General features: G+C 32.2%; 3 protein-coding genes across 4 annotated transcripts; all 3 read left to right on the top strand.

Annotated features, from left to right (window-relative positions):
- The first annotated feature begins 989 nt into the window (after nucleotides 1-989).
- On the top strand, nucleotides 990-12,265 carry SFGH (S-formylglutathione hydrolase). Its single transcript, XM_020351648.3, has 7 exons — nucleotides 990-1,221; nucleotides 1,304-1,421; nucleotides 2,587-2,634; nucleotides 8,620-8,816; nucleotides 11,175-11,273; nucleotides 11,355-11,420; nucleotides 11,909-12,265. The coding sequence occupies exons 1-7, from the start codon at nucleotides 1,075-1,077 to the stop codon at nucleotides 12,089-12,091; spliced, it is 858 nt and encodes a 285-aa protein (XP_020207237.2). The 5' UTR covers nucleotides 990-1,074; the 3' UTR covers nucleotides 12,092-12,265.
- A 10,588-nt stretch (nucleotides 12,266-22,853) lies between these two features.
- Nucleotides 22,854-26,720, top strand: LOC109792251 (receptor like protein 23). Its single transcript, XM_020351649.3, is given in 2 exon segments — nucleotides 22,854-25,998; nucleotides 26,000-26,720. Coding segments are annotated over 2 exon segments (2,955 nt in total). The 5' UTR covers nucleotides 22,854-23,244; the 3' UTR covers nucleotides 26,201-26,720.
- A 30,512-nt stretch (nucleotides 26,721-57,232) lies between these two features.
- LOC109795486 (uncharacterized) lies at nucleotides 57,233-62,578 on the top strand. Of its 2 annotated transcripts, none has more exons than XM_020355008.3 (10): nucleotides 57,233-57,383; nucleotides 57,725-57,966; nucleotides 58,360-58,564; nucleotides 58,952-59,042; nucleotides 59,129-59,274; nucleotides 60,238-60,481; nucleotides 60,591-60,695; nucleotides 60,809-60,991; nucleotides 61,080-61,284; nucleotides 61,887-62,578. In XM_020355008.3, the coding sequence occupies exons 2-10, from the start codon at nucleotides 57,747-57,749 to the stop codon at nucleotides 62,369-62,371; spliced, it is 1,884 nt and encodes a 627-aa protein (XP_020210597.1). In that variant the 5' UTR covers nucleotides 57,233-57,383; nucleotides 57,725-57,746; the 3' UTR covers nucleotides 62,372-62,578. The 2 variants fall into 2 exon arrangements, with proteins under 2 accessions (XP_020210597.1, XP_020210598.1); XM_020355009.3 differs by having other exon boundaries at nucleotides 57,336-57,437.
- Nucleotides 62,579-72,089: the final 9,511 nt, after the last annotated feature.

Genomic DNA, 72,089 nt, shown 5'->3' on the forward strand with positions numbered 1-72,089 from the left:
GAAATGGGAACTCTTATTCTTCCTATTCAAATTTATGCCAAATCATGTCATACAACAGACCACGTCAAGTACCAATTCTATGTACAACTAACATAATCAACCAATTGAAAATAAACTTGTGAAATGATTATTGTGCTAGACGGAAGGACATAATCACACAAATTATCTATTTAAAGAAAATAATATATAATAATTTATCTTTTAATTTTTTCTACGTGTTTGATTTATGTTGATTAATATATATGATTTCCACCATATCACTTTAGTATTAATATTATTGTTTTATATTATAATTAATATTTATTATTAATATTATGTTTGTAGTATTACACATTAATTAAAAATAATTTAAAAAAATTTACGTGAAAAATCCGCAACTTTAGAAATATTCACATAAAGTTGTTTAATATATATATATATATATATATATATATATAATTTAAAGTTGGATTTTGAAACACAAGCTATCAATTTCGTAGAAAAAAAATAAAAGTTTTAAATGTGTACACAACTTTAAATTTTAATTTTAATAAAAAATAAAAAAATATGTCTAACTTTTTATTTTAAAAAATTATGAAATAAAAAGTGTGTTTTTAATGACGACTTATATTTTACATGTTGTAACTCTCAAAGTAGACTTCATTTTCTAAATCATTTAATAAGTTTCTCATTTTGAAAATTTGGAGAAAAAATTCATGTGAATTGAAAGGTCAATTAAAAAATAATAGATTACATTATAAATTAAAATTTATAATTGATAATCAAATTTAGTCTAAATATTTTTTAGGTGATTTTATTTTATTTTTAAATAATAAAAAATAATAATAAATTAATATTTTTATAAATATAAGATTTAGATTTAAAAATTAAATACAACACCAATTAATTTGATAAATAACGATAAATATAAATTAAATAATATTTTAAGTGCAGCCGCACACTTGTCTTAATATTATCCCGTGAAGGAACGGTAACAGAAACTAATCACAAAGCTCGGATATAAAACCCCACTTCTCAGTGCAGATCCACACTCACACTACTGATCCGAGAAAGTGCCATAATCAGAAGCAAAAGATGGAGACGAAGCCCACCGAGATCAGCAGCGGTAAGATGTTCGGAGGTTACAACAAGAGGTTCAAGCATTTCAGCCCCACCCTCGGCTGCTCCATGAACTTCCACATCTACTTCCCCCCTTCTCCCTCTCCTTCTCACAAATTCCCTGTGAGTCCCCTCCGTTTTTCCCCTTTCTCCTTCCAATTTAACCTATTCGTAGATTTGACGCGGTTGTGCTCTGAATGGAAAGGTACTGTACTGGCTCTCCGGCCTCACTTGCACCGACGAGAACTTCATTTTCAAGGCTGGTGCTCAACGCGCCGCTTCCGCTGAGGGCGTCGCATTGGTTGCCCTCGACACTTCCCCAAGTAAATCGAATCTGTTTAATTATTTTTTGCCATGAGTTTTCTAAGTAATAATTAGGGTCTGTTTGAGTAAATTTTTCTGCAAATATTTTTAAGAGGAAAAAAAAAATGAAATAAGCTTATCTGGAGGTAAAATTGATTCATGCATAAGTTAATTTGTAGAATTTGTTGAAGTAGAATTTGTAGAATCTATCCTGTTAGTGTTAGTTAGCTTTTCTAAAATCTTATTAGAATTTGTAGAATCTATCCTGTTAGAATTTGTAGAATCTATCCTTTTAGCTTTTCTAAAATCTTATTTTTGAATTATGGATGTCTAATTTTAGTTTATGGAAAAGTTTATTTTGATTTTTCTTCCTAATTTTTTTCTATGAAGAAGTTTATCTGAACAAACATGAGTCGTTAATGGAATTATAAAAATAAGTTTCTAAAGTATTGAAAATTCGTCAATTTAGTTTAGTCCTTGTTGATATATCTTACTAAATGGGACTAATTTGAAGGATTTTTCTATGCATGAGGGGAGTATGAAGCATGATTTTTAAAAGTCTTGTAGAATCCATTAAAATCCTGATTTAAAAGTCTTGCAGAATCTTACAAAGTCTTAAAAGTCATGAAAATCCTGCAAAGTCTTTTAAAATCCGTAGGATTTTTTTAATTAAAAAAGTGTTTTAAAATCTTAATCCAATACACCCCCCTAAAACTATTAATTATATAATTTTATTATTTTAATGACTATTTAGATGAGGTGACATGGAACAACTTGATGGTTTTATTTTATTCATTCCCCAAATGAAGCTTGTTATGGTTTCTACCTACGAAGCTTTGAATAAGAAAAGGTTAAATTAATCATTATTCCCTGCACAGTCTCTATACTCCCTTAGTAGTACACATTGGTCTGTGCTGCCACTATGTTTTTGAAGTTTGTGTCAAATACTCAAGAAGCATAGTACCATCAGGGATCACTAATTGGGTACTAATAAGAGTGTATAGAAACTAAAACTTTACAAGGACTGGTTCTTAAATGAGTGTCACGTGTGTCCTATAGAGACTAAATGAATAATTTAGGCATGAAAAATTATATACTTAGAATTTATTGGTTTTGGAGTTTCTACTTCTCATTTTGTTGTTAAAATGTTAAGCTTCAATATCAGTTTTTGTCTTGATGATGCAGGAGGCTTGAATGTGGAAGGAGAAGCAGACAGCTGGGACCTTGGTGTAGGTATGCCACACAAGGCCTTTATATTTGGGTCTTGAATAAGGATGGGCCTTAACCGATCCTTGGGCCTGACTTTGTTGGGCATAGGGATGAGGCCTTACTTTTAGTCTAGCAGATTGTTTGTCATATGAGAATGTTGAATTTATTGAAAATGCCATTTAGGTATGATGCTAGACTTATAATAAATGTTCTGTTTTCTTCTACCACTGTTGTTTGTCAGTCACTGGCTAAGCTTTCAGTTTATATGCCCCAATCTTGTGTTTTTCACTTGGTGATGAATATATTGTGCATATTGAAGTACTATTTTTAATTATCTAATTCTATATTTTTGGAAGGAATTTATATGTATAAATAAAAAGAACTTTTGCTAATACAATTCGTTCAACAACACAGCAGTGGGAGAGATCTCAGGCAATAAACCAACCTAATAAGTTTTTATGAGACTTGTCTGTAAAGGGGAGTAAAAGCTATTGTTTGTTTTCTAAGGCTATTATTCCTTATTCTTAATGAACGTGGCTCTCATTCACAACATTAATTATAGCTTTTTTCCTTCTCCTTCTTGTTATGTTTTCTTTCTAAGTACCAGTCTTTATGGGAATTTTGAGATTAGATGTAGAACTTATGATATAAATTTTAAATCTTTGATCATAAAGCCATAGAGTAAGGGACAGTATATTTCATTGTTATATCTTGTTGCAAAATTCAGATATTTTGATTTTCATTGTTAAACATTTAACCTTGGTTGGTGTGGGGGTGAAATAAAGTCCTGGTTTAACTTGTTACAACTTACAACTAGTTTGCTTAAGTTAAATTCTTTTTGTTAATTCTCATATTTTCTTGAGTTTTTGAGCTTTGAAATATTATGATGATTGCTAATGAAAATCCTGATCTTCGGAATATCTTTGTATCAAAAGTTGTTTCATAGCAAGTAGAAAAGCAACAACATTTTTATACACTTGTGATAATAATGTAAGTGTATAGGTGCTTATTTCCATGAAGAAAATTATTCAAGGCTAGATGAATTGCAGTCTTGTTTAGAGAAGTCCATTACCATGTGCATGCCTAACTTGGTTCTAATGTCAAATTTACAATGCATTTCATAATATTTACACCTCCAAACTGCATGGGCCTTTTCATGTTCACACATGAATTAGTGGTACCCATAGTAATATAAATTTTGAAATATTGAAGGTCTGTATGCAACATGCAGTAAATCTACTTCAAGAGTTGTAGCCTTGATTGCTTGAATTGGATTGTTCCATAATGGATTCCAATCACCACCATTGAAGGACATTCAAGAAGAAAAAAGTGAAAAGTGAAATTGGATGAACAATACCAGAATCATGGAAGATTGATGGGTTAAAGTAGGATTTTCCTTGAAGGATTAGTGATCCTTGATAAAAGTTGAATGTTCTAGTGAAGAACCAAGAGAAGTACTAAGCTCTCATTTAAGCACATAGCTTAATCTCAATCTCAATCTCAATTACAACAAAAGTGTTTGATGGAGAATTGGATGAACAATGCCACAATCATGGATGATTGATGGGTTGAAGGAGGATTTGCCCCAAAGGATTAGTAATCCTTGAAAAGAATCAAATGTTCTAGAAAAGAACCACCAAAAGCACTAAGCTCACATTTAAGCACAATGGTTAATCTCAATATCAATTATGACAAGTGTTTACAAGATTTGTTATAAGAGTATTTATACCCCTCTAGACCCCTAGCACAATTTAAGAAATTTAAGGGACCCATGATACAAAACATGACCCTAATACATTCAAAGCACGTGCTCAAATGCACAACTACGCTAGACCTTTCAAAAAGTGGCGTGTAAGTGCCCTAACAGGGTAAAATTTCAGCCCTATATGTGCTAAGCATTCTACATGGCACTAAGTTCCCTACCAATGGTTTCCTTTCGAGAAGTTGCATGCTAAGTTCCCTCCTATGGTGCGCTTTGAAAAATGGTCCTTTTCAGAACTTTGCACTCTAAGTTCCCTCCATCTTGCTGGAACTTCTCAATTTGAAGCATCAAAATCATCTTTGGCTTTCCTTCCTCCATTGTCTTGGCTTGCTTGCTTGACTTAGTGTCATGGCCTTTGGGTGAGCTCCTTTTGATTTTTCTTGGTCCTTGCTCTAGTCATTGGTCCCTCCATCTTAAGTCCTTGCAAGTCCTCTTCCTCATCCTTGGTCTCCTCCTCTAGTATTCCTCTATCAATGGTATACATGTTAGATCCTTTTTTATGACTTGGATGTGTGTTTTTTTGTGAAGTTGTTGCATCATATAAGTGGTTGAAAACATGTTTTTTTTTTTATTTATTTAAATTTTCTGTTTTACTATTGTTATTCTTGTTATTGTGGTTAACAATGTGCCTATGCTTGCATTCAACAACTCCATTTTGATGATGGTTATGTGGATAGATGAGTTCATGAATGTCCTAATTGTTTAAGATAATTTGAAAAAGGATATAAATACCCCACCCTGGCCAGTTTGAATTTGAACAGATTTAATAGCAATTAGCAATATTAAATTGTACTCCCATCATAGATTGAAATTGTTTAAAAATGTCTAATGCTCTTCACTTTTTGTTTTCTATGATTAATCCTAGTGAAACTAGTGTATGTATCTACAAAGGAAATGTAGTAATGAAAACCACAACTAGAAGACAGGGGAGTTAGGCCCCACAAGTCACTAAAATGAAGTTCAAAAAACAGAGAATTATCCTTTTCAAATTAATCAATGCTGATGAGATTGTTAGTTATGAATGGAACATAAGTAAATTTGTGAGGGAAAGTGTGACTTTGGGATTGAGAGAAGAATAAAATTTGGTTGAACCTATGGGGCTGATGTTTAGGCCCTAGCCATTTCAAAGGGGACTTGTTTGTTGCTGAATGTTCTGAGTATTGGAAGTGACATTATGAGCTGTGCTAGAATCAAGATGACTGATACTATTGATGAGAAATGACATGACTGAGTTAGGATCAGAATTGATTCCTGTAAGCATGTCCTGATGCTTGGGTCCTGATGGAGCAGGGTTAATGCAATGTTGTCAAATATTCGTTATAACGGAAAAACATCATGGTTCAGGTCCAAACTGCCATTCGCTATCATTTTATGAAGGTTTATGGCAGTGTTTGCCATTTCCGTTATGGTGCCTGCCATGGCCATGGCGCCGTGAAGCTTTACAACGGTCATGATGGCTCAAATGGAGTGAGCCCTTATGTTTTTTGGCTTGTCTCACTTTTCCCTCGTAGGCGCAAAGTTCCGCATTTAAAGAGGAGGTCACACGAAATCTGCACTAGGTTTGTAAACCTCTTTGGTCACCTTCGTTCAACTCCAATCACTGGTCTCCGGTTACCTTTGCGTCTGACGACCTGAATTATGGTGGCCCAACACTTCGACGAGCAACTCCAGCAAACATCTCCGAGAAATGTAGCAAGTTATTTTTTATTTTCTATTTATTTTTTTATTTTTTTCATTTTATATCCTACTTATTCCTTCATCTATTCTTTATCTACGTCTATTGATGCATATTTTTTCATTCTTTTTTTTATGCTTCTTCCATCAACATTTCTTCATTTGCGAGTATGTTCGTGAATTTATTTTTAGTTCTATTGGGAAAAACCCAAGTCCCGCCAATCCTAGATCATTAAAAATGGTCACCCACCATTTATCCACGTACCATGCTCAATAGTGCTGGACGTAAGGGGGTGTATTGGGAAAAACCCAAGTCCCACATCGACTAGAGATTAGGCAATTGAATAGTATATAAGTGAAAAACAACCCTCACCTTACAAGCCGGTTTTGTAGGGTTGAGTTAGGCTTAAATCCACTATTCTAACATGGTATCAGAGCCATTTAGATCCACTTTAAAAAATGGGCCACCCACCATTGATGCATGCCTCACAGGCATGAGGGGGTGTATTGGGAAAAACCCAAGTCCCGCCAATCCTAGATCATTAAAAAGGGTCACCCACCATTTATCCACGTACCATGCTCAATAGTGCTGGACGTAAGGGGGTGTATTGGGAAAAACCCAAGTCCCACATCGACTAGAGATTAGGCAATTGAATAGTATATAAGTGGAAAGCAACCCTCACCTTACAAGCCGGTTTTGTAGGGTTGAGTTAGGCTTAAATCCACTATTCTAACAAGTTCTAACATTTTGTTCCTATTTTGGTATTGTTCCTATTCTTATTTTTAGGACAATGTCTAGCAACCCAAACCAAAGTCAAACATCCTTAAACTTTATTAAGAGGACAGACATAGGATGGAAACATTGTTATTTTTAGCATTATTGTTGTGTTTTAATCAATTATGTTTGAGACTTAATGTATTATGATATCATTGTTATGATATTTAACTAATTAAGTTGATACTATGTTGTTTTTAATTTATTTTTGCTGCTTGTTATGCATTTTTTTTCTGATATATATATATATATATATATATATATATATATATATATATATATATATATATATATATATATATATTCTTTTGTTTTTGTCCGCCATGGCGTCCGCCATATGTTTATGAAGGATTTTCAGCTCACTGCCATAGACTGTTATCTGTTATCGATAACCTTGGGTTAGTGGCATATGGTCATTAAACTGGAAACCTGAATGTGAGGATACAACTACGGGCTAAGAAGGAAGAGTCGGTGGAGTAGCCCATTGAGTCTGTACAGTATAGTTATAGGCATAGGACTCAATGTCTGCTGGGAAAGTAGTGAGGTTCAAAAATGATGATAATCCTGGCCAAATTTGTAACAAACTAGGCACTCAACCTGATTTTGATCACTAGGATCCTCGTGCCATATCCTCTTTTGCCACCTCTACCACATTGTTGGCCATAAGAGTCATTGGAATCATGATGCTGAATGAAATTCACTTGTGGTTGTTAAGGAGCACTCAAATTTAGCAGTGTGGTTGTAACAATGTTGATAGAAATTAGAGTTTTCTTGTGAAATTTCTCAACTCATGCTTCACGAGCGAGAAGTAGGGCTTCAAGTCCATCAGTTGTTAGAGGATCAAACTTACTACGGATGAGAGCAACAATGAACTCATATTCTTGAGATAGGCCCTCAATTAGCAAATCAAGGTGTGATTTTAGCGAAATTGCATCACCAATGGCAGTACCTTCATTGACCAAAGCTTGGATATGATGAAAATATTCAGAAATCGGTCAATCCTCAAGAGTGATGCTATGCTCTGTTCTCAATTGATGAGCCCTAGCGTTGGTGTGAGTGGAAGAACAACTGAATTTTATCCCAAAGTTTCCAAGAATTCTTGCAACCAATGACTTTAGTTAACATTTTGTGAGAAATCAATGATTGAAGCCATTAGAGAAGTAATAGCTCTTACTATTCTCACACAAGAATATCATCAGAAACAACCTGATTGGTGCACTTCAACCGTGAATGGTCAAAGGAATATAAAAGGATGATCAATCCAAATTGAAATGGCGAATGACACTAATCAGATGGGGAATTTATCACACAGTATGCGTGTTTATTTCATAAACTGACAAAAAAACATTGAAATTGTAAGATGCCACACCTAAATTCTCTACAGACCATGACTTCAACATAACATGCCAAAGGTTATTATGGTAGTGCACTACTCACAGCCTAAAAGTTTATCTAGTGCTGTTGGACATGGATGCGAAGATGGAAGGCACCAATTATAAGAAGTGGTTGTTACTAGAGCATTTTAACATGATGTATAGAAAATCTATAGTGTACTAATGAATCATGATGTATAAGAATGAAACAAATGAAAAGTTTATCTTCTCCTGAATATCTCCCTATTGTGATATCTGTGCTTCATTCTCCTTATTTTAAAAGAAAAAAAAGCTAATTTTTGTTCAAAAGATGTGAATGTTGTGTGGAATAATTTAAATTGTTATGCCAAGAGTTAACTTGAGATGTGCAATATGCATTTTTTTTTCACAGAAGATATCTTAATTGCACATACATTCTGGAACAGGTGCAGGATTTTATCTCAATGCCACTCAAGAGAAATGGAAGAATTGGCGCATGTATGACTATGTTGTCAAGGAATTGCCAAAGCTTCTAAGTGATAATTTTCCACAGCTTGAAACATCAAAGGCTTCTATATTTGGTCATTCAATGGGTGGGCATGGTGCTCTGACAATCTACTTGAAAAATCAGGATAAATATAAGGTGTTGATTATGCTACTGAAGACTTCTAGTTTTAATATAGTTAAAGATTTTCCTGAATTTTTTATTTTGCAATTTCCTGAAAATTATGGATAGTTTTACTGTTGAAAAAAATTTCTCAAGATATTTTTTAGTAGCCTTCCCTTCCCTTGCACATTAATATTTTTTTTTTCCATTACAAGCTGATTGTATTGATATTACTATTATTTTCTTTGTCTGCAAATACATTTTTATCTCAGATGCATTTAGATAGTAATCAATTTTTCCATGATGTATATTGCATGAGGTTTAGTAGTTTATGATATTTGTTAGGATATCTGATAGTCTTGATAAGTTTAAGTTTATTTTTTACATGGAACTTTTACTCTTTAATAGTTGATTGACAATGTCCGAGTAAAAGAGGATGATCATTGGAGAGAAATAGGAGACATAGTTGCAGGCTGTAAATGAAGCCCCCAGGAGATAGTTTTTATTAGGTAACTTAATATTCTCTTGACTTGACTGCTGTCCAATGAGGTTCCAAAGGTTGAGACATAAACTGACATACTTTATTTACTGAACTTATTTTTGGTCTTGTGATTGAGGCATACTGCAGAGCTCCAACAATAGACCTGTAATGAGTAACATCAGTAACATAATCTGAGCCATCTTTAGAAGGTTTGCAATTTGCATCCAACAATCATAGCATAAGAAATAGGTTTAGCGATTTCCATATTAGTCTTAGACAGCAATGTATTTGCTTTGAGTAAGAAGCAAAGAACCATCAGACTTCTTTTTGACTTCAATACCAAAAAAGTAATCTAGATTCCCCAAGTCTTTGAGGGAGAAAACTGAACTCAATTGAGCTGTAATGAATTGAAGTAGCATAGGTTGCTGTCAGTGATGATGATATCATTCACATACACCAAGATATAGATCACTGCACTGTTACTAGTGTAAACAAGCAACTGAAACAAGGAAGGATAGCATTTACTTGCTTTAAACTGAAACTGCAGCAAAGTATTTTTGAGTTTGTATAGCTTTAATAGGTAATTGAAACTGGTTTTCAGCCATTGAATGAAACTCTTTAGAAATAGACAATGTTTCAGACTTATAAAATTCCATGTAAATCTGCTATAGGCATCTACAAATGTAACATAGTAATTAAAACTACAGGATGATAGGTAAACTCAAGAAAGCAGTGAAATGTACAATACAAGCTATATCTATAACAACTAAAACGTACAATACAAGTTACAATTGTAACAACTAATAACAACATAAAGAAAAAAACCAGACTAAAACTCCACTATAATAATCTTAGAGATGATTTTTGTTGTTTGTCAATTTCTTGGTATAAAGGAACTCCTTTGTGAATGGTTTTGTAGAGCTTGATTGGAAGAATTGTCATATGATTGTACTAAGATAATTCACGTTTTCTTTACAAAGGCAAGAATTTTTTGATAGATTGTAGGTGATGATTATTCATATAGATGCTGCATTCTGTCTATTGTGTTTCTTCTTTGCATCAATTTTTAAATACCGAATGTTAGGGGAATACTTGGGGCATCCATTTCTTTAGGTGTTGTGAATAATTGGGAACTTTTGAATTGGATCTGAAGAGGCAACAGAAGGTTTTCCTATATTAATAGGTTTGCTCAAGGTTTGACATTTCAACTATATCTTCTTTCCTTAGTTTAGCTAGTTGTACTTTATTGGGCCCATTTAAGTGCACAATGATGCTTCTTACAGATGATAGAGTCCTAGTTGATGCATCAAGTGGTTATTTCTATTTCTTAATTTGAGGTTTGAATTGAAGATTTGGAATGAGATATTTTCGTTAAATATAGCTTAGACGTAAAGAGTAAGTGCTATGGATAAAAATTGGGGATTATACCACCAATTGCATAGTCATTAGTCAAGGTATTTAAAGTGACGTGGTTGCAACACACATACAATTCTAGTTGGGGTGCATTAAATAAATAATGCTTCAAGCGTAAACTGCGGTTGCAGAGTTTCTATGAAAAGAAAATTGGATTAAAAATTTTTTACGTATGGAAATTCTTTATGGTCGTTAATATTCAACAGTAAAGTGCCAATAAGAAAAAAAATGTGTAGTCCATAAGAGAATGTTGAGGTGGGGGTGAGTGGACATTGACATTCAAGAATGGATAATATTAGAAATGAATGGACACTCGTTTTTAGTTTACTGTTCAAAAAGCCTGTAAGGTGAAATTGTTGCAATCTGCATCGCTGATTATGTTCCGTATAAGTTAGAGACAATTATTTCATCCTTTTGCTGACCTTTTCATAATTAACAAAACTGTTTATTATTTGGATTCTAACTTGCTTTTCTTATGTTTCTTTACATGCTTGTTCCAGTCAGTTTCTGCCTTCGCACCAATAGCAAATCCTATAAATTGTCCTTGGGGACAAAAGGCATTCTCGAATTATCTGGGTGACAATAAATCTGATTGGGAGGTAAATTTGATTGGGAAACTGCATTTTTGCTTTACATAGCAAGTCTTGATATTTCATTATAATAAGAAGTTAAAAATGCAGGATTATGATGCCACTTATTTGGTTACGAAGTTTCCCAATGTATCTGCCAGCATTTTGATTGATCAGGTAAAAATATTATGATTTTTGCTTATTTATTTATTTTTTGGAAAAAAAACTTGTGAATGATTTAAAGAGTGACAAAATTTTAGCTACCGATACTCTGTAATTTTTTTTATTATATTATATTTCATGTTTATGTGTAAGAATCCAGTTTTGGCAGATATATTAGTAAATAAATAAAAATGGTCTGCCAGATATTGTACTATTTGTCATATGGCATGATTTTATTTCATATAAACATATACGTACATATTCTTAAGGGCCTATTTTAGATAAATTTCTTCATAAGTACTTATGAAAAAAATGAAATTATCTTCTCCATATACTGATGTGAGAATTTTTACAAATTAACTTTTTCAAATTAATTTATGGAGATGTTAATTTCATTTTTTCTTCTTATTTTCTTCCCTTATAAGTATATTTAGAGAAGTTTATATAAACTTGTTTTTACTAAGTTTATGCTGGTTTTATCCTCTTGGTGATCCACTTTTCAGGGGGAAGACGATAAATTTTTGCCTGATCAACTGCTGCCTCACAAGCTTGAAGAAGCTTGCGAAAAGGCTAATGTTCCACTTCTGTTACGTTTCCAACCTGGTTATGATCACTCTTACTATTTTATTGCCACCTTCATCGATGATCACATCCGACATCATGCTCAAGCTCTTAGGCTTAATTAAGTTGTGTGCACTCTGATGATCTACATCTGTTTTGTGAACTCTTCTGAATCTACTCATCTTTAGTTTTACTCAACCTTGGGTTGTATGAGTTTGGAATGGAACTTCTTTCATGTTGGTCAAAATTAATCCCTTGCCTATGAAATGTATAATTATATTATTTTCGATTTTTTTATAGATTAGGCTAAGATTTATTTGCAATTTATATTTTAAAAATTTTATTTGTCTTTTATCTTTTAAACAAAAATTGAAAGTTTTTAATCTTGGGACATGATTTTAGATATATTTTTAATTGATCAAAACATGAAATTTGTCTCATTATATTTAATTACATAAAAATTAAATTACGAAACTCAATTGATTTTTGAAATAAAATTAGCAATAAACAATGTAGTTGAAATTGCATAAAAATAAATAAATTTCATGAGTAATAAAAAGAATATGATATATTTTATTTTATTTTTCAATTGCTTGTTAAATTATTTTTATGCTATTTTCATTATGTGTAACTTTTTATTTAGTTTGAGCATCTGGGTTCATTAGTTTTCGTATAGATGATTCTAGAGTGGAGCTAGAAACTTGGCTTGAGCCGGGGGGTGGTCAACATTTTTTAACATTTTATATGTAAATATGCTAATATTATAAATAGTTATATGTAAATACTTTAAGTACACTAATATCATAAATAGTTCATCGGAAATCATAGCCTTTCTAGGTTACTCATTCCCTTTGTTCTTATGTATTATAGTGTAGGGTTATTGGTGGCTAAAGGTGGGTTGTGATATGACAATACAATCTAGTTTGTATTTTTTTTTCTTTCTAAATTCTTGTATAAACTAATATGGGATATGATATACGGGTTATGCTTTCATGCATAATTCTTGAGATTATTTCCTCAATTAGAATATTTAATTTGACGTATATTTTGTTGGTTTTAATTCTCCTTTATTGCAGAATATTGCCAAATCATATCAAAGATATGATGGAGATAATTTAGCCTGTATACTTGTATATAATTACCTATTGATCAATAGAATGGGCGACGATTCTTTTCCATAACTTTGTTATGGTATCAGAGCGTACAAAGTCTCGGTGAGAACGTGTGACAAAACTCTTCTCATGGATAAAGCTGAGATCGAGAAGAAGATCGAATTGGTGAAAAAGATACCTTCACCGTATGACTTGCATGCAAAAGATAATTCAGGAAATTTGAATGGAGGTTTTCGAGCAAATGCAATGCAAGTGAATGGAGAAACCAATGGGACTAATGAAAATGCATTGAGTGGACTAAGATCTGAACAATGGAAAACTCTAAAGGATTTGTTGAACAATCACAAAGGAACCACAAGTGACAAAATGACAGGTAAACATAGTGAGTGGATCATAGACACAGGGGCCTCTAGCCACATGACAGGAAACTTGAGTTTATTATGTGGGCTGAGAGACGTAATTGGGTGTCCAGTGAGACTTCCAGATGGAAAACAACTGATGGCAAACAAAGAAGGGACAGTGACACTTGATGGAGGATTGAAAGTGGAAAATGTGCTTTATGTGCCAACATTGAGTTGCAACCTGTTGTCTATTTCTCAATTGACAAATGAAACAAATTGTGTTGTCTATTTCACTAACAACTTATGTGTTATGCAGGATTGCACTTCGAAGATGCTGATTGGAGTGGGTGAACAACGAGATGGACTTTACTTCTTTAAAGGAATCCGAAGTGAGAAAGCACACAAAGCTAATGGAACTTGCGAACTTAATCTGTGGCATCAACGCATGGGGCACCCTTCTTTCAAGGTCACTAAATTAGCTTCCAACATGAGGTGTGATAACAGTATTTTAAAGAACAAACCATGTGATGTATGTTTACGGGCTAAGCAAACTAGAGATGTCTTTCCATTAAGTACAAATAATGCTAGTGGTAGTTTTGAATTAATACACTGTGATTTGTGGGGGCCCTATAGAACCCCCTCTTCTTGTGGTGTTTCATATTTTTTGACAATAATGGATGATTTTTCTCGTGCTATTTGGATTTATTTGATTTCTGATAAAAGAGAAGTGTCACGTACATTGCTGAATTTCTTTGCATTAATAGAAAGACAATTTGGCAAACATATTAAAGTGCTACGTAGCGATAATGGTACTGAATTTACATGTTTGAGAAACTACTTTCATGAACACGGGATAGTATTTCAAACATCCTGTCCAAGAACCCTACAACAAAACGGAAGAGTAGAAAGAAAGCATAGACACATTCTTAATGTTGCTCGTGCTCTACGATTTCAAGGTAATCTCCCTATTTCTTTTTGGGGTGAGTGTGTCTTAACAGCTGGATACTTGATTAATCGTACTCCCACTCCAGTGTTGTCTGGAAAAACACCGTATGAGATGTTGTATGGTCAAGCCCCCATGTGTGAGCATTTAAAAGTTTTTGGTTGTTTATGCTATGCACACAACTTGGATAGACATGGTGATAAGTTTGCTAGTCGAAGTCGAAAGTGTATCTTTGTGGGTTACCCCTATGGGAAGAAGGGTTGGAAATTATTTGATTTAGATACTCAATGCTATTTTGTGTCTCGTGATGTTGAGTTCTTTGAAACGGAGTTTCCTTTCACACCTACAGCTGGGGTCAAATATGATTTATGTGTGGATTCGTCGTTAATGAACGATACATTGGATAATGATGATGATAATGATTTGGATAATGACACAAGGATGGAAGAAAATACACTCAATGAGGTAGTTGTAGGTTCTGAAGTGAGGGAGGGAACTGTTGCCTTAGACAGTGAGAGAAGTGATGAGCTCGTAGAAGAAGGAAATAATCCAACTCCTAATGTTGACTCACTAGAGCTTGTTCGTCAAAGCAGTTTGGAAGAACTAGGAAGAGGTCATCGTACCAAATTTCCTTCTGTGAAGTTACGTGAGTATGTAACTCACACCATAAAGAAGTTAAGTCCATCTCCAAGTCAATCCACTTCACAGTATTCTTCAGGTACTCCCTATCCTATATCTCACTATATAAGTTGTGAAAATTTCTCTGAAAAGCATTGCAGGTTTGTTGCTGCTATTACTCTAGCCCGAGAACCCATTCATTATGTTGAAGCAGTGCAAGATGCCAAATGGAGGCTTGCAATGCAGCAAGAACTTCATGCACTAGAAGCCAATGGAACATGGTCTCTAGAAACTCTACTGGATGGGAAGAAACCTCTTGGTTGTAAATGGGTATACAAGATCAAGCATAATTCAGATGGCACGATAGAGCGATACAAGGCGAGGCTGGTTATTCTCGGGAATCATAAAAAAGAAGGGGTTGACTATACTGAGACATTTTCCCTTGTTGTCAAAATGGTTAAGGTTCGCCTTGTTCTTGCTGTTGCAGCGACAAAGAAGTGGGAATTGCATCAAATGGACGTCCACAATGCTTTCCTTCATGGTGATTTACATGAAGATGTCTACATGAAGCTTCCTCCGGGCTTTCATGCTTCTCAACCGAACCATGTTTGTAAATTGAAAAAGTCTTTATACGGTTTGAAGCAAGCCCCTCGTTGTTGGTTTGCCAAATTATCATCTGCTTTGATAAACTTTGGATTCCGTCAATCAGGTTGTGACCACTCACTCTTTACTCTTCTTGCCCATGGAGTGCAAATGATGGTTCTGGTATATGTAGATGATTTAATCATATGTGGGAACGATTCCGCTGCAATTCAACGCTTTAAAGAATATCTTAGCAAGTGCTTTCACATGAAAGACTTGGGACATTTAAAATATTTTTTGGGAGTAGAAGTTGCAAGGAATTCAAGTGGAATATTTTTGTGTCAACGTAAATATGCATTAGACATCATTCAAGAAGCAGGCCTGCTTGGTGCACAGCCCGTGGCTACACCTCTTGAGCAGAATCATCAACTTGGACTCGCCACTGGACGCTACATTGATCAACCTGACAGGTATCGACGCCTTGTTGGGCGCCTCATATTCTTGTGTTTTACCAGACCGGAATTGTCGTACTGTGTTCATACCTTGTCGCAATTCATGCAACAACCGCGTGAAGAACATTGGAATGCAGCCATTCGAATTGTGAGATACCTCAAAGGAAGTCCTGGGCAAGGAATTCTCCTCAAAAGCACATCTGATTTCCAACTACATGGATGATGTGATTCCGACTGGGCCGGATGTCCATTAACTCGGCGTTCAACTACTGGGTGGGTTGTGTTCTTGGGTCACTCTCCTATATCTTGGAAAACCAAGAAACAACATATTGTCTCTCGTTCATCTGCTGAAGCAGAATACCGTTCTATGGCTACTACTTGTTGTGAACTTAAGTGGCTCCGGAGCTTACTGGCTGATTTAGGCATTTCTCATAAAGGACCTATGCACCTCCACTGTGATAGTCAGACTGCTTTGCATATAGCGAAAAATCCAGTTTTCCATGAACGGACAAAGCATATTGAAGTGGATTGTCATTTCATTCGTAATGAGATACTTCAAGGCACCATTCAACCATCATATGTTCCGACACAAGAGCAACTTGCCGACATCCTTACAAAAGCCTTGGGACGACATCAATTTCAGACTCTGCTTAACAAGCTGGGCATTCGTAATCCTCATGCTCCACCTTGAGGGAGGGTAATATGGGATATGATATACGGGTTATGCTCTCATGCATAATTCTTGAGATTATTTCCTCAATTAGAATATTTAATTTGGCGTATATTTTGTTGGTTTTAATTCTCCTTTATTGCAGAATATTGCCGAATCATATCAAAGATATGATGGAGATAATTTAGCATGTATACTTGTATATAATTACCTATTGATCAATAGAATGAGCGACGATTCTTTTCCATAACTTTGTTATAAACATTCTATGTGTGAACCAAGAATTATATTTTGAACGAATAAATATTTTTACTTTGGTCTTTTCTGCAGAAAGTAAAATTATTTGTGTCCTATTATAAGGTTGTCATGGGGGTCAATTGAGTAAAAATAAAAGTTTGATAATAATTTCAACTCATTTTAAATTCTAAGATGGTAAAATAGTAAGAATCTAAGAGTTAACTTGAGACTTTGAGAATTGAGATATTTTACTTGTCACCATCGCGGACGAAACTACGTATTATAGTGGAACCCCAAACCAAAATATGAAATGCTTATATATTTGGAGTAAAAAATGTAAAAAGAAAATTCGTCCCCCTACCAACCCACAACTAATTACAACTTTATTTATTTATTTTATTAAAATTTGGCCACCATTTTTGCACAACTAATACTATCCAGCTCTGGCAACAACTAATATATTTTAATTTTAAAAGTAAAAACATGGGAGATTGTTGCATTTACCTTAAAAAGATATAACAATTTTTTTTGTTTAAAATAACCTTTACTTTACATACTACAAAAAAAAATCTTTTAAAATTACTTTATAATTTTAAAATAATCTTTAAATTTTAAAAGAAATTGTAGCAAAAATATTTTTACTTTACATATTACCAATAATTAATAATTATGAAAGTTTTATTATTGAAGAAACTGTTTTTTTTTTAATCAAATTCATAATCGAAAAATATCATAATCTTGGTAACTATCAAGATTTTTTTTTTAATGTATTTTCTTAACATAAAAAATAGTTATCTTTATAACATTCACAAGGATGGTTGCAAAGTTAGTCATCACTACCATTCTTCATCCACAACCTTATAGGTTTCAATGATTTAATAATAAGGAGGATATGGTAGTCCAACATCAAGTAAAGGTCAAAATTTCTATTGAGAACTACAAAGATAAAGTTTTATGTGATGTAGTTTTCATGGAAGCTTGTCACATCTTGTTGGAAAGGTCATTGACAATTTGATAAGAAATTCATGCATAATGACTTATACCTACCCTCATAAAGACAAGAAACTAGTGCTATATCCTCTTATACCTACCCAAGAGGTAGAGGATCAAACACAAACGAAACTTGTGAAAGGATAAGAGGAAATAGGAGAAAGTGAAAGTGAAGGAGGAAGAATCTTTTTCTCAGGAGATTGCTAAGAGAGTCATTTGTCTTTAAAAAGTAAAATCAAAAGTACTCTTTATCTTCTTGTCTCACCACTTAATAAGTTGGAGAAGAATCTTGTTTCTTCCTTTAGGGAGGAAAAACTTGAGCAGGCTTTTCAACTCTTACAAAGAGAGCTTTTCTATGCAAATGTTCTAACTCTATCAAACATTTTCAAAAATTGAGCTAGAATATCATGCATCTAAAGGGGGTGCGGGAGCTACTTTGTTGAAAGATGGGTATCATGTTGCTTCATTTAAAATAACTTCGTATGGAGTTACTTTCAACTACCCCACCTATAACCAAGTGTTCAATGCTTTTATTTAACCTTTCCATTCTTGGGAACAATACCTTGCTCCTAAAAAACTTCTTAGTTTTAGTGATTCTAAATCACTTCATCCTATAGGAAGGCAAGAGGATTTAATTGTAGAAAGATATGGTCTTAGTTCAAAAAGAGTTTAAGAGGACCCCAAGAAAACAAAAATCCTTAAGGATAGACCAATCCCATACCTAGAAAGGATCTTTATGATATGTTCCCTAGCTTTGCCAGCATATCACATCTTTACTTGTAAAAAATTATCTTTTGCAGGAGTTGTAAAGGAGGAGAGAACTCTAGATTTAAGGACAAATTCTTTTCAAGCGGGAAAGAATGATAGAATCATGTCAAGGGGTGCCATCCAAAAAGAGTCTAAAGGAGTGAGCTAGGATAAAAGGGCCTAAGAGGATTAGGCCCATGTTGAGATTAGTGGGCCTTAGCTCATCTTGGGCTATGGGCCACTAAGTAATTAAGCCCAATGTCTCTTACATACTTGTATATATTTCTTTATTTTAGGCCTTGTATTTTGGATCAAGTAGTGTAAGGATTTTATTATAATTTTTTGCTTTGTGTAATTTTGGACCTAGGAGGTGCAACTTATTTTTGGGCCATCCATTAACATTTGAATTGAATTAGGAGAGCATGTGGCCAACCAAGTTGATATAGGCACACATAGTGTTACTAAATTCAAATTCAAATGTTAATCACATGGCATTAAAATTAATTCACATCTTCCTTGCTTGCCATATAGCCTACTCTCATTGGCTAATGTGCAACTTAGATCTAGAAGCACACATGTGCACATGGTTGTGGTTTTGGATGTCCAAATTTGAATTTGAAATGCAAATTTAGCATTTAGCCACCCTAGGTTAAGCAACCTTGGTTGCCTAACTTACTCTTATGTTGGATTTGTAGTTGACCCTCAACTTGTAAAGGTGAAAGAGGATGCAACACAAATTTTCTATCCATATGTTTGAAAGTTATTTTATTGGTAAGGCCATTATTAATAGCTTTTTTTATATATTATTTATCAAATTGCTATGGCCTTTCCAACAAAATGTGACTAGCTTGCATAGGTACTACATCACATAATACATCATCTTTACAGTTGCCTATGGAAAGTATAATCGTCACTTGTTGGTCAACTACAATTGTCCCTTTGTCATTCAAACATTAAAGTCTATAAGCCTTTGGCTTGGAAATGGTAGTGAGTGCTACCTTGTACCAAAAACATTACAACATGAATCATTGTCAATAATGAGAGAACAAGTTTTATAAAAAACTTTGTATTTTGTATGACATAAGTTCTCTTTTTGTGATTGGTTTAATTCACAAGTTTGGCTTCCAAGAAGCCTTCTAACCATCAAGAGATCACCATTACATAGGTAAGTTTCCTCTCCACTTGAGCTCTCTCTCCCTTCTTCTTCACTACCACTAGAGGTGGAGGAAAAAGATGTAGTCATCCATGCCCTTTAAGACCATGGTCTTCTTGGTCTGAAATTGAGAAATAATGTGACCTCTCCCTAAACGCTTAATTTATTTTTATAATATTTTTAAAAAAATATTATTAAAATGATATTTTTGCAACATTTTAATAGTGTTGTTAAGTTTTAGTTAAACTTATAAAATAATAATAAATTTTAATATAGATGTTGATATCACTTATATTTTAAGTTCCTACCCTCTTATAAATTCTTTAAGGTTGAAGATATTTTTAATTAGTTATCATCAAATCTATATCAAATATCAAATTTATTTATCTTAAGTATTACTCTTTAATTATATATATTTTTTATATGTTATTTATTTACTCGATGTGAGACTTTAATTTTGAAAAATAATTAGAGATGAAAAACATATATTTTTAAGTGATATTTTTTATTCGATGTGTGACTTTAATTTTAAAAATAATTAAAAAGAATAACATTAAAATAAAAAAATGTTACTATATTTATAATAATATTTTAATAAATATAAATAGATAAATGCTAATAAAGAAGTAAAACGTGGTAATGCTCCAAATCCAACATTCCTTTTTTGCCCCCATTTTCCACAGCATACATAACGTGTCACTTCAAATATTATTATCCTTGACTCGGAAGTCGTTTTGCGCCAAAATGGACAACTAGTTAGGTACAATTGCTTAATTGTTCTATCTACGAGGTTTCTATATATATATTTTTAGGATTTATCTCTTATCCTTAAGCTAGTTATATTAATATTAATATATTTTATTTGTCTTTTAACTATAATAAATAAATATAAATGATATCTCTTCTAGATAAATTTTAGAAGAAATTTTATTAAAAATGTATTTTGATTGTGTTTCTCTAATAAATATAATGTATCTCCATTAAAAAAAATGTCAAGACTAATATAAACATTGGAAATGACAGGATATGTATGAGGATGGAAAATGGGGGAAAAAAAGAAAAGAAAAAAAAGTTAGATTGAGAGGTAACATAAACATTCATATGTTTTGTTTCATCATTTTTGTGGAAAAATGTCAAGTTTTAGCAAAAAGACTTCCAAGTTATGGCCAATACAGATATTCACAAAATTGATCTTACAAAATAATTCATAAAATTTTCATGGCTTTAATACGTACCTTAAGACTAATTAATTGTTGCTGCTAAAAAGTCTCTATATAGTAAATATTATTAAATTTTGACATTTTTAAAAAATTCAATAATCTCAGTTAAATATCACAAATCATATTTCTATTATTTTAAAAAATATATTAAATATCATAAAACATTTTTATGATTAAAAAATCTTTTAAAATTTTAATCCAATTCACTACCTAATCACCCATCCCTCACGCCAATGCAAGAAAACATTATTCATTTTCTAAACCTTTCATTACGTTATTAAGGTAGTCCTCAATATTGCTATTCAAATTGACTTGGAACTCATTTTCTGCAAACATGATTTCTTTTTATTTTTATATATACTTTAAGTATTTATTTTTATATTATTCTTTCTTTCTTAAAAGTGCCACCTATAACTCAAACGAGATGATGGAACACATCTTGTAAACCTTGAGAGGAGCATTAACTAAATAACGAGAACTTTTACCATTCCATGTAGTTGAGTAATAAGAACAACACATTATTATATTAACCATATATACTATTGCATCCTTATTAAAAATTACACGTGATGTATAAACTACTACATTTTACTTCTTTTAACGACATTTATTCACTTACATATGTTCAAATGTTATTATAAATTAAGTAAATATATTATTTTACTTCTTTTTCAATTTAATATTATTTTTTTAATTATTTCTCAAAATTAAAGTCTTTAATCAAGTAAATGAATGACACATAAATAATATATATAATTATAGAGTAATATTTAAGATAAATAAATTTTGATATTTGATATATATATTTGGTGGTGACTAACTAAAAATACTTCCACTCTTAAAGAACATATCGGAGGCTAGGAGCAATAAAGTATAAGAGTTATCAACATTTATAGTAAAACTAATTATTATTTTATTAAGTTAATCAAAACTTAACAACATTAATAAAATGTTACAAAAATATCACTTTAATAAAATTTTAAAAAAATATTGTCTATTTATGTAAAAATATTATTAATTTTTTTTAACAACATAAATTATATATGACATTTAATAATATATTATAAAAATAAATTAATAATATTTATACATAATTAGGTAATATTTTTTTAAAAATATTTTTAAAAACTCTTTTTATTGCGGTGGATATTTGTCTTACATTATGATTTGAGATTCTCTAAAAAAAAAAAAGAAACAAATAGTTAATTTGAATGATAGGTCGCACTTATTATCTATCTATATATTTATAATATATAAATTCCAAACTATTAATCAATGTGTTTCTACTCCATTACCTAATAACTTGTCATTTCATACTATTTACTCATTTGTCACTAAATTAGAAGAAAATTGTCACATAGTATCATACATCCTATACTGACATAATATAAATTATTAAAAAATACTTTTACTTACACACTAAATATAATATATATTAGTATATTGTTAAAAAGTATTGTTATAAGTTATAATGATACATAAAATATATTATTAAATTACATTCAAAATCAATATTTAAATTATATGTAGTTATATGTCAAATAAATATATACATACATATATTATTACCACACTTTTTATAAGTCACTGAATGATATAATTTTTTTTAGTACTATCTCATGTATTTCTTTGCCCCTTGCCTTCTAATATGCCTTTCTATCCCATCCTATTTTATTAGCCGTTTAACAATAAAGTTGTTACAAAACAATTAATTTTTGGTGATTACACCTTCAATCAATGTTTAGTCATATATATATATATAGAGTCCAAAATGAAACCTTCTTCTCATATGGTCTTGCAGCTCATTAAATATACACATAAGGATCAAATTAAAAAATGTTATGCAAATATAACAACTAAATTAAAATATTGTTAGAGTTAAATATTAGCGCAGTAAAAAATCAAATCGGTAACATTTAATGCATAGGGACTAATTAAATAAAATTTTACGTATAGAAATTAGATTCCTCAACATGTACATGGAGACAAAATTATATATTTAAATTAAAAAATTTACTATAATTTATTATATTTTTGTATAATCTTTTAATTAAAATCTGAATTTAATACAACTTAATGAACGGTTTAAAAATGGAATATTGGTTTACGTTGCGTGAGGGACGGGCCTCGTGAAGTCTTGAAGACTTGACTCTTAAACCTTCAATCAAAGCTTTAATTTAGCCACAAATATTGCATGCGTTTTAAATCTAGCTATGAATATTCATTTTATTTGCTCTACCCTCTCATGCACACTTTCCTTTTTAAGCCTAAGTGAGAACTTTTGGAGTTGCACCCAAATTACAATGGAATCATGGAAGGCATGGTTGCTTGTGTGTTGGCAATTCTTGCTCTTCCAATTTTCATCCTCTCATTCCTTATGCCATCCCCATGACAACTTTGCTTTGCTTCAGTTCAATGCCTCCTTCACTGTTGATATTGATTCAAAGATCACAACATGGGAAAATGGGACCGATTGTTGCTCTTGGCAAGGAGTCACTTGCGACCTCATCTCTGGCCATGTCATCGGGTTGAACCTCATGCAAAGTGGCCTAAACCAAATTCATCCAAATAGTACCCTTTTCCAACTTTCTCATCTCCAATCACTCAACCTTGCTTTCAATAACTTCTCTCACTCTCCTATGTCACCTCTCTTTGGTGGGTTTGAAAACCTCACCCACCTCAACTTGTCTGACTCTTACTTTATAGGTGAAATTCCTTCTCAAATTTCACACCTTTCCAAACTAGAATCACTTGATCTCTCTTATAATGATCAGTTAAAGTGGAAACAAAGCACATGGAATAGGTTGCTTCAAAACGCAACAGTTTTAAGGGAGCTTGTTTTGGATGAAACAAATATGTCTTCAACTGCAATCAGGTCACTCAATCTCTCTTCCTCTTTGGTAACTCTTAGTCTTGTGGGAACTGAACTAAAAGGAATCTTGACAAATGATGACATTATTTGTTTACCAAATCTTCAACACCTATACATATCATATAATTACAAACTTCTAGGCCAACTTCCGAGCTTCGGTTGTAGCACTTCTCTTACTATATTGGATCTCTCAAGAAACAACTTCAACGGTTCCATCCCTCCCTCCTTCTTTAACCTCACAAAACTTACTTTTCTGGATCTCTCATATAACTACCTCAAAGGTTCAATCCCAAATGTATTTCATCAGTCAAACCGATTTGAAGAATTGGATTTGAGTAATAACAATATAGGAGGTGAGCTGCCATCAACACTTTCAAATCTTCAACATCTCATTCTCTTGGATCTTTCACTGAATAAATTTAGTGGTCAAATCCCATCATCGTTGTTTGACTTGCCTCAACTTTCTTATTTATTTTGTTCTGAAAACCAATTAGAGGGCCATCTGCCCAACAAAATAACAGGATTTTCAAACATGATTGAGTTAAGATTCGATGACAACTTACTGAATGGGACAATTCCTTCTTGGTGCTTATCTTTACCATCTTTGGTGCATTTATCTCTATCAAATAATCAGTTCACAGGGCATATTAGTGCAACCTCATCTTACTCCTTAGAGAATTTAGATTTGACCAACAACAAGCTACGGGGCAATATACATGAATCATTTTTCAGCCTTGTAAACCTTACCAGCTTACTTCTATCATCAAACAACTTGAGTGGTTCTGTCAATTTTTCACTTTTCTCCAAGCTTCAAAATCTAGGAATTCTCTCCCTTTCCCATAATAATCAATTATCACTAAAATTTGAATCCAATGTCAGTTACAGTTTTTCCAGGTTAAGCAAATTGGAATTATCATATATGGGTTTAACTGAATTTCCGACAATATCAGGAGAGATAACATTTATGGATTTGTCCAACAACAAATTGAATGGAAGAATTCCTAATTGGTTGCATGAAATGGGTTCATTGTATTTTTTGAACTTATCTCAAAACCTATTGACAACACCATTGGGCCAATTCTCGATGAATTATGGGCTTTATTACCTTGATCTTAGTTTTAACTTATTGATTGGGGACATATCTTCATCAATTTGCAATGCAAGTTCACTTGAATTTCTAATCTTGTCCCACAATAAGCTATCTGGTATAATTCCCCAATGCCTTGCAAGCCTATCATTCCTTCGAGTTTTAGATTTACAAATGAACAAACTTTTTGGCTCTGTACCAAGTAACTTTTCAAGGAGCAACCAACTCAGAAGTCTGAGTCTTAATGGAAACCAATTGGAAGGTCCTTTACCAAAATCTTTGTCCAATTGCAATTATTTGGTGATTTTAAATCTGGGCAACAATCAAATCGAGGATACATTTCCACATTGGCTTCAAACTCTTCCAAATTTAAGAGCACTGGTCTTGCGAGCCAATAAGTTTCATGGTACCATTACTTATTTAAAGACCAACCATCCATTTCCATGTTTAGTTATTTTTGATATCTCATCTAACAACTTCAGCGGCCCAATACCAAAAGCTTACATAAAAAATTTTAAGGCCATGACGAATCTCTTTCGAGTTCAAGATGCAGTGATTGGCAATCTGAAATACATGTTTGAAGAAATTTTGAGTGGGTTAATATATTCAGACTATATGACAATAACAACAAAATCTATCAGTCTGACATTCGGGAAAATTCCAACGGAATTTGTAAACATTGATTTATCACAAAACAAATTTGAAGGAGAAATTCCAAAAGTCATTGGAGAGCTTGATGCACTCATAGGGCTCAACTTTTCCCATAACAGACTTAATGGTCTTATTCCCCAATCCATGGGAAACTTGACAAAGTTGGAATCATTGGATCTCTCCTCAAATTTGCTCACTGGTACAATTCCTATAGAATTAACCGATTTGAACTTTCTTGAACTCCTAAATCTTTCTCATAACCATCTTGTGGGAGAAATACCTCAGGGAAAACAATTCAATACTTTTATGAACGATTCCTATGAGGGAAACTTGGGGTTATGTGGACTGCCATTGTCAAAAAAAATGTGGCAAGGACAATGAACAACATTCTCCTCCTTCACTGACTGTCTTGAGAGAACATAAATTTGGATTTGGTTGGAAACCAGTAGCTATTGGATATGGTTGTGGGATGGTATTTGGAGTGGTCATGGGATGTTGTGTTTTATTACTAGGAAAGCCTCGATGGCTCGTGAGAATGATTGGAAGTCTACTTAATTAATTGGTATCAATTGCTTGGGAGATCTGATTCAATGTTTTGTTGTTACATGAATATATGTCGTACTTTTAAAATTATTGTTGTGTGTTAGTCATTACAAGAATAATTGATTGTGATGTATTTCAGTTTTCTTTAGCTTGCTTTCTTGTTTAGTTTAATACTAATATTTAGTATTGGTTGTACATTAATAATCGTTGTTGTATACTTCTAAAACCGGTGTATCTACTGATCGTTACTAGAATATATCTCATGCCGTATAATAACGATATGCATTATGTCATTTTGTTAAAGGGTCTTATGAACATTTTCTAATGTAGACTATTTAATTTTCTATCTACATAACCACCTTAGCTTTAACCCTTAACTTATTTCTATAGTACAACTATGTTTCATCCAAATATAAGATCCTAATTTTGACACCTTTTTATTTCAAATGAAAATAAATAAAGGTTTTTTTTAATATTATAGAATTAAAATTAGAAAGTATTATAAAATGCTTAATTATGACTTTATAGTAAAAGAGTTTACAATTCTTCAAATAAAAAGCAATCAAATAATTTCATAAATTCAAAACAGGGCAAAATCCACTTGTTTACACAAACTTTCAACATAAAATATAAATCATCATATTCAAACTAACTTCAAGTATGACTAAAAAATATAAACTCCGAGTCTCAATGTCACACTATCAAAGCGAATTCCAATACTAGTGAAGTATTAAGCTTTGCCTCCATCAAACTCCTCCTCTTATACCTAAACTATGCATGTAAATGACGATTAATCCAAACACAAACACAACAACACACAATGATTAAAAATACATCTCATTCATGTACAATATGTGTATATATATATATATATATATATATATATATATATATATATATATATATATGTATGTATATATATAAAGCATAAAAGTAGTACTAACATACATACAACATATTTAGACTTCATACAAGAATTCACATTTATCCATCATCAACAACATAATCTTAATTATATCAATTCACTTTAAAGCTCATTCAGGCAACCCAAACAATTATCATTAGTATACATGAACTCATATAAATGAATGCACCTAATTGTACATGTATGTGGTACCAAATCCCCTCGTCATCCTCAACTCAAAATAACATAAAATCCATGGAAATGGACCACTTTCCCTACGATATAGGGATCACCTCCCTCCAATGATCCCCCTTGATCCATCCTTAAACAGGGACATTTATCAAGGTGTTGCCAAAGTGTTATAGTTGACTATTATTGCCTCATACTACTCGTAAGAGGTTCCCTACCATAACACTCCCAAGGTTTAGGCAAATGACCTTTGAGACCTATCTACATAGACTCACTATCTTGCAAACAAAGTATGTATGCATGTATTCTAACAACAACATGACATCGTCACACACATATGAAACAACCATCAATCACATTTTTCATATTGCAACCCTAAACTTATCCACTACATCTCACCACATCATCCATAGTGACTCACCACCACACACATCATTATAGATTCTCGTACATCAATACCATATCATACACACATCTTTTTTACTACATTCCCATCATTTATTTATTACATATTATAACATTTATCATTATAACACCATCATCGAACCTCAAACATCATCACACATCATAATATTATATATTATCATCAATACTATCTTGTTCACACATCGTTACTATATCATTTCATTATTCATACTTATAACGTCATATATTTCACTTAACCTCTTACACTTATAAGCTCTTCTTAGTTTTTCCTTTTCATACATTTTTATCAAATTGTTAACTTCTTTATTCTTTTCGTTTGATCTTAGCTATAATCACTCTTTACATACTGCTCTACTACCAAATTGTCCTCATTAACAAAGTTAATCCTGAAAATGGCATAACACTCAACAAGGTTAGACTCGTGCCCAACATAGAGAGAATTCTCTACTAGATTCACACTTGGTGTGACGGGGTCTCGGACCCCTCTAAAACTAATATGCTTGGCGTGATCAAAGTCACACCTAACATCAAACACTTCTTAAAGATTATATTAATGTGGTGCCATGCGAGACACCTCTCACCCAGTGCAACAAACGAAGTCAGAGACTTATTTAGCAACTCCACACCTTGTGTGAGCCCTTTCATGCTGATGGAAAAGGCCAAGCCAAGGGACCCATGACTAGAGGAGGATGCATGAAGAGTCGGTCAGTTCAGAGGATGGTGGGCCCAAGCATCTGTTCACTTGGGCCTTATCTTGAGGCACACATGTGGGTCACTTTTATGTATATAAAATATGTATGTTGATTGTATATTTTAGCCTTGCATTTTGGGTTTTTTAGATTAGGATTTGCCTTATTGTCGAAATGGGCCTATTGGTGGGCTCATGGGCTTTGGGTTTTATATGGCCAATATTGGTCTAGTTTTGTTTGTCTTTTCATTTTAGAAATGATTGTATAGGAATTTTAGACCTTGTATACATAGGTCCCTTAGTATAGGAGTTTTTAGGTTTAGGAGGGTTTAATTTGAAATGAAATGTAATTAAGAGGTCATGTACATCTAATTTGAGTCATGCTTCCCATGCATGACTAAATTAGATGCAAATGAACCCTAAATCACATTCATTTCATATTTGAATGTGAAGAAGGGCGTAACTTGATGGGAAACTCGACCAAGGAGAATTGAATTTCAAATTCAAATTTCAAATTCAATTATACTTTTCCCTGCATTTCTAGCCTTCCCTTCATTCTATTTAAACCCTTTCCCTCTCATTTTGTATTCACTTTTGAGCATTATATGATATTTCAATTCAAAAACCTCTCTTCTCTCTCTCAAGAGTCACCTAGGAGAAACTCCTCCTTAAGCATTCTCCATAGAGAAACCTTCCTTGTGGATTAGGTTTCCTAACTTTGCTTCTCCTTCACTTGGAGAAGCTCACGTCACTCTTCCTTCTTCCACACCATTCCCGCCACATTTTCCTCCATTTCATTTGGTCAAGGTGCAACAAAGGACCTCAAACCAAGCTACTTGGATTTGTGGAGCTTTTGGAGAAGGATTCAAGCATCTTCCTCCTCCTAACTTCCATCACATGCCTAGCAAGAAGAATTGTGCATTTGAACCCGACGCCATGAAGGCACACCCGATGCTACCATAGATTTTGCATTTTATAGAATTGCGAGCTATACAGTATAGGTTCCCCCAAACCTAGCCAAACTCACCCACGTGTTATGTTTCTCAATTTAGTTAATGTATTATCATTATACAACACACTAAACAATAACCGTATATCAACACACTCCAATTCATCTATCTAATTCAAAATTCTTGATATCATAACGCTTGCCCTTAAGCATTGTAATTTATCATCATACTAATTAGAATTCAAGCACAAATTTACTAATGCAACACTACATCAATAGATTTCTTACATAATATCCATAAAAATTCAAGCAGACCCTAAGAGGTTTAGTCATTGTCTCTCTACCTATATCTATCATACATACACCTATAGATGTGACAATCTCACTCCCTCTTACCTTGAGTGATGATTCCATGATATTATACACTCCATGTAGCTTTGACAGCTACTTGCACTCTCTTAGGGGGCTCCTCTAGGTTTCCTTCCATAGGTGCTCTTAGGATTTCAGAAGATGCGTATATAAATAAAACCTAACCCTCATATTGTTAATAGTCTTCAGGTTAGTCCCAAAGTTCAACCCAACTCCCTTTTTCTCTACACTCCCTTATTTATTTTATTTAATTAATAAAATAATTTATATTATAAACTTAATTAATTAATTAACCAAGCATGTAATATAATTCTTATTAAAGATATTTTTTATTTAAAAAATTTGAGATGTTACACTAATCCATGCCCACACCTTATTTCATTTTTGTGATTTATAAAAATGAGCTCAAAATAAGAAAAAGTTAATTAAAGATCACTCGTTATACAAATTAGAATGATTTTTTTACTTTGTAAATACTCTACTTTTCATACTTTCTCTCACATTCATTCTTATTTGAATACTCTCCTCACATGAAGAACTAAACTTCACTCTCTTAGTATCCAAGTATCTCTTATATTATTCATATCAAATAAATAATCTATTATGTACCAAGCAATAACTAAATATCATCTTTTATGTTATCTTCAAACTTTAGATATTATCCTTTGCATAATTTGAATATACCATTTTCATACTTATTTCAATATTTCCTTAAATAAAATTGTCACTCATTAACAGTAAATTTGTTCCTCAATATAAAATATTTATCATAAATATAAAATAATTTATATGTTCAAAATTATTTATATATTAAAAAATTTAATTATAATACAATATATATAATAATAATAATAATCTTTATTATAAATTTAGTTATATAAAATAAAATAATTATCTCATGAATTTAGGGATTGCAATGGGTAGGATCTAGGTAGGGTCTTATTGTACCCGTCCTCATATCCGCGTTTAAAAATAATACTCATACTCGGCCTCAGACTTGTGCGGATAGGAATTTTAATCCTCATCCCCATATCCACTGGGTATTGTGTACCCATACTCGTATCCGTAACTTGCATTTTACTTATGTATAAAGTAAATAAATCAATAAAGAGATAATATTTCACACAAACAAATATAATATTAATTTGTCAAATCTTTAACATTACAAAATCTAACATAACAATTCTCATAAAAAAAAATTACTAAACATTCAATTATTGTAAATAAACTTAAAAAAATTCAACATAATAAAAGTTGTAATTAAACTTTCAACATCATGATCACGTAATAAAAATATTTTCCAAAACCTATGAAAAAAAATTATACAGAAATTAGTTATATTAAAATTATAGATTAAATTATATACTATAAATTTTATTAAAAAAATGTAGATATTTGACCTCATCATCGAAATCAACTTCTTCATATTTTTGTAAATGTTTGTCTTCCAAGTCTATATATTATTTTGGTCCAGTAATACCATTAGAAACTATATGACAAGAAAATGAATAATTAGATAATTTTAATTGATAATTAAAACCAACAATAAAAAATAAAATAACTTTTATTAAATAAACATAGTTTAATTATTTATTACCTTGTTACTTGTGTTTCAACCAACTTTGTACATATGTAAGTGTTTCTTAGAAATGTTTGTGTTTAAGGAATTATAATATAAAAAGAAGTGGAGTATGAATGGATAGTAAAAACATAAAAAAAATCATTTTGAAAGAATATTAGCATATTTTTTAATATCAATTGAAATAAATTTTTAATTACAAAATCAATGATTAATATTTAATAGCTAATTAAACCCTAAATCATCATACATAGGCAAAATCTTACCAACGCTTCACATCATGATATCTTCAGTCCCTTTATTTTCATGTATTGCATGCATGTATATTGTTGCGGGTAATGCTCATTAGGTAGGGGTGTTCAAAACTGAATTGAAAAGAAAATCGAGAATCGATCCAAAAACATCAAAAATTGAAAAAAAATGATAAAGTTTGGATTTTTTGGATGTGCTTTTTAGAGAATCGACCGATTCGGTTCGACTTTTGGTGCAATCAGTTGGAACCGAACTAAAACTGACCAAATCGCAATGTTGCCCATGACTGTGTTTGCATGCGTGAGTGTAGGTTAAACTCTAGGTCTCTCACTCTCATTCCCAAATTAGAAGTCTTCTCTACCAGTGTTGCCTCTCTCCGTCTAACCTAAGTGTCCTTCTTTGTTCATTCTTCGTTCTCTCCCTCTCACATAAGTGCCCTCCTCTGTCATTCTTTCTCTATAGCTTCTACACCCTTGTCTGTCGCTGCCTCTCTGTTCACTTCTCTCTCACCTGAGTGCCCTCATCTACAACTCTATCGTTCTCTACTCTCTGCCTCTCTATTCTCTATCGTTCTCTGATTGTGTCACGCTGCCGCTTCTCTGTTTGCTTCTGCTCTGAGAGTGAGAGTCTCTTTCTTTTGACTCTTTTCTTCTTCTTTTTTTCTTTTTATTTTGTTAAAATCTCTTTCTTCCTACTGTGTGGGTATTGGAGAATAGCACATAACTTATAGCAGTTGGTTCCACTATGTGGGTATTGGAGATAATCACAAGCTCACAACATTGGCATCACTATGGAGGTAATTATCACTTTCTCTATAATCACAAGTTCACAATAATGCTATCTATATATGAAAGAAATTTTCTGATTCCTGATCTTTTATGTGTTTATTATGTCCCTTGTAGTAGATGTGTGAAATTTTTTATGTTTGGACAAACAACTTCTCTACATTCTTGTTGGTCTTTCATTTATTTGCATTATTTGGGCACGTCACATTTGTTTATGTGCATAAAGTGTTCAAGTTTATGTTTTGTCAATCTATTACAAGCTAAAAACATACAAAGTATTGATAAAAGAACAAACTACAAATACTCAATCTAACAATGCTTCAAATGATCCAATATTTGTGGAGGATCAACAAATAATGCAAGAGATTCATGTAGCAAAAAACCTAGTAGAGCTAGATCTTGGTGTTGGGAACATTTTAAAAAAATTAAAGGAACTGATAGACCTAAATGTAAAAAGTTTTCCAAAGAGACACTTGATCCTTCTCAACAAACTCTAGTTTTTCAACAAATGAAAAAAAGAAGATAGGAAAGGAAGTGATAGTGTTCTCACGGTCAATACTGTTCATTTTGATGTTGATGCATGTAAACAAGCGTTGGCTGGAATGATAATTATAGATGAGTTTCCATTTAAGTTTGTTAAGGGAGAGGGATTTTACTTTTTTATTAGCCAATTGCAACCTAAATTCCCTATTTCAGGAAGAATTACAATAGCTAGGGAATGTTGGAATCTTTACACCAATTAAAAAAATAAGTTGAAGAGTATGTTCACTCACTCAAATCGGGTGTAAGTCTTACAACTGATTGTTGTACATCTATTCAAAATTTGAGTTATCTTTGTTTGACTACTCATTTCATTGATGATAACTGGAAAGTACATAAAAAAATTCTCAATTTTTTTCCAATTACTAATCACAAAGGGAAAACAATTGGTAGAAGAATTGAGAAATGGTTGGAAGGTTGGCTAATTGGTAGAGTTTTCAACATCACTACAGACAATGCTAGTGCAAATGACTTGGCAATATCTTATTTGAAAAGTAGAATGAAGGATTGGAATACACATCCATTAAAAGGAATACACTTGCATGTTAGATGTTGTGCACATATTTTAAATTTGGTGGTTAATGATGGATTGAAGGACTATCATGAATCAATAAGCAGAATTAGGAATGTTGTTAGGTATGTTCGTGCATCACCTAGTCGCATGGATAGATTCAAAATTTGCATTAAGGAAGCTAGGATAGTTGACAAATCTACTATGCAATTGGATGTCTCCACTAGGTGGGAACTCTACCTATATAATGCTTGAAAGTGCACTAAAATTTCAAAAAGCATTTAAGAGATTGAGTGATAGATATGTTGAATATGTGATGATGAGTGGTGGTGTTCCAAATAACGAGGATTGAGATAATGCAAGATGCTTTATTAGGTTCTTGAAAATATTTTTTAATGTCACTCAAATTGTTTTGGGGAAAATTTTGTAACATCTTCTCAATATTTCAATGAACATTACAAGATATTACAAGTATTTCAGAAATGGAAAGAGACTTCTGATCCATTATTTGGAAATATGGCAAAGAAAATGAAAGCTAAGTATGATAATATTGGGGAAATGTTAAAACTATGAATATTTTGATTTTTGTTGTTGTTGTGCTTGATCCTCGGAGTAAGTTTAAGTTTGTTCAGTGGTGCTTACACAAATTCTATGAGAAGGACATTGCTTAATTTTTGTGTAATAAGGTGAATGAGGCATTGCATGATATGTTTAATGTGTATTTGCTTTCTACTAATAATGGACAGTTAACTGGAACTTCTACAAAACTTTCTTCAGATGTGGGAATCGATGATTTTGATTCAACTGAACTTTCATTTGCTATTGAATCTAAAAGAGACATGAATCTTAATAGCAATCTTGGGAAGAATAAAGTAGATTTGTATCTCATAAAGAGTTTAGAAAAGAAAAGTGATACTTTTTAAATCTTGATGTGGCGGAAAGTGAATTCTAGTAAATATCCTATTCTTAGTCAAATTGTTAGAGATTTGTTGGCCATGTTTGTGTCTACTATTGCTTCAAAGTCTGCTTTCAACACGAGAGGGAGAGAACTTAATTCTTATAGGAGTTTTCTTACTCCTAAGACAGTTGAAGCATTGGTTTGTACACAAAATTGGTGTCGGTCTCTTCCACGGTCAATGGACACTGAAGACCTTGTGACAGACATTGAAAGACTTGAGATGGATAATATGTTATATTTTAATCTCTTATTATTTAATTGTTTTAGCCTAATTTTTTCTTTGATGTTGACTATTATATATTATATACTTTTAGAAATTGGACCAATTCCAGCAATTGATGAAGAGAATTTTGATATTGAATCTGATTAGATTTTACACTTGAAATTGAAAACTTGGACTTATAGTATGATTCATCACTTAATTTACTATTTTATTTCTATATGTTTGGAATTTATATTTAAACTATAAATTAAATAATTTTTTTTAATTTTGTAGGATTTATCATGAATTAAAAGCTCCTAAATGATTTATTGAAATATGTTATTTTTATTGTTATCATTTTAATTTTCTATGTAGAACATTAATTTGTTGTTATTTGAAAGATACTTTTATTTGATTTAGAACGTATAATATTGTAATGGTTGAGACATAATTATGACATTTGATACAATGTTGTATTATTTGATGTTGTTATCATTTTAAGTTTCTATGTAGAACATTAATTTGTTGTTATTTGAAAGATAGTTTTATTTTATTTAGAATGTATGATTTTTTTTATTAGCCAACAAAAGATGACAATATATATTAAGAAATGCACTAGAGGTGCACAATTATGTACATGGATAATATTATCTAGAATGTATAATATTATAATGGTTAAGACATAATTATGACATTTGATACAATGTAATATTATTTGATGGTTTGTGACCTTGTGTAGTGTTATGTAATTATGGTTGTATATAAAAAAAATGTGAAAAAACCATAAAAATCGAATTGAACCAAACAGAAAACTATTGGTTCAATTCGGTTCAGATATTATAAAATACAAAAATTGAATTGAATCGAATCCCATGTATTTTTGTTATTTGATTCAAGTGACTTTTTAATTAAAAACCAAACTGAACCTCAAACACCCCTATCATCAGGATCTTGATGATGTCGGTGACGAGGCATAATCCTTGTCTTGGGAGTGTTCTAATAAGATATGTGACATCGGAACTTAGATTAGGGATGTCTTTATTTAATTTCTAAGTACAAGAGTTATGTTTAGAGTTATATTTTCGCATTGGTATAGAATTTGTTTTGAAACTTGTTATGTGAGACTCTTTACGCCAAATTGGAGGTTTCACTTTGACTATTTATGCATGAGATTGGAGTATTATATATATACATTGGGAAGTTTTAAATGTTTTAAATTATTTACGTATACGGGGTAAAGGGTGTCACAAAATAAATTCCTAATACATTTGACCCCAAAAATACAAGGTAAAAAAAATAAAAGAAAATATATACAACAAATATTTACAAAGGAGAGAAAATGGACTACTAAAAGTAATCCAAAACTCAACATAAGTTTGGACCTTCTTCCTTCAAGTCTAACCAACTCCTCTTGATTCTTGTTGGACTTGACCCTTGGGCATGATTCTATAACTTAAGCCTACCAAGTAATAATAATGGTGATGATGGTAGGGATATTGAAAGTGAAGAAAATGATCATGAGGATGATAAGGATGAATGAAGACAAAATATTCCATATAATAGGTGTGACGTAAATATGGTAATTGATTTCACTACTTCTATGTCAGGCATGGTTCCTCCTAATCATTCATTTCCAAGCAATAGAAGAGACAATTCACAAGTTGGGAAGGGAAAAAAAGAAACAAAATATGTCACATGAAGATTCTTCTTCCCATATTAAACAAAGTTTTTGTGACTTCAATATTGATGAATCTCCTAAAAGTAGTTAGGGGTACTTTTCACAACCAGTTTATCAATATCCTTATTTCAATGCATACAATCAATATGTAAGTGACCAAACCCCTTCATACCACGAATCATCAATAAATTATAATGATTTTTGTTATCAACAACAAAGTGATGGATTTTTTATATTATGTTTTTAGGCAATGAACCATACAAGGGGATAGCCAAAGCAAGAGTGAAAGTTATGATTATCCTCACCATTCTACCATGTGGTAATAAGTATCATCTGACTTAAACTTTTATTACATATAATTTTTATTTTTGAAAACAAAAAGAGCACTCATGCTCTTATAATTTTACCACATTAATTAATGTCGCCACCGGCCCGAAACGGGCTTTCGGCTTTCGCGAAGGATGGTTGGACTCGTTTTATTTTAAAATATGGATTGCTAGAATGACTTATTCTCAAACTGAGACCTCGTCAAACGAACAATTTTATTAAAAGTCTCACTAATCCATATTAATCCCAAGCGGGACCCTCCATGGATTAGTGGTTTTCGCAAAAGGAGGGTTCGTGGAGTCGCCACCAATGTTTTACTCAAAACATTGGAAAAAGGGATAAGGCAATTGATTTAAAAAATCAACTTTGGCCACTACAACCAGAGTTGGGTAAGGGAGTCGGTTACGCGTGGGGAAGGTGTTAGCACCCCACAGCGCCCCTTTCGGGTTCCCTATGACAGATTATTTTTAACAGAACAGTATAAAATTACTAAATTACCCCTATTTATTCTAAACAATTATGAATTGACTATCTACATGATGACAGTTTAAATATACACACAGAAAGCAGTAAAAGGAAGGATTGAAAGGAAACCTCTTGAAGCGTGCTTTTATATATTGTAAAGAACTGGGAAGCGTTTTGGCGTTCCCACGCTCTACAAGCCCGCTCCTCGCTCTCCTAGAACAAAATTTTAACTAAGGGAATCAAAAAGATTTCCCCTCGACTAGGTTCGATCCTCAAGCAAAATGGCTCGGGGCTCAAGAACTTCGTCGGATCAACTCTCCGAGTGATTTCTAGGGCAGAACACTGCTCAAAAACCCCAGAATACTCAAGGAGAGGGTTCAAACTATGTTGAAAAGTGTGGAATGACGTCCAATTGACGTCATATTTATAGGGAATAGGCGCAATACGGCCTACAGGAGCAATACGGCCGTATTGAAATTTTTGAACTTCAATACGGTCGTATTGAAGTTCAATACGGCCGTATTGAAGTTCAGAAATTTCAATACGGCCGTATTGAATTCAATACGGCTGTATTGAAGCTTCAATACGGCCGTATTGATTTCAGTACGGCCGTATTGAAGTTTCAGAAACTTCAATACGCCGTATTGAGTTCACTGTGGCCGTATTGAAGCTTCAATACGGCCGTATTGGGGTTCAGTACGGCCGTATTGGGCTTTTTCCCTCCACTTCTTTATTTTGAGCTATTCTAAGACCTCTAGACCTACAGAGAACCCTCCTAGGGCCTTCCAGGAGTCCTTCTGGCTGATCTTCCTTCAGTCTTCGAGAGTCTTCAAGCTTTATTTCCGACCCGGACAATTTTAGGGGTCTACAGCTGCCCCCCCTTTACTTAGTCAAACGGTCTTTTGGTGTACCGGCTGACAAGTAAAGGAGTTGACCCAATTGTCCGGGTGATGTGCCATCCTTCCGACTTGTAGTGTCTTCAGGTGGGAAAATTGTTGAGTAGCCTCTCCAGGTTATTGCATACCTCGGCGCTTCTGACAACCTCGGTAGCTAAGTTTAACACCAACGTGCCTTTGACGACGCTGATGGCTGAGTATTGTCTCTCCAGACCTTGAGTATTGTCTCTCCAGACCTTGAGTACCGTCTCTCCAGACTTTGTTTGAGTACCGTCTCTCCAGACTTTGTTTGAGTACCGTCTCTCCAGACCTTGTTTGAGTACCGTCTCTCCAGACTTTGTTTGAGTACCGTCTCTCCAGACTTTGTTTGAGTACCGTCTCTCCAGACCTTGTTTGAGTATTGTCTCTCCAGACCTTGTTTGAGTATTGTCTCTCCAGACTTTGTTCGAGTACTGTCTCTCCAGACTTCGTTTGAGTATCGTCTCTCCAGACTTTGTTTGAGTACTGTCTCTCCAGACTTCGTTTGAGTACCGTCTCTCCAGACTTGTGCATACCTCGGTGCTCTCGACAACTGGGTAGCTGAGTATTGCCTTTTAGGCTTTGAGATGATTTTGTCTCCACAGTCCACGATGCTGCTTCGACGGTTTTTTCTGATTTTGTGCCACTGAGGGCTGGATAACGCAGGGATCCGTCTAGGGGATGTGCAGTCATTCACAGGTTCCTGTGCCCCAACTTGCATTGCATTGTTGGTACCCATGGGGAATTTCTGACTCCTTGGGGTGTAGACACAGATGCTCTTTCTCTCTGAGTTGAGCGACGCCTTATGTTTGGCTGACGTCCTTTGACGTTGGTGGAGTATCCCGGTTGTCCTTATTCGGGTGACTCTTTTTGATTTTCTGATTTTTACTGCCTCTGTGTAGGCTGTTATCCGCTGGGGATTCTGGACGTTGATTTTTTTTGACTGGCCTCTTCTGTTAGGCAGATAGTCTTGATGTTCGATGTTTTGGCGGGATGCCAAATTCCACTTGGGGAATAGTTTATTGGTCTTCCTTTTGAAGAGATGCCTCTTTAGTAGGCGATTGGGGATTTGAAGTTTTTATTCATCCCAGAGTATTATTTAGAAAGCCTCTTCAGGCTTAGCTTCACTCATCGCTTTTGAGTTGGAAAGCTATCCTCCATTGGGGAAGTTTAAAGTCCTTAGACATTTTTCTTGGATGATCAGGCCTCCTTTGGGGATTTCGCTGATCGCATTCTGATAGCTTTCACTGGGGAATTTGGCCCGTGAGTGTAAGCTTGAGATATCTCTGGGGAATCGAGCCTTTCTAGGCCCAACTATTCTGAAGGAAGAGTATTGTTTCTGCGAGCCTCTCCAGGCTCAATTATTCTGAAGGAGTATTATTTCTGCGAGCCTCTCCAGGCTCAATTATTCTGAAGGGAGTATTCTTTCTACGAGCCTCTCCAGGCTCGATTATTCTGAAGGAGTATTATTTCTGCGAGCCTCTCCAGGCTCAATTATTCTGTCTGATCGGGAGAGTATTATTTAGGAAGCCTCTACAGGCTTAGCCTCACTCAATGCCTGAGTCGGAGAGCTACTTTCCACTGAGGAAGTCCGAAGTCCTTTGACTTGGATATATTACTTGGATGATCGTACTTCCTTTGGGAGATTTTGACGATCTTGCTTTGAAAGCTCTTGTTGGATATTGGCTTCATGAGCTGAGGTTCCCTTTGGGGAGTATTATTTCTGCGAGCCTCTCCAGGCTCGATTATTCTTTGATGTGGAGTATTATTTTGGCGAGCCTCTCCAGGCTCGATTATTCTGAATGAGTATTGTTTCGGCAAGCCTCTCCAGGCTCAGTTATTTCTGAGAGAGTATTATTTCAGTAAGCCTCTCCAGGCTCAGTTATTCTGATGAGAGTATTATTTCAGCAAGCCTCTCCAGGCTCAATTATTCTGTACAGTTGGGGGAGTATTATTTCTGCAAGCCTCTCCAGGCTTTAGTTATTCTGAAAAAGTATTATTTCAGCAAGCCTCTCCAGGCTCAATTATTCTGAGAGTATTATTTCGGCGAGCCTCTCCAGGCTCAGTTATTCTGAAAGATGTGAAATCTTTGTCTTTTTTGTCGACTTTTGACTTTTTCTGTATGTTTGCCTTTTTTGTCATTTTTTGGCTTTTTCTGTATTTTTGCCTTTTCTGTTGTTTTTTCGGCTTTTTCTGTACAGAAATGTCTCAGTTATTTTGAGAGAGTATTATTTCGGCAAGCCTCTCCAGGCTCAGTTATTCTGTGGGAGTATTGTTTCGGCAAGCCTCTCCAGGCTCAGTTATTCTGAGAGTATTCTTTCGGCAAGCCTCTCCAGGCTCAATTATTCTGAGAGTATTCTTTCGGCAAGCCTCTCCAGGCTCAGTTATTCTGAGAGTATTCTTTCGGCAAGCCTCTCCAGGCTCAGTTATTCTGAGAGTATTCTTTCGGCAAGCCTCTCCAGGCTCAGTTATTCTGTGCAATCTTGTTTGTTGGATTTTCTATATCCTTGCCTTTTTTCATTTTCGGCTTTTGTTGACTGTTGTCATACACAAGCAATTTTCTATTTTTTTCTATTTTTATGCAATTGCCTCATGACGAGGTCTTTGAAAATTTCTTTATGGCCAATACGGCCGCATCCATTTCAGTACGCCCATGTTGAGTTGAAATTTTGTTCATAACCCTGATTTTAGCATGGGCGTACTGAACATGGTACGGGCGCATTGTTTTTTCTGAAATTTATATTTTTTATTATTTTTTGTTTTTTCAATAAACAGAGAATAAGTGATCTTCCAGTACACCTATCATCTGTATGCATGTATGCAGTGTGATGCACCTAATTCTATTTGATTCTTTTTTTTTCAAAAGAATTAACCGATGCGTTTTTGTGTTTGGATTTTGCCATTCCTCCAGACGGACTGTGCTCTGCCGATTTCTGTTACCGAGGAATGATGCATATTTGATTTTGGTGTCATCAACCAAATGATTCTTCCCTTTCTTTAGAAGATGTGTCAACCCTCCTATTGACCACTATATCTCCATGTTTCCACTAGATTATTCAAAAATCGTTGGGACAAGAGAGAAAAGAAGGAAAGGATATATTTTCAAAGGTTTGTGTTTTAGAGGGGATTATTTTATTTTTGAAAAATTGTTTTTTGTAAGAATGGCTGGCCATGGTAGGCTTATGTGTTTAGGCTTGTTCGATTAAACACTTATGAGTTTAAGCACATCTTTGTTATTAATGATTGTGTTTTGACAACTTGGATAGCTTTTCTTGAGCCCCTTGTTGAATTCAATTGATGGTACCATCATGGATTTATTTTGTTTTTTTCTTTTTTTGACGGCCCTAACTTTTGCCTAAAACACCCATTTGTGATGTCTTAGCGGGCTTTTGTTTTTGTTCATTATTTTGTAACCCTAATTTTTGCCTAGGTCACCCTTTTCGTGGGATTCCTAGCGGGTTTTTGTCTTCGTTTTGTAACCCTAACTTTTGCCTAGGTCACCCTTTTGTGGGATTCCTAGCGGGTCTTTTGCTCTTATTTTTGCGCAGTCCCCTTTTTGGGTTTCCTGCCGAGCTTATTATCTTTAGGATTTCTTTATCCATGATGGCACTTATTGAGGCCAAGAAAAGGTGCTCCAAGTTGACACACACACTTCCACATAAATGATGTGGGTTTATTATTATTAAGATGATTTTAACCTCATTCATGTTTATTCAAACAGGGTTAAAATAATGTGGTCTAGAATTTTATTGCAAGCGAGAAAAGAAGCAATAAAGAATTAATGAAGAATGATTTTATTATAATCATAATGGAAACATGTGCCCTATCAAGGCTCGGGGGTCGGGCTGTCCCCGAGGAGTGATCTCTAATAGTCACTGAGTCTATACATCCCTATCGGAAGGAGAAAAACATTTTGACGACGACGACCGGCCTTGACGCTTGTGAACCGGCCTTCCTAAAGATCTGGCTTAAAGAACGTCGAGAAGGATCTTGATTCCTCTTCGTTCTTTGATCTTTGTTAGGGTTGTATCCTAACCCTTGTTTCCCCGGATTATCCTTGATAATGGGTAGCTCCGGGATTCCTTGGGAGTCCTTGCCTAATCCTTGTCCTGGCAAGTATCCGTTCTTGGTGAGCATATGAGCTACCTTCTTCATTTCTCGGGGAAACGTTTCAACATTGGCAATTTCCAATGCTTGGAAGGCGGTTTCTAAAGCTTCCTCTGCTGCATCCACATATGGTATATTGGATGGCTTGCTGATGAGTATGTCATCTTCAGCTTGTACAGTCACCAGTTTGTCACCCACTATGAACTTGACTTTCTGGTGGAGCGTAGAAGGAATAGCTTTTGCATCATGAATCCAAGGTCGGCCAAGGAGACAGCTGTATGTTGGAGTAATGTCCATCACTTGAAATTCGACGTTGAAGATAGTGGGTCCAACTTGGATTGGAAGATTGATTTCTCCCACTACTTCTCTTTTAGATCCGTCAAAAGCTCGAACGATCATGTTGCTCGGGCGCATTTGGACTCCCTTGATTGCCACTTGCTCGAGAGTTCTTTTTGGCATCACGTTCAAGGAAGATCCATTATCTACCAAGACTTTTAGCGATGTGATACTCCTTGCACTTTATAGAGATGTGCAAGGGCTTGTTGTGGTTTGATCCCTCGGTGGGGATTTCTTCATCGATGAAGGTGAGGTGATCATTAGCCGTGATATGACTAACAATCCCCTCAAACTTGTCTTGGGAGATAGTGTGCGACACGTATGCCTCGTTCAAGACTTTCAACAGAGCTTGCCGATGCGGTTCGGAGCATAGGATCAACGACAACAGAGTAATCTTTGCTGGCGTCTTATGAAGTTGATCCATGATGGAATACTCGCTCTGTCGGATAAACTTTAACAGCTCGTCTGTCTCCTCCTCGGATTCTTTTTCCTCGGTTTTCTTTTCTTCTTTTTCTTTATTCTTGGGGGCTTTATCATGAAGATCTTCGGGAGTGTAGATCCTGCCACTCCTAGTCATGCCCCCAAGTCCAGCGATGTTGGAGGTATCGCTGTCGGCAGAAGAGTGGATGTCGTATATCCACGGCACAGCCTTATTTGATTTGCAAGGGAAAGGCTTTGGAACTGTGATCCTTAATGGTGTCGGACCTTCCCCTTTATTCGTCTTGATTACCAACAACGGAGTTGATGTGCGCTCGCTTGGCGCGGTTGTTGGCTTACACTTGATGACGAACGGCGTGCGATCCATTTTTGAACATACGCATCGATTTAATCCTTTCTTTTTATTTATGTTTATTAATGGAATACTAGGAGAGATGTATGAAATGAATAACTCCTAGATCCCTCCATGATCTATATGCATGAGATGATGATGTTGAATATGCATGCATTGTGTTTATTGAACTAAGCATTATCATGTTTTTAGGATTTTCCTAAGATGATGCATGATATTGCTTGGTTTGGGTAAATACATATTTTTCTTTTGAATATTTTGTATCTTTTTATATTTTTTGGGTGAAAAGGGAAACTACCTATATGAATGCAATGAAGGTAGATGTTAACACCATGTACTAGAAGATCTTTATTTCTATTTATTCTTTTTATTTAAAAAAGAATGTTGTATGTTTAAAAGGTGCAAATGTATGCTCATACAATGTCACATAGTCAATGCACAAACAATTCACTCATCCACGAACAGTCACGAGCGAATCACGAGGTGGGGGTCTCCTGCAGAAAAGTGCATATTCAAGGAGGATCTAACTGTTCTCACTTGGTCAAAGGCCCCCAAGGTGCCCCCATTATAGGGACCCAATTCCTCTCGTCGTAAGTCGATGGAAAGAGTTCATGGTTATCACCTTGAGTGATGTTTTTCCGACAACGGTCTCATAGGCTCCTATAAACCCATCAACCGGCCGTACTAACATCCACTCCCTATGGATTACCACTCATGCCCCCGGGTATAGAGGGAACTGTTGTGTGCAAAGGTTTGTGTACAGTTTGTATTTCAAACAATTGCGGAATTTAAACAAACAACAGTTATTAAAGCCATGTAATAAAGCATGTTATAATACAAGCGAGGGGTAATGAAGTAATTTTAACTATTATTTGTTAAAAATAATCTGTCACTAAATGGGACTGACTCTCGAGGCTTCCCCAGCGGAGTCGCCATCTGTCGCCACCGGCCCGAAACGGGCTTTCGGCTTTCGCGAAGGATGGTTGGACTCGTTTTATTTTAAAATATGGATTGCTAGAATGACTTATTCTCAAACTGAGACCTCGTCAAACGAACAATTTTATTAAAAGTCTCACTAATCCATATTAATCCCAAGCGGGACCCTCCATGGATTAGTGGTTTTCGCAAAAGGAGGGTTCGTGGAGTCGCCACCAATGTTTTACTCAAAACATTGGAAAAAGGGATAAGGCAATTGATTTAAAAAATCAACTTTGGCCACTACAACCAGAGTTGGGTAAGGGAGTCGGTTACGCGTGGGGAAGGTGTTAGCACCCCACAGCGCCCCTTTCGGGTTCCCTATGACAGATTATTTTTAACAGAACAGTATAAAATTACTAAATTACCCCTATTTATTCTAAACAATTATGAATTGACTATCTACATGATGACAGTTTAAATATACACACAGAAAGCAGTAAAAGGAAAGATTGAAAGGAAACCTCTTGAAGCGTGCTTTTATATATTGTAAAGAACTGGGAAGCGTTTTGGCGTTCCCACGCTCTACAAGCCCGCTCCTCGCTCTCCTAGAACAAAATTTTAACTAAGGGAATCAAAAAGATTTCCCCTCGACTAGGTTCGATCCTCAAGCAAAATGGCTCGGGGCTCAAGAACTTCGTCGGATCAACTCTCCGAGTGATTTCTAGGGCAGAACACTGCTCAAAAACCCCAGAATACTCAAGGAGAGGGTTCAAACTATGTTGAAAAGTGTGGAATGACGTCCAATTGACGTCATATTTATAGGGAATAGGCGCAATACGGCCTACAGGAGCAATACGGCCGTATTGAAATTTTTGAACTTCAATACGGTCGTATTGAAGTTCAATACGGCCGTATTGAAGTTCAGAAATTTCAATACGGCCGTATTGAATTCAATACGGCTGTATTGAAGCTTCAATACGGCCGTATTGATTTCAGTACGGCCGTATTGAAGTTTCAGAAACTTCAATACGCCGTATTGAGTTCACTGTGGCCGTATTGAAGCTTCAATACGGCCGTATTGGGGTTCAGTACGGCCGTATTGGGCTTTTTCCCTCCACTTCTTTATTTTGAGCTATTCTAAGACCTCTAGACCTACAGAGAACCCTCCTAGGGCCTTCCAGGAGTCCTTCTGGCTGATCTTCCTTCAGTCTTCGAGAGTCTTCAAGCTTTATTTCCGACCCGGACAATTTTAGGGGTCTACAATTAAGAGTTTTTTTATCATATTTTTCTTTGTAGAGAAATGTATCTATGAAGGATGAGATTGCTTTTCTGATAATTGGTAATAATTAAACTTGCAGACAACCATGTTACTATATGTCGTCATTTTTTTTCTTTTTATTCTTTCAATTTGAAACTTATCTAAATGCATGTACCTTTAATTTTCTTATTTGTGTCAATGAGATAAACTACTTTTGCAAAATTATAATATAGATTAATCAAGAATTAATCCAACTATTATTATCTTTCTCTTACTTTTAAATTAATTTAAAAATAAATTGAATTATTCATTAAAATAATTTTAAAAAAAATTGAAATAAAAAATAAATATATAAATCTTTTAAAAAAAATATATCAATAATTATATATATTTTTAATATTTAATATAAATAATTAATAATTTTACATCGCATCAGGAATAACCAGAACCGATCACACCCACAGTTTAAAAGCATGAGTATAAGGATGGAAGAAGCTTTTGGACATGTGCGGTGATAGGTAGAAGTTGAAACCAAATATTTGGATTTACGCGATCAAAGCCTCCCCACATTGTTTTCATAAACCTTTTTTTTATAATTCAATTAATAAAAAATAAATTAGTTGAGAGTAGGGATGATAATGGGGCCTCATGGGGGCGGGTTTACTACTACCCATATCCGCCTCATATCCGCGCAGGTATTCATTAAGTGAGTATCCATGAATTTCTTAAATACCCATAGATATCTATGAATATTTATAAATTTTTTAAGAAATTAAAAAAATTATATTATAAATAATTTTAAGTTTATATTTAATATCATTGAAATATTAAAAATAAAAATTTAGTGTTAATTTGAACTTGTATTTAACATTAATTTTGTTGAAATAATAATAAAAATATAAGATAATCAATAACTTAAAATATATCAATTTCACAAGTAAGTTAAAATCTCATCACAAAGTTACAATAATTTAATCTCATAATTTCAAACGAAAGTAAACAACTTAAAATACATAAATCTTATTGCTTCAATCAAACCTATATAAAATTAATCAAATTACATCTAACATAATTCTATAACATGTTTAACACATGTTGGTAACTTCACCGACCTCACTTTTGTAAGAAAATAAGATGAGAAAGTGTAGTTTTAGGATTATGTGGTTGTTTGTGGAGGATTTCGTTCGTAGGTTCTTTTTGTTCGAACTAGCACGAGTTCACGTTTCAATTTATGCGTGTTCGTGGCATGACAGAATCGAAGACTTCTCGTGAAAGAATAAATTCGTACAAGCAACGAATAGAGTTAAATTAGGGTGTTGTTACAGCACGTCAGAAGATCTATGCTCATTGTTTCGAGCACTTCAGAAGATCTATGCTGGTTTGGCACATCAGAAGATCTATGCTCACTATTTCGAGCACGTCAGAAGATCTATGTCAGTCTTAGCACTTCAGAAGATCTATGTTTGTTTCAGCACATCAGAAGATCTATGCTAATTGTACAATCAAATTCATGCATGTAATAATTTACGTGAATTGAACAGATGACATGTATATTGACTGCAGAAATCATATCCTTCATTAAATGGTAACAGAATTACAATTCGTAAGGATAACGAAACATGTTCAGAATGACTACACTACACTAGGCTAGATTATGCTATGCTACGCTACTCCTAAAAAGGAAAAAGAAAAGTGGTCGAGAAATCGTACCCAAAGCTGTCTCGTATGCACAGTATGCCTTATGCGCGGGCTGCGGAGTGCGTGTGAGAATTGTGGGAATTAGATTTCTGACCCCTTGCTACGAGCATGACTCGTTTAATTTATAGACAAAGATTTAGGAAAGATAACTGTTTCTGACGTGCCCCGGAAGTGCATAACCGTTCTAAACTTCCACATCGTGGCTTACTCCCGGGCACGTCTTTGGATAATTTATGGAACTGTCCATTAACTTCCCCAAACCGTTCTGCAGCCTTTGACACTTATCCCATGTTACTTCGACCTCTCTCAAATCGTGTCTCCTTTAAGTTCTTTATTATGAGAAGTTACGAAGTGTATTCGTGTATGTCCGGATTCTTGGAATTTCGAGTAACCAACGAAAATTATACTTGAATGTTCCCTGACTTTGCTTGTACTTTGAGAGGTTGCGGGGCTGTGAGCCTTTCTCCCGAGCAGCATCCTTCCTGGTTCCATGATTTCGAGAGCTTTACGAAAAGTGTCTTCGTGTGTCTCTTGATTCTCTTTAGGCTTTGTATGTCTTCTTCAGAAAACTCCTTTGCCATTTTTTCGATCACCTAAGATTTCGAGCACCCCTGTATTTCGAGTGTCTCCGAATTCATTTTCTGGTACTAACAGTGGTACAAGAATAATTAGAATATTTAAGAAATATTATTAAACGGGTACCCGCGGGTATGGATATTTTCATACCCGCCCCCGCCCCGTTTATTAACGGGTAAAACATTATTCGTCCCCATTATTTACGGTACCCAATTAACCTATCCATTTATTATCCGTAACAAATTTTATCCACAAATACTCGCGAGTCCAGGTATTTTTACTATTCTTAATTGAGAGAGGTGATATTCATTAAAAACTTGTACATATTGCACATTTGCACTTTTATTTCTGGTTCTGCTGAAATCAATAGAAAAAGAATGCACAAAAATAAACCTCTTTATTTTAATTAATCTTAAGCTAATTTTATCAACTTAATTTATTTTATCTCTACTCCTTTTCATTTTAAGATTTGACTTTTTTAAAGGAAAAAAGTGGTGTGCAGTTCATTTTGTGGGGTCTAAAATTATTTGGTGATTGATTTTGTTGAAGTTTATTTTCATTTTATATTTATTAAATAAAATTAATCTAATTATTTAACTGCTGTAGGTGGTTATTTTTTTCTTCTGAAAATAGGTGATTATTTTATTACACCATAATTAAAAATTATGTTAAGTAAATTTATAATTTATTATATTAAGTTACAATTTATATTATTAATTTTAAGGATGACAAAATTATTCGTGGGTATCTACTCATAAAATTTATTATAAATAATAAATAAATAACTTAAATGAAAACTCATGAATAATAGTATGAATGTATTTTTATCTATTTATAAATGACAAAAAGATAGTGTAATAGTATCCATACTCGTCTTATTCGTTAAATAATATTATTTAAACATTTATATTTATATTTTATATTTTTTTACATTATTTTTAATATTTTAAAAATATTATTATTGATTAAAAGTTGAAAAATTAATATTAATTATTTATTTTTAATATTTTAATATATTTAATATTAAATATAAATTTAAACTTATTTATAATATTTTTTAAAATTTTTATAAAAATTCATAAATATCTATACATACCTATACCTATTAGTATTTATAAAATTTAACAGATAATCACATAAATAAGAAACAAATTTTTAACTGATAGAGTGGATATGTATATCTTAATGTCCACCAAGGACCTATTCCATCCCTAATTAACTTTCACTAACAAAATGAGCGTTTGTTGTCTACGCAACAAAAAAAAAGAAGTGAATATACAAAAAGTCTCTTTAGTCAAATGTTTTTGAATGACTTACGAGTAATTTTAAGTAATTTATATAATAAAAACTAAAAAAGTGTAAATATATTTTTGTTCATTAAATTCAAATTTAAAGAAAAATTTATTTTTAATTTTTAAATTTAAAATGGAATTTTAAAAAAATTGTTTTAATTTTTATATTTAATTTTTTAAATAAATTATTAAATATTATTATACAAAATCTGTTTATTAATGTTTCTGTTAATAAAAAATAATATTAAATCGTTATTGTAATTTTTCATTTTTAGATATATTATTAGTGACTTAAAAGATTAAAATAAGATTTTAAAAATTATAAAAACTAAAAAATAGAATTTTAAATTTAAGAGATACAAATTAATTTATTCTAATTTATAAAAAGAAAAACATATTTAAATCCAATAAAAAAATTAATAAAAAAAAAAAGTTTCTTTAGACTTATTGATGGGTGGACCAATAGCCTCAAGTACAAATGATAGCAATTGGCAAACCAATAAACTCTATTCCGTGCAAGGCCAAAGCAGCCCCTTTCAAATTTTAAACTTTCATATATATTTTTTAAATTAATTTTCATTCTTCATTCTTATATTTTATTAACTTATTACTAAGTATATTTAGCTTGAAGATATGTATACACGTAAATAAATTTTGTATAAATTATGTGAGAAATTTTATTACCCATTTAAAATTTTATAAACAATATTATTTTACATTTGCTTTAAATTCAAATAAAAAGTACATGGAATTGAATATTGAGATTAGATTTTATAAATAGAGTATGATTTTTAAAATTATTTTGATGAAAAAATAGTGATGAAATCACGCATTCAGTTAAAAGTTGATTCTTTTAATTTTGATTATTTTGTATATATCATAGGAAATGGTTTTCTTTTTTTTTTCCAAAATTATTTTAAAAAAATTATATTCAATTTAATATCAACTATATTGCAGGGTAGTAGTGATTGAATAAATAATCATATATTGAAATAATATAAATTTAATTAACAATGTTAGTGTTTAATATTTTTTAAAAGTAATATAAATTCATAAAATAAATCTTAGAATATGGATTAATACATAAAACTTGTCTAAGATTTCAGAACTTCTAGACACATCCCACATGCCTTTTTCTATGTGATTATTAGGAAACATGTGGTTTAGATCCTTATTTATTAGTTATCCTTTTCTTCCTGTTGTTAAGAAAATTAAAAATTTACATATAAACGACAAAAATTGAGAACATAGTTAAAACTATATCAAGCCTAATTTAATAATAGCACTTTATTCGTAATTTAATAATAACACGTCATTGAAAACAAACAGCTATTCTTGGTATTATTATATATATTAGTGAAGTTGAAATACCTCCTAACTTTATTTAAAAATAAAATAAAATTTGAGATCAAGTAATAATTTTTTTTATCTAATTAATATTATGATTGGTCTATAATTTTGAATTTAAATATTAAATTTAATAAATATTTTTATTTTTATTTTTAATAATAAAAGAATATAATAACTTATTAAATATAAAAATTAAAGTAATTATTAAAAAAATGTTTTTTATATATTAATATAAATATATATACCTATTATAAAGGAGATACTGATATATGTGTGTAATTACTTTTGGTCTCTATTTTTTAGTGAATTATTATATCTTTTGATAAAAAAAATATTATATATTTTTTGAATAACTATCTCTAACTTCTAATATCTATATATGTGTAATTATTAGATATATGAAGTTTCTTTGTCTCTTCTATTATAGTGGAGGGTTATAATAATATCGATATATTTTTTACTGATATTACATCATTCAATAACTTTATATATATAAATGTGAATTTTATAAATCCAACCGTTAGATTGATAGTTCATGTTACTTTATATGTTTATATTAAATTTTGTTAAAATTGAACAACAACTTGAAAAATGTTCATATTTTAGTATATTTTGAAATGTATATTACTTAATTTTGATTTATAAAAATAAAGTATCAAATTATCTTGGATAATATAAAATTTTGTATATATAATCTAAGAGTAAAGAACTTTCAATCTAACAGTTAGATTTACAAAATTCATATTTAATATAAAATTATTGAACGATGTAATACTTAGTAAAAGTTACACCGGTGTTATTATAATCTCCTCGTATATATATATATATATATATATATATATATATATATATATATATATAATTTGATTTATATGATCTAAAAAATATGAACTTTCAATCTAATGGTTAGATTTTTAAAATTCACATTTAATATAAAGTTATTGAGTGGTGTAACACTTAGTAATAGTTACACCGGTGTCGTTTGAACCCTCCTCATATATATATATATATATGAAAAATTCTAAAAACTCCGAAACAATCCTTCGAATCTTATTCCGAATTTTTAAAATAATAATTTAAATTATATAATATTAAATTAAATAATTATTTTATAATAAATTTATTTAAAAATATGAATATTTTAAATATTCGGATGATGTTTCGGCAACTTTTTTCGAACTGTATAGCAGTTCTCATATATATATATATATATATATATATATATATATATATGGTAAATTCTTTGATGGACCACTAGCACAAGTGGTGTATGGGTGCACCATGAATTTTGACCATAAGATGCATCTAAACTAATAGACCATTATACACCTTATCACACTAGATCCAAATTTCTGAATTTTTTACTGAAATTATTTATTTATTTTTTAAATTACCCAAAAAGACACGTGTTATGATGCACTGACACAGCTGCTATTCACTTTCGGAACGGGCCGTTTTGAAATCAGAACGGGTCGTTCCAGATAAAATAATAACACATGAATAATGGATCAGAACGGGCCGTTTCAGATGAAAAAAAAAAACACATGACGAATGGATCAGAACAGCCCGTTCTGAAATCGGAACGGCCCGTTCCGAAATCAGAACGGCCCGTTCCAGATTCAAAAATAACACATGATTAGTTAAACCAGAACGGACCGTTCTGATTTCGGAAAGGGTCATTCTAACTATTTTTAAGCAAAATAATATTTTTTTTCATTCTACTAAATTACATTTAAAATTTATGTATAGTTTTTCAATTGATAATGTTATTCTATTAGAATTAGAGGTTTACATAAATTATATGCATAAATCTCTAATTCTAATTAGAAAATAATATCAAACAAAATTTTCTATTATAAATATAATTTTCTCTCATTTAAATCATTGCAAAAATTTGTTAGTTTTAATTTTATATCTTGACATTTTCCTCTTAAAAAAATGATGTTACCAAATATTTATAAATTTGATTTACATTAGTTTAATTGCTTTTAAGGTGCATAGACTTTCGTTCTGATTTAACTAGTCATGTGTTATTTTTGAATCTGGAGCGGGCCGTTCTGATCCATTTATCATGTGTTTTTTTTCATCTGGAACGACCCGTTCTGATCCATTATTCATGTGTTATTTTTTTATCTGGAACGGCCCGTTCTGATTTCAGAACAGCCCGTTCCGAAAGTGAACAACAGCTGCGTCAGTGTATCGTAACACGTACTTTTTTTGGATAATTTAAAAAAAATAATTTCAGTAAAAAAAATTCAAAAATTTGGATCCAGTATAATAAAGTGTATAATGATCTATTAATTTAGATGTATCTTAAAGTTAAAATTGATGGTGTACCATTGGCCACTTGTAAAAGTGGGCTATGATACTTTATATATATATATATATATATATATTTGAGAGTATAGATCTCTTTGTTGAATACAAATGGAATGCATCCATCCGAAGAAGGCAGGCCCAACGGCACAATTTGACTATTTCTATATTTGGAAAGGTGTACGTTATAGCATTGATAATAAAAAAATTAGTGGGGCATATGATATGCAAGTTTTTTGATTCAGTGTTGCGTGGAAACTTTAACCATTGGAATCTGATCCGAAAGAAACGCAGAGGAAAGAGAAAGAAAAATTCAAATAATTGAAAAGGTACTTTTAATGGAAGCAACTAACACCTAATAACGGCTACAATGTACAAACATTTTCCTTTTCTTCCGCAATGCTACCTTACACGTGGGTTTAATTTAATTAACCATTTGACAAGACATTATGAATTGTGGAGATCCCACGTGTTACTGTGTTCGTTAAAGAAAATAGATTATAAATAAAATGAAAGTAAAATTTGTTTCGTAAAAACATAGGGTGAAAATTATTTTCAAGAGATTATTTATTTTAATAATGAGAAATAAAAACTCTATTATTATTATTATTTTATTTATTTTTATTATAATATTTATGTTTCATTATTTTATTTTAAAAATATCTAAATTATATATAATTGAACTCGCATATCACTAATAACAGTTAGACTATATGTTAACAATTTAAAACATATATGTTAAGTTAAAAGATGATCTTCTAAACTTAAAGTTTTAATATCAATAAATAAAATATTTTTATATAAAAGAAATGTTTGTAAAAATATATTTGAAATACATTTTTAGAAGGGTTATTAGATGAAGTATAAGAAAATTATTAATCAAACGAAACATATAATTTGTCTCATATACACCAAACATTCGTCTTTTATTAAGACTACCGATAATGTTTATTTTAAATGTTTCGTTCTTTAACAAATCGAATCAAAAGACAATTTTGGAACTTGCAAATATGTTAAAGAGAAGAATCATGTTTTTCTTTAAAACCAAATCCCTAAAATCACGAAGAAAAACAAATAAAGTCACTATTATAGCTATTATATGCTAACATTGCTTCTACAAGCTTCATTTGTAATGAAAAGATAAGTAACCTCCTTGATCAGATAAGAGGGACTAATTGGTAAAAATGTATTTAATGCACATTAAATGTGTCAAATGGTTACCTACTACAAACGCTACCACAAGAAAGACAATGAAGATAGAAGAAGCAGACTTGTGAGCTAGACTCAAAATATTGTAACGGTAGTCTTTTTTTATAAGAAGTTTTTCAAAGCACAAGAAAAAGAGGCTATATATACTTGTATAAAAACTTATTCTCTGATAATTCATTCTTTCTTGTGAAATTTATTACTGTGTAAATTAGTTGTTTGACATTTAAGTGAGACAAATACAACATTTGTATGACCTTTATGACCATTGCTATAAGGTTAAGCTCGGATATGCTTTTCCAAAAAAGAATACTTGTATTAAACTTAGAGATGATTGTTGTTAAAAGAATACTTTGATAATTGCTTAAAGAGATAAGTAAAAAAATATTTAAGATTGAGCATGAAGTGACTTGGTAAAAGAATACTTGGATCTTTGTCTAAAGATAGTGAAACTCAATTTGCTTAGATCGAAAACTAGACGTAGTCTTAGTCATTGAGACGAACTAGTATAAAAATACTAAATATTTCAGTTGATTACTTTTCTTGCTTCATTTGACTAGCGTTATTGTCTTATTGTAGAAAATATGCAAATTTTTTATATACATTATTCAATCTCCTTTTTAATTTTTTATCTTTTCTCCACAATATACATATATATACATATATATATATATATATATATATATATATATATATATATATATATATATATACACATATAAATTTATTGAATTATTTTTAAACTTTTTATTGTTTAGTTCAATATTTAAGAAGAGAATGAAGAATAGCAAAAACTCTATATGTCTAATTTTAACTCTTCTTCAATATTAGAAAGATTTGAGGGTGGTGATTTTAAAACATTTGGGGTTTAATATCTAAAATTTTATTATGTTTTTTAATTTAAAAATTATAAGAATAAAAAGGTAAATCAAATTTTTTTAAAAAATCTTTCATCTCTTCTTATGAACCAAATAAGAAAAAAAAAACATTTTTCATCCCATTTAAAATCTTTCCCCTCCTTCTAACCAAACAAACCCAAAAAAAGGTAAGAAGGAATAAAAACATAAAATTATTTAAGTGTTTAGACTATGAAATGTTAAGAATAAGTGAAATGTTGGGCTAGACTTTTAGTCCAAACTCTAAACCTTTATAAAAATATATAATTAAAAAATAATAATATATAATAATTGATCGTTAGATCATATTAAGTTGGATTTTCAACACCAAAATTCATAATTTGGTCCAAATTTATTAAATTTGCATTCTTTTAATTCAATATGAAACAATGATCTAATTCAATCTTAATTTTTAGATTTCGATTGGTTTTGATTCATTGATTTCTTAAATTGGTCTAAATTCATGGTCATCTATAACTCCAACTATTAAACAAGTGAGTGTAAGTTAGCAAATGTTTTTGAGATTTGCTAACATACACACACTTCTTCTTTAAAAAGAATATATTAATAAATTATAATAATAACATTCTTATTAAGTTACTTCTTCTAAAAAATAAGTACGTGCATGTGTGTAGGAATACTTATTAAAGATAAAAATTTGTTATCGATATTTTACCTTAAATATTAAGGGTTAATTTACTATTATTTATTGTTTAAATTTTGCCTATAAAAGATATATAGTGTACTGCACAACTTTTGTATGAATCTTAGTGAATCAGTTAAGTAATTTCAAAATACTCTTTCTCTCTCTCTCTGGTTTCAATTTCATAATGAGTTTAATGTTTATAGGGTTGTCCTTCTAATAACAATGAAGAAGATTTTTTTTCTTATCTAACGCATTATAATACATGCTAATAACGTAAAATTCTTTCACCTTTTCATGTTAGCTTCAGGTTTACAAAAGTGACGGTTGGGTCATCATCTTGAAACGGTGATTTTTCAAGTTTTCCTGTTAATTTTGTTTCTCAAGAAAGCATTTTCATTAAAATAACTCGAAACATTATTATCATTTGGCACCAACATCATTAAAAAAAACAAAGACACGTCTTCACCTGTCATTTTCATTTCCTTAAATGCTCTTCACATAACCATTCTCTTGTACAGATTAATAGCTCTATCTGCATATTTATTTGACTACGTTTTTTTTTTGTTTTTGTTTTTATCATGGTCATACTTTCTTATTTTAGCAATTATTCTCTTTTAACATTTAACATTTAAGCCTTCCCATTAAAAATAAGAATTACATCAAAAACTTTTTCATATTACACTGCATTCTGCATACTATTTTTCTTCATTTTTTTGCCATCTCAAAAGATGGGATAGCTGGCCCCAAGATTTAACGCGGCTGCATACACAAGGCAGAATTCGAACTCCTGACCTTGCTTAAGCGTGGATCAACCCCTACCGCTGAACTACACGTTTGGAGTTATTTTTTTTTATTTTTTTTTTGGCCATCTAATCTAATAATTTCAATAAAAGTCAATTTTGACAACAATGACTAGGTTGTGACAAAAATAATATAAAATATAAAATACAACACATTCAGATCAAAAGTTAGGACAAAAATGTTGAAAATTTGAACTCCTTCCGCCGGCGCCGTATATCCAAAGCGTGTTTTGTTGTCCTATGCAGAGAATCGAAGAATCATAATTTTGAATTTTCATTTTAAAATTTTATTTGTTCTTCATTATAATAGTGATCAATTTCAGAATTTTGAGTCCATGCCACATGCACACCTGAGTCTCTCTTGCTTCAACTAACAAACGCGTTAAAGAAATAAACAACTAAATTAAATACTATATATAAATAAATATCTATTATATTGTTCACACAACATCTTGTCTAGTAATCTAATATATTAATTTATTTTTATATAATAACAACATTTCCTTTCATCACGTCGTTTGTTTCATGTTACATATCCTTTTTTTTTTATTTGTTATGAATTTATTAATAAACAGCATGAAAATACTTTAAGAGAATAATATTAAAAACAAGAATATGGATACCCTTTAGTGTCAAATATCTCATTGAAATACTTATTATTTTCGTTTAAATGTACTTATTGTTTCGCTGAAATATATTTTTATTCTCTCCGATATGTAATAGATTCATTTTTTTGCCTTTCGAATTTGTAATTGATTATTTTAGTTTCTATAACTTATACAAAGAATTATTTTAGTCTTCTGTTTAATAAATATGTTAAATAAAACTTATTTATTATTAAGTTTGTTACTTAAAAAGTTAAAAGCTACTTGTCGGTGTGTTTATTTGTAATTACATTGTATTAAATCTGGAATGATATTGTATAATTTCAATGTTTTATAGTTAGTTATGTTATTGATAATCATAATGTAGTAAAGTAATATGGATTTCATAAACTTTTAAAAAAAAATTCACAAGGGTTACATCTATGGTTGAGTATTCAAAAATATTTTCGAAAAAAAAAACCATAGTTGCGTACAACAAGATGCCAATAACAATGGTGGGTGGGACCAATTGCTGTTTCTCTCTCTATTTTTTTATTATTTTTTTATCTATGTTCTCTCTCTCTCTATAGATATATTTAGCAGCTCCCACATTGCGTATTGGCTCAAACTCAGTCCACTAAATTTTAGATTTTTATGTATCTAGAGCCTTTTTATTAAACCTTCTCTGAGGTAATGAAGTTTGCTGCTTTTTTCTTTTGATTTTTTTTGAGCTCACAGTAGCATGTGAGTTTATTTGTTTTTCCTTTCTGTGTTAATTGATTGTGCATGTTAAGCTTCTTTAGTTGCTGTACACTGCATTGTCATTTTTGTTTTGCTCTTGCTTGATTCTTGTTATGGTAATGTTGCTCACATGTTATTGGTAATTTGACTAGATATAAGATCTTGTGTGTGTGTGTGTGCTGTGTTTATTACTTTCTTTAATGACTTAATGCCATTCTACTACTGTTTTATTCTGCATTCAAGATTTGAAAAAGTTTTCTGACCCTTTGTGCATTGTGCTGATTGTATAGGTTTGAGCGTTGAAGTTTTGAAATGGGGAGATGTTCCATACCCTTTGTGGGTGTTCTGCTACTTTGCTGGTTGGTTTCATTTTCAGAGGCAGAATATTTGAAGTATAAAGACCCTAAGGCGCCACTTAATGACAGAATCACTGATTTGTTGAAGAGAATGTCTCTGGAAGAAAAGATAGGCCAGATGACACAGATTGAAAGGAGTGTTGCTACTCCTGATGTGATGAAGAAGTACTTCATTGGTAAGCACTGAAAATGACTCATCAAATCTGTTACCAAATCAAGTGCTTAGCACTGGTTAATACCCTCTTCTCATTTTGGAATTTTGTTTTTGTAATTATGCTATTGGCACGAAGTATCTACCAGCTTAATGATATTGTTTTTTACAACTAATCTTTATTGGGGTATGTGACTGACCATAGTAGATTTTCCTTTTTCTAACCACAAGACTCAAATATGAGACCTTGTTTCAAGGGATCGAGTGTTGTACCACTGGGACCTAAAACTTTAGATCTCATTTTTGTATATTAGTGTGTGCTGAACTGGTGCTGAAGAAACTTTCATTTGTTTTATTGATTTTTCTGTAAGTGTAATGAGATGACCTTATGGATATGCATCTTATTATTGATGGACAGGGAGTGTGCTCAGTGGAGGAGGGAGTGTTCCGGAACCAAAGGCATCTGCTAAGACATGGGTGCAAATGGTGAATCAGATGCAAAAGGCAGCATTGTCTACTCGCCTTGGGATTCCAATGATTTATGGGATAGATGCTGTTCATGGCCACAACAATGTCTACAATTCTACCATTTTTCCTCACAATGTTGGGCTGGGAGTTACCAGGCACGTTTATGTTTATTTATTTATTTTGTGTAGACTACAAGTATCTTGCATTAAAGACAATTCTGGTCGAATTGAGTAGAGGCAGTAAAACTCTCTATTCTGCAAGTTAAACTATACATGCCATAATAGAAAGAGTAGTCATGAAATGACATAGAAGACACAAAGACAGCAATTAGCCATGAAATCATATTTGATGATTTTTACGGGGATGAGATGGTTCTTTCAACTCCTAATGAAGTAATACTGTTGGAATCTAAATTTGAACATGTCAATATTTTTGTAAATCCCAGATATCAACAATTAAAAGCATTTCCTTAGTGCTATCGGCATCTCCAAAAGGAATGCTATTTTTGTTCTTTGATTGTAATGAAATCTACCTTTTATCAGGGATCCAGTGCTCATAAAAAAGATTGGAGAAGCAACTGCCCTTGAAGTTAGAGCTACTGGAATTCCATATATCTTTGCTCCATGTATTGCGGTAATTGAGCAATATTTAAATATTGTTCAGGTCACATATATCATTGATCATGTTTGCTAACATGTTGTCAATTGATTCATCCACAGGTCTGTAGAGATCCAAGATGGGGACGTTGCTATGAAAGCTACAGTGAGGACCCTAGCATTGTTAGAACTATGACTGAAATTATACCTGGCTTGCAAGGAGATATCCCTGGCAATTCCATCAAGGGTGTTCCCTTTGTTGCTGGAAAGTAAGATTTTTTTAGAAGCTAAATATTGCAGATTTTTTTTATTAAGAATACAATTAATATATAAATGGATTGTTCTTGTAAATTTTATATATAAACTTCATAAAGCATTTGTCTTGGATGCTAGATATTGGTGCTCTTCTTTCGGCCTTTTCTATTATTGAAAATTAGAAATTACATTTTGTTCAGAACATGAAATCAATTAATAAATTCTTTTGAACTTCCATTTTTTAAGTCTTCAATAACAGCGTTATATTCAATTAATATGTTTTCTTGATCAATCTAGTTTTTTGTTTTGCCAGTTTTTGGGGAAAATTTTTACTACATTTACTCCTCTATAAGAAATAGTACATTATCAATACCTGAAATTTCATTTTCACCTGACACATGGTCAGTTTCATTGGGGACAATATGATGCTTTAATTTAATGGTAGACCTTATTGTTGTGAGTGTGAGCATGTGCATTAATCAATTGTAGCATCAATTCATTACAGAGCATAATGGCTGCTTTACCTGCTTTTGCATCAAAAAGTAAAATGAAAAAATAAAATAAAATAAAGGAGAATAAAAACAACATACAATCAAATCATCAGATAACAGTTCTTCCTTCTCAATATCCATACAAAGGCTTTTGCATCCAAAAGTAAAATGAAAAAAAAAAAAAACATAAAGGAGAAGAAAATCAAGAAGTAAAGAAAAACAACATACAATCAAATCATCAAATAACAGTTCTGCCTTCTCAATGCATACAAAGGCTGAGTTTGGTTAATTGTTATCTGATTTTGTCTAAGAATTTGGATGTCATAAGTTCAGACTTACTATCAATCATGTTGTCTAAGAATTTGGATATCATATGTCTCCACTCATTGTTTGGACACACCCTTAGCATTCCACATGCTACTTTGTTATATAAACTGTATTGACCTGAAACAAAAGTGTTTTTTCATTTTAATTACTTTGACACAGGAACAAGGTTGCAGCTTGTGCCAAGCACTATTTGGGAGATGGTGGCACAAACAAGGGTATCAATGAGAACAACACAATAATCAGTTACAACGGATTGCTTAGGATTCACATGCCAGCATACTATGACTCTATCATAAAGGGTGTTTCAACAGTAATGATCTCATACTCTAGCTGGAATGGGAAGAAAATGCATGCTAACCATAAACTCGTCACCGGTTACCTCAAGAACAAGTTGCATTTCAAGGTAAAAATTTGTCTAATCATTTATGTAATCTAAATAGTGAAGTAAACTAGTCAAATTGAAAGATGAGTGAAGATGCTTTATGTGATGTGCTTTTTTCCCTATCTTTCAGGGTTTTGTCATATCAGATTGGCAGGGTATTGACCGGATTACCTCTCCACCTCATGCTAACTATTCATACTCTGTTCAAGCTGGTGTCAGTGCTGGAATTGATATGGTAAATATTATTATCATTTTGAAGGACTAAAACAAAGTTATATAAGATGATTTTTCAGTGTAAGAATCTAATATTGTTATTACCTTTAAATTAACTATTTCATTATTTAACAGATAATGGTTCCCTTTAACTACACCGAGTTCATTGATGAACTAACCCGTCAAGTAAAGAACAATATTATCCCAATAAGCAGGATTGATGATGCCGTGACAAGAATCTTAAGAGTAAAATTTATCATGGGCCTATTTGAAAATCCACTTGCTGATCTAAGCCTGGCAAACCAACTGGGTAGCAAGGTATATTTTCTTAAGAATGTTATTTGAACACATGTTGGAAATGGAAAGAAATAGCTTTCTTGACAAGTATCATTCATGTCTGAAACAGGAACATAGAGAGTTAGCTAGGGAAGCTGTAAGGAAATCGCTAGTGTTGCTAAAGAATGGTAAATCTATTAAGAAGCCACTGCTTCCCCTTCCCAAAAAGTCTGCAAAAATACTGGTGGCAGGAAGTCATGCTGACAATTTGGGTTATCAATGTGGAGGATGGACAATTACCTGGCAGGGGCTTGATGGCAATAATCTCACTTCAGGTAAGTCAATAGCTTTTATGTTGGTGTCTGCAAAAATATCTGAAAAGCCACAAATGTAGAATATCTAGAACTAGAATTAAGAGGCTAAGTAGGAGTGACAACTTTGTATTTTCTATCACATCAAATCAGTATTAATTTCAAATTATTTAAGACATTTGGATAAACTTCCACTTCTAGAAGAAAAAAATATGAATGAAAAATGAAATGAACTTCTATTAATTAAAATTAATTTATGTATAAGCTAATTTATAATTTTATGGATGTTATATGAGAGAGATAAACTAATTTTAAGTTACAAAATAACTTCATTTTTCTTTTTTAGTTTTTTCTTCTAGAAGTACTTATTGAGAAATTTATCTAAACAAACCTTATTCTAGTAGTTACTTTCAAGTCTTTGATCACTTCATAATTTCATGTAGTCAATTACATACTAAAATCACTGCTTGTAATTATTGTTAAAAATCTCTGTTTTGGATTTGTCTTAATCCTGCAAAGGCTGACATGAAAAACATTCATATCATGTAGCCACTTGGGATATTTGATCCTAGTTTCTTTATGCGGATAATTATAGAATATGTGATAGAATTTCATTTTGCAAACAGGCACAACAATTCTTGACGCTGTGAAACAAACAGTTGATCCTGCTACTGAAGTTGTCTACAAGGAAAACCCTGATGTGAACTTTGTCAAGTCAAGCAAATTTTCCTATGCCATTGTTGTTGTCGGAGAACACCCTTATGCAGAAACATTTGGTGACAGTTTGAATCTAACTATAGCTGACCCTGGTCCAAGTACCATCAGCAATGTATGCGGTGCCGTACGATGCATAGTTGTTCTCATCACTGGCCGCCCAGTTGTGATTCAGCCATATCTACCAAAAATAGATGCACTTGTAGCTGCATGGCTTCCTGGCACTGAGGGTCAAGGTGTTGCTGATGTTCTCTATGGTGACTATGCATTCACTGGCAAGCTGGCAAGAACATGGTTCAAGACAGTTGATCAGCTCCCTATGAATGTTGGTGACAGACATTATGATCCTCTATTTCCATTTGGATTTGGTTTGACTACAAACCTCACTAAATATTGAAACCTCATCATGTAACATGTCCAAGAGCACTACCCTTTTCCACTTGGAGCCTTCAAATTGTTGATAGATGAGTGACTTGATAATTTATGCTTACCTGGTGTGCAACTAGCACCAGAACCTTTTCATTAATGTATGAATTTATTCTCCTTTGCTTTTGAAGACTTCTCATTTTAATTATTACTATTGTTAATTATTGATTCTTGCAAATCATGCTAGCACACCCTGTTTTCAGCAAACTCAATCTTGTTGCTTTTGCTTCTCTTTCTTAGAGCACCATCATCATAGCACGTTGTTTACATGTTCAGGTAATATATACAATTTATAAAGATAATGAATTGAATTTTTTGTTCTGTAATCTTTATAATTTATTAAGACAAGCACATATATCTTGATCAAAACATATCGGTAATATCACTTGCCAATTTTTCAAGTGCTATTTTGAAAGAAAATGGGAATGGTCCACCCTAGCCTCTATCCTATTTTGATTGTAACATTTGAGTTTCCAAGAAAAAGTTGACCATGTGCTCCATGTTTAAAAGAAAATGGGAATTTCAATCTTAATACCTCTACTTATTTGGATTTTGATTTTCGTTCCCCAGTTATATGCTGCTGTAATTTGTTCATCGTGATTGTATATTCCATTAGTTATCGAAATGGCACTTTTGTTTGATAGTGGCTACCTGTATCTTATTGTGCAAATTTCGCTGCCATTGTATTTTAATTTTCATGGGTCAGAGGTCATGTCATGTATGACCACATATAGCTGAAGCCATTGTCTAATGTGTATAATGCTAAAACTATGGTTGAAGATCTCGTAGATCCTTGGATTAAAGTACGGATGATAAATTACTTTGTCCACGAGAGCAGGTGATAATAGAACTGTTGTTATAGGAGAAATCCCAACAACACATTTTTTTGAACATATCTGTAATTTACTGAATTTATTTAAAATTATAAATTTTGGTAGCTTCCACTGTTTATTTAATGATTATTAAATTTGTAGTTTTAAATAAATTTTTAATCAATAATAAAATGTATGTTAGAAAAAACATGTTAAAGTAAGTTAATGATTTTTTTGTCTAATAATCTTACTTATTTCGAATAAGATTATCTTCTGTGAAGAATATGCATGGTTTATATTATTAAAAAAGAAATTTTATTTAATAGAAAAATTATAATTGTCTTTGTAAATATAGATAGTCATTGAAAAGAATATCAAATACTAACAACAAAAAACTATATTTAATACTAACTAACTAATCTTATCTAATCATAATCTTAATTATAGGGATAATAGGCTTCTATTTCTTTGTATTATCTACAATATTCAATAGTTGCTCATATGCTGAGACATGGATGTCAATCATGCTTAGCTAGGATATCAAAGAAGCAAAAGCATGATGCAATGGTTTAGTGAGCACATCAATCAAATAAGCAAAAGATGGGATAGGTTATGAATAACACCTTGAAGCTTATATTAGACAAGATAACAATCAATTTCGATGTGCTTCATGCATTCATGGAAGGTCAAATTTTGAGCTATTTATATCGAGGAAATATTATCACAATATAACGGAATAGGTTCCAACATAGGATGATGAAGGTCCTATAATAGAAAAAAAGGACCCATTGAATTTTGCAATAAGTCATTATGAAATTCTCCACCATGATCACTTCTTATAGATGCAACTTTAGTGTTTCTCTCATTTTGCACTACTTTAATGAATTTTTTAAAAGCTTTATATGCATCACTCTTTGAGGCCTAAAACACAACTCAAGTGAATCTAGAGTAATCATCAACCATTACTAAACCATAATAGTTTCCACCTATACTCATGGTTCTAGAAGGTCCAAATAAGTCCATGTGAATTAATTACAAAGGCCTTGAGGTTGAAACAATGCTTTTACTTTTAAAACTAGCCTTTACTTGCTTTCTTTTTTGACAAGCATTACATAGTTTGCCTTTATAGAACTTGAGTTTAGGAAGTCCTATCACTAACTCTTTTCTCACAAGTTTGTTTAATTGATTCATGTGTATGTGTGTAGCCCTCCTATGCCATAATCATGTATTTTCTTCTTTTGACAACAAACATTTAATGTGTGTGTGTAGATGCAAAGTTCAAATCAAGCATATAGATGTTATCTATTCTTCTACCTATGAATTTGATTTCATTTGTTGACTTATCACTTATTAAACAACCATCATTGTCAAATTCAATTTTAAAACTTTTATCACATAACTAACTTATACCCAACAAATTATGTTTTAGTCCTTCAACAAATAAAACATTTTCAATTAGAGTAAAAGAAGTGTTACCGACATTACCATAGCTAAGTATTTTGCCTTTGTTATTGTTCTCATAAGTCACATAGTCTTCATGCTTCATCTTGAGGCTTGAGAACTTAGAAGGATCTTTAGTCATATACTTTGAGCAACCACTATCCAAATACCACATCAAACTTTTGGCTCTCAAGCATTCCTACAACAACATTCAAAAATCTGATTTAGGTACCTATGTGTTGGATCCTTGCATGTTAGTACTCAGCCTTTGGCTTTTAGCTATCCAAATGTATTTACCACTTGGAACACCATATTTCCTTGTATAGCAATTTTTAGTTGTATGTCCTCTCTTGCAACAATAAAAACATGTAATAGATGATTTAATGTATTTCTTAACAAAGTTGGTAGTTTTCTTTTTAAAACCATTCTTGTTTGTATTAAATCTTATTCCAGCTTTATCATAAATATACCTTTGTTTTCCTAATAACATGTTTAAGTTTTCTTTACCATTTGTGAATCTTGCTAATGTAGTTTTCAAATCAAAATTTTCTTTTCTTAAAATAGAGAAAGTTCTACAAACATTTTTTTATGAGAGGGGGAGGTGTTGTACAAAAACATTCATTGAATTTATAAATTGTTTCAAGAGCTTTATGCTCTAATTTTAAATCTTTTAACTCTTGTTCAACTTTTATCAATGTGTTCTCATACCAACTAAGTTTCTTTTTTAGCTTGCTATTTAAGGCTCCTACTCTTAATGCTTCTTTATATACTTGAATGAAAACTTCTTTTAATTGATCATAATCCATAATAGATTTAAAATCAGAATTACTTATAATGCTTTATTGATCTATCCTAGCCATTAAGCACAAGTTAGCTTTTTCATTTTCAAAAACTTCACTTGAAGAGCTTGTGTCATTATCATCCCATGTTGTGTAAGTTTTCTTTCCTTTGTTTTTCTTTTTTCTCTTATTCTCCTATTGTGATTTCTTAAGGTAGATAGGACAATCAACTTTAATATGTCCTTGTATTCAACATTCAAAACAAGTGAATTGTACGACATTTCCTTCATCCTTTTTGTTGTTCCTTTTAAAGCCTTGACTTGTTCTTTTCTTTCTCCTAAAGAATTTGCTGAACTTCCTCACCATGAGATTGAATTGTTCCAATTTCATGTCTTCGGAGCTTGAATCTTCAACAATCTCCTTTCCTTTTTCCAGAGGTTGACACCTTTAAAGAGACTCCCCTTCTTTTCTTATCCAGCTACTCATTTTCTTCAAATATATGCAACTTTTGTTCATCCTCTCTCAACTTAGCAAAGAGAGTGGTCAATGTCATTGAGGTCAAGTCTTCTGATTTTTCAATAACTATCACCTTGGCTTGTTGTGATTTATCTAAAAATTGCAATACTTTGAGATTTAGCTCCTCTTTCTCAAATCTCTTGCCAAGGTCCATGAGGTGATTAATAAGATTTGAAAATTGTTTTTGAAATTCATATATGCTCTCACCTTATTTCATTATAAACAACTCATACTCTCTAACAAGTGTATGTTTTGTAGACCTTTTTACATCATTTGTACCCTCATGTATAACCTATAATGTGTCCCACATCTCTTTAGATGATTTGCATTGAGAAATTCTAAAAAACAAACTCATCATGAGTTAATGCTGATGTAATGATGTTTTTAGTCATATAATCATATTGTGTTATTTTCTTTTCATCATCACTCCAATGTTTTTCTCTCTTCACTCCTCTTTCTTCAGTCATAGGAATGTATGAAGCATTTTCAATAGCATCCTATATAGTTATGTCAATTTCTTCTATGAAAATTTTCATCCTAATTTTCTAGTACACATAATTTTCACCATTGAAAATAAGAGGTCTATGTATTGAAACTCTCTCACCATATGGAAGATTACTACCAATCATTTTTAAAGACTCTTGATTAATTTTCAAGAATATCTCTAGACAGCAATTGTTAGAAAAGATGACCTAACTTAGAGGGGGGTAAGTTGGTTTATCAAATTTTCTTGCGTAGCTATCTTGGTTTTTAAAATGATTTCTAAATATTTCCAAAGAAGTGTGTTGACCTATAGCTTATTAATAGGATACTTAGTTCAATTTTAATGTCAGTCTAAAGTCACTCAATTCTTAATGCAACAAACATGTCTAACAACACATATCAACAAGCATGAAAATAGAAATGCAAGAATGTAAATTCAAGTGTAGGGAGAGAGAAAAATGCACAACCAATTTATAATGGTTTAGCCACATCCACTTGTCACCTACACCCAGTTCCTAATCAACCTGAATGATATTTTTCACTAATCTGTAATGTTAGAAGTTTTATAATTACAATACCACATGCAATACACTTCTATATTGTTATAGAAACTACTTCTTGAACTCTAAGAAACACCTACTTGTAGCACCACACTACAAGATTCTCTCTTCTTAAGAAACCTACTTAAGAAAATAATTAGTATAGAGAATTAAGGAACGAATTCACCTAATGTTCATAACAAATCAGAAAAGGTGAATCAACCATGTAGCTTAACCTTTCATTCTATGAGGATAATGGTCAACTCAATTCTTAAAAACCTTCTTTAAGGTTACCACAAAGGTAAAAAAAATATCTTCTTATAGAGAGAAATATGTTACAAAGAATGTTTTTTGTAAAAGATATCACAAAGATTCAAAAGTTCTTTGTCCAAGATGTGAAAAATTATATATATAAGTTTTCTGATTGAAATTATCGATTATTTACTTGGATAATCGATTATTTTGTTCTTAGTAATTTCAAAAATCAATCAAGAACAATTTAATGATTATTTTGAGCAATAATCAATTATTTCAGAACCTGATTTATGAAATAATCAATTATTTTATTGAATAATTGATTATTATAGCAACTGTTCTTTAGGTAACTAAAAAAATAGAGCAAATAATTGATTATTAGTTAAAATAATCGATTATCTTAAGTGAAAACTTAATATCTTAATTTTTCATACCATTTCTCGTTACAAATCAATTATAACATATATCTAAGTCATCAATCATCATCTAGATAGAGATAAAATGCTAAGTTACTCACCAAGTACAAAGCACACAAGAAACAAGGCAAACACACAAAATTAAATACAACTTGCACTCTTATTTATCAAGAGGCTCAAAACACAAAATAAACTACAAGTTGCACGTTTATCTCTCAAGAGACTTATTTGTAATCATCAAAACCAACTAGGACCATGTCTTCATCTTGAGCTTGATTTATAGAAAGAAGAGTGCATGATGCGCCACTTCTAAGTGGAAGATAAGCCAAAATTGAGGAAGTAGCCACAAAGAGGAATTCCTTGATAAAAGTTCTTGAGGGGAAAACTCGACTTTGAAAAGAGAGTTTGGAAAAATCTTAAAATCTTATCAAGCATCAAAGTGATGAAATATACACAAAAAAATCCTATATATGGAGCTTTGTAACTTGTGGTACAAGTTAAGCTAACCAATGTTAGGTTAACTTGTACTCAAACTAACTAACTCTAGTTTAATTTTCAAATTCAAATTTGAATTTCCCTCCTAAAAATGTCAACATCCTAGATCTAAAAGAGTAAATAAGAGTTTGCCACATTGCAAATTAAAAGGTGTGATAGAGGGTGTGTTGGTGGAAAGGGGGTGTAAAAGCAAGCATGCCAAAAGTGTGAGTAGTGTGTGGAATGTATGACTTGGTGGGTGATGTGTAAACCCTAAAACAAAAATTACAAGGAAATAAATCCTACACTATTTAATCAAAAAATACAAGATCAAAAGTAATGAAATACTTACAAAGAATATATATATATATATATATATATATATATATATATATATAAAAGGAGAGAGTATATTACTAAAAGTGACCCAATGTTTAACATGAACTTAGGCCTTCTTCTTTCAAGTTTAGCCTACTCCTCTTGGTTCCTTTTGGATTATTCCCCTAGGCATGATGTCATCATTCCCTCCCCCTTTGAAAGGATTTATCCTCAAATATTGAGCACCTTCTTCTACCTTAACACCTACAAAAGAAAGTATTTCACAAGTGTTAGAAATATTATTTTCTTGAAAAACAAATGGCTCTAACCTAAGTATCCTCTCTATATAGAAAATGGATCTATCCTTAAGGATTTTTATTTTATTGGGGGTCATTTTGAACCCTTATATTCTATCTAAACTCAAATTATATTTTTCTATTTTCTTTAAAGGAGATTTTTCACTAACATCTAAAAAGACTTGTCTTTGATGTCTTGCGTGATCACCTAGGCTCCTAAAGATTAAACTATTTACAACTAAATTTCCTTGTCTTCCTAAAGAATGAAGTGAATTGCGGTCACAATAACTATGAAACTTCTTAGGAACAAAGTGTTGTCTCCAAGATTGGAAGGGTTGGAAAAAAATGTTGATCTCTTCGTTATAGGTGGGGCAGTTGAAAGTGGCTCCTAAGAAGTTATGATCAAAAAAGAAATAGGATGCTTATTTTTCAACAAAGCATCTCCCACACCTAAATTAGATGCATAGTATTATAGCTCAAAGGTTTTAGAAATGTTTGAAAGAGCTAAAACATTTGTATGAAAATGTTCACCTTTAATGGGTTAAGAAACATGCTCAAACTTTTCACCCCAAAAGGAAGGAACAATGTTCTTCACCAACTCATGGAGTGATGGGACAAGTGTTTGTTCAAGATAAAAAGTCCTTATGATTTCACTTTTTAAAGAAAAGTGACTCCCTTTCATGATAATCTCTTGTAAAGAAACATTTTCCTCCATTTTACCCCTCTTACTCTTAAGGGTTTTTCTTGTTTTTTTTTTCTTTTTATTTTTCACATATTTCTTTAGCTTTATTTTTTTTTATCCTCTACCACTTGTAAACGTATAAGAGGATACAACATGAACTTTTTATCCATGTGACTGAGGGATATTTCATTGGTAAGACCATTATGCATAGATTTTGTGTCAAATTGTCATAGCCTTCCCAAAAAAATATAACTAGCCTCCAAGGGAACTACATCACATAAAACAATATATTTATAGTTGTCAATGGAAAGCATGATCGTCATTTGTTGGTTTACTACCATTTCCCCCTTTTCTATTCAACAATTGGAGCCTATAAGGCTTTTGGATGGGAATGGTAGTTAGGGCTAACTTGTTAACCAACCTTGGGCTAACTTGTTAACCAACCTTGTACTACAATAGTTAAAACATGAATCACTGTCCATAATGAGAGAATAAGTCTTATAAAAAATCTTACATCTTGTGTGAAAAGGGTTCTCTCTTTGGGATTGGTTTAATTTACTAGGTTGGCTTCTAAGAAGCCTCCTAACCATTAAGAGGTTGCCATCACATGGGTAACTCCTTCTCCACTAGACTTTTCTCCCCTTTCTTTTTCATTACCACTAGATGTAGAGGAAGAAGATGTAGTCTCCTTTGGACTATTGTATTGGTCTATGTCCCTTAAGATCGTGGTCTTCTTAGTAGGGATTGAGAGGCAATATGATTTCTCCCTAAATATTTAAAACACTTAATGCAACTGGTCCTAGAAATAGTGTCGAGGATTTCTTTTTCTTTTGAGGGTTTTTTTTTCTCTCCTTTCTCCTTAGATGTCTCACTCTTTCGATAACTCTTTGAAGAGTACTCTTCCTCTCTATGGTCTTTCTCTTTCTTAGGCTTATGATTCCTAAGCTCAATATGGTAGTAGCCACCTATGTTGATGTCATCAATTTTTTTCTTTTGTTCTTAGATGAACCACTAGGAAAACTACTAACATGCTTGCTTTTGTATTTCAAGAACTTTTCTTCTACTTTTAACCTTTGAAGCTCTAGCTTTATGAGAGCTTTCTTTTCTTCTTTCTTTCTCCTTTTTTTTCTTCTTCTTTTTCTATCCTCTTCTCCTCTCTCCATATTTTCAATGCTTTTAGTTCAACCATGAGTTTTGAGAGGTTTGGAGTTGAATTAGAACCATTACTACCATTAAAGCCTTTATGTATGCTTACTTGTGATGCAATTGGATAAAAAGGTTTTTCTTATACTAAACAAAATTGAAACCTAATGTGTTTAAAGAAGTCTTTGGATCCTTTTAAACAATCTAACACTTGAAAGAATTAAAAAGGAAACAACAAAGAAAGTAAAGGAATGCAAACTAGATGTGTTCTTATGTGAAAGTTGTAACACCATGTTTTTCTTAATTATGTACATTGGTGATATATGTAATTAAGAGTGATTTTTTATGTTATTATATGTTGTTTTCTTATGTTGGGAGAAGGATTATAGTTGATATGACTCCAAATTTAAGTTATAGAAGATATAGTTTAAGTGCATGAGAGTTGGCCTAAGAAGGACTAAGGTATATATGACAAATTCTAAGAAATGAACTTCAAAAGTTCATAACTTTAAAATCTTAGAGAGAAATTAGATAGAGGTTCTCTAGAGCCAATGAAGTTTGATATTTAATTTGATTCTACCAAAATATCTCTTTTCTTCCCTTGATCGATAATTAAAGTTGTAGAAGTTGATATTCAGATGGAGGAACTAAAAGTCTTAAAGAGAAGTCACCGTATGAAGGGTTTTGGGGTTTCTCTTTTTCTTTCTTCCTTTTATTGATTCAAAAGCAATTGAGGTAAGGAAAACATGTAGATTGATTCATTTTATGTTGCATGTATTGATTGATATTTTGTTTTGCCCATTAGAGGCATTTATGTTGAGCATGCATGAGTTCTATGTTGAGTTTTGGGGGTTTTTGAAGGTTGAAGATAGGTTGATGATTTTAGTTTGGTTGGTTCCAAGTGATGTTTTTGAGCTATTTGGAGTTGTATGAGTTATGGAGAAGAAGAACTGTTAGTTACATGTGTTGTATTTGATATGCTTAGCTACATTTTGTTGACAGAATGTGATTTACACGAAGGAACATAGCATTCTCACTCATCTAGAAGTGTATGGTCACTTAGTGTTCATTCACAAATGAAGAAAATCAATCAAGTCTTCATATTATTGCTCAACAATGAGTTTTAGTCGCTCAACGAAGAATTTTAAAGAGCTTAGCACACTTAGTGAGAAAACTATCATTTTGCGGGTAGTAGATGGATGAATTAGGCTTTGTGGCCTTCACTAAAGTTGTATACATGAAAATGGCTTTAGAATCACTTAAAAAAGAGGTTTAGAACTGAAGTTGTGACATTTTTAGTGAGTGAAGGTAAAGTTGTCAACTTTAAGCTAAACTATTATGATTTTTGTGATTTTCAGTTTAGTAAATGTTTTAATTAAAATAGGAGGTCAACATAAGAGTTGTAGAAAATCTTCTTAGATTTCATGTGAGATAAAGGTGAGCTTGATAGGATTAGTATAACTCTATATGTGTTTGTTTTATGTAGAAGTTATAGTTATATGTTAGTTAATTATGAAAGGTCGTATATTGTTTTTA

Source organism: Cajanus cajan, chromosome 7 (assembly GCF_000230855.2).
Source record: "Cajanus cajan strain Asha chromosome 7, NIPB_CcT2T_4, whole genome shotgun sequence".
In the NCBI taxonomy this organism is placed as follows: Eukaryota; Viridiplantae; Streptophyta; class Magnoliopsida; order Fabales; family Fabaceae; genus Cajanus; species Cajanus cajan.

What these genes read in the sequence shown, in the direction of transcription:
- SFGH (XM_020351648.3), top strand. Translation starts at nt 1,075, where the DNA reads ATGGAGACGAAGCCCACCGAGATCAGCAGCGGTAAGATGTTCGGAGGT. An exon ending in CAGCTGGGACCTTGGTGTAG is followed by an intron (nt 2,635 to 8,619) that starts GTATGCCACACA and finishes ATTCTGGAACAG; the next exon opens with GTGCAGGATTTTATCTCAAT. An exon ending in CCAGCATTTTGATTGATCAG is followed by an intron (nt 11,421 to 11,908) that starts GTAAAAATATTA and finishes TCCACTTTTCAG; the next exon opens with GGGGAAGACGATAAATTTTT.
- LOC109795486 (XM_020355008.3), top strand. Translation starts at nt 57,747, where the DNA reads ATGGGGAGATGTTCCATACCCTTTGTGGGTGTTCTGCTACTTTGCTGG. An exon ending in CAAACCAACTGGGTAGCAAG is followed by an intron (nt 60,992 to 61,079) that starts GTATATTTTCTT and finishes TGTCTGAAACAG; the next exon opens with GAACATAGAGAGTTAGCTAG. An exon ending in TGGCAATAATCTCACTTCAG is followed by an intron (nt 61,285 to 61,886) that starts GTAAGTCAATAG and finishes TTTTGCAAACAG; the next exon opens with GCACAACAATTCTTGACGCT.